Here is a 62,079-nt window from a genome sequence, read left to right on the forward strand (position 1 = left end):
AGATGGGAGAAGATAATACACACATTTTAACATTTATAAATATGGAGTATGGGCAAGCTATTTAATGTTTTGTAATTATATACCATTGGAATTATGAACAAAAAAATCAAAGATAGCGACTTCTGGTGCTTCCCATACTGTCTGAAATTTTATATCCCTGATAGAAATCATTTTTTGATGGTTTTTAAAAAATGTTTATTTATTTATTTGGGAGGGGGGCATGAGCTGGGGAGGGCCAGAGAAAGAGGGAGGGAGAGAATCCCAAGCAGTCTCCAGTGTCAGCACAGAGCCCAATACGGGACTCAACCCCATGAGCCATGAGATCACGACCTGAGCTGAAACCAAGAGTAGGACGCTTAACCAACTGAGCCACCCAGACATCCTGGCCCTGATGATTTCTTAAAATTAATTAATGTGTTATTAAGTGGACAGAGCAACACACGAGAGAGAGAATAGGTTAAAAAAAAAACTGACCTTGATAGCAATGGCCAGTGGATAGGGTATTTTCTAGAATGGACTCCAAAAGCTGCATTTAAGTTCAGTTCACTCCTCCACCTTCTACAACCACAGCCAAAGAATGGCGAGTGCGAATCCACATTCAGAATCATCATCCTGAAATCCTTAGAGCACAGTATGCTCCAGGCTGTGTGAATGCTCAGTATGTTCTATTATTTTTAAAGATAATTTTTAAATTGTTTTATCTTGTGGATATCAAAGAAATAGAGGTTTGTTACAAAATTTTGAACTACAAAATACAATGAAAACACTGACCCGTGACCCCATAAGGTCTCCGGTGTCTCTGTTAACTATGTGTTTCTCTTTCCAGGCTTTTTTTCTGTAGTTGAGGTCATGTGACATAAGTAAACCATATTCTACTTTTTAAAAAAGTTTTTGCTTAATGTTAAAACATTGATTTTCTAGTTTCTTAAAGAGAAAGAGTGAGGGAGATCATCTAAGAGATGATGAATGCCATACCTCTTCATTAACCAGCATTTTCAAAGGACTAGTATACGTCATTTCTCCAATATTCTGAAACTACAAAGTTTATCACTCAAATTGTACATATTTAGAGACTCATTTGAAATTAACAGGGATCTAATTCCATATATCAAGTGCACCCTGGGTCCAAAGAAACTTTAAAAGAGGTTTTTATCTTTTTTTCCCAAGTTCTCAAGTGCTGATTCTACTCCCTCCCTCCCTCTGATGATCAGTTAGCAGTCTGCTCCCATCGTCCACGGAGATGGGCAGGAAGCTTGGACCAGAGTGGCGGCAATGGGGAAGGAGAGGAGTCACCAGATTCAAGATCCACTTAAGAGGTAAAGTCGAGAGGCTTTGTTAGGAGGCTAGGTAAGGAAGCATCCCATTTTTCTCACATTAGCAAATGAGTGGATGGTGGTGACTTCGACCTACATGGAAAGAGTGTTGGGAGGAACAACTTTGGAGGTCCCACAAAAGCCCGGATTGGGACATGCTGTCCTTGGGATGTCTGTAATATATCCATCGGACACGTGAGTCTGGGGTTCTGAGGAGTAGACAAGCTGGAGGTGTACCTCTGGGTGTTGTTGGCACACGGCTGGCACTTCAAGGCACTGGAATGTATGAAGTCACCAATGAAGCCGAGAAGAGGCCCTCAAAGAGTTCAAAAAACCAACTCAGTTACTTCCAAACAAAATACCCATATCCTTGAGGATTTTTAAAATAAATGATACTTGGAAGGATTTCCTCCATGGTGCTGGGTTCCACTAGTCATCTTTGGCTGCAGGATTGATGTTGCTGGCCCCAGTCCTTGGCTGGCCCGCGCGGTGCAAAGCTGGCTTGGAAAGCACGTGTTCTCCGGGGGACGCCGTGCCAGGCTCTGTGATCCCACTTCGTCCTTCTCCCCCTCCTTCCACTTCCTCTCTGCTCCGAGATAATGGGACTTTGGTCTCGGAGTTCTGGAAAAGCTATAAGGATTTTACAACAAGCTTTTGCCTTCGTTCTCATATGCTACAGCTCCAGTTAATATTAGTCACGAATGTCTGGAACGGATATGAGAAAGCCAGGTCTGTAGGATTCATTTTGCAGAAAGCCTCAGGACGAGAATGAACGGGCCCAGCGGGGTGGATGTGGAATGGGGGGTAGCTCCGGCATCAGAGGTCGCTGCAGAGGGAGGAAGGTGGTGAGAACCTCTTTCCCAGGCAGAGCTTGGCCGCTGAAAACCAGCTCCCTTTCTGACTTGACTTCGCATTCAAGTTTGGGTCCAGAACAGCACTGCCCCTTGCGCTGCCTCCCGCGTGCTTGATATTTCCGCGCGGGTCATTTCATCGGCTTCTCACTGACTACCTCCAAAACAAGACGCTTGATGCTTCTTTCTCCAGGGTGGACCCTCCTTCAGTCCTGCTGATTTCTGTGAATGATGTCATTCGTTATTCACCAAGTTGCTTGAACCAGAAAGTTCAAACCATCAACCAAGATCCTGTCCCCTTCCCCACTGCTCACAGTTACTAAGTCCCCCAACTTTGTGGAAGTCTGCCTCCCTGATGTGTTGACTCATGGCTCTTCTCTCCTCTCCTCATCCACTGCAGCCATCCTTGGTGCCTCTCTTTGCCTGGAGGCTCACCACCTTAATTTTCCTCCAACCACCACAATCGCTCTTCTGCATGCTGCCTGACCTAATTCACGAATATCATTCTTGTTCTCTAACATAAAACCCTGCCTGGGTCCTCCTATTCTGTCAGGATAAATCCCACGGTCCTTAGCTATCCAAGAGCCCCCATGGGCACAGCCACTGCATGCCTGCCCATCTGCCTCTTCCAATTTCCTCTCACACCTTTTGACTCAATCTTAGTGAACTACATGTAGTTTCCTTAATGCTCACTGCTGTCCTGAGCCTCCCTTTCTACCCACCTGCTTTCATCTTTTTTATTCCAATTCCCCAGCTACGTCTTTCTCGTCGTTGCCTGTACTCCCTCTTACACCTGCTTCCCCTCGTCTGACTGAGATGCCTTTTCCTCTGAGGTCCTATTATTATGCTGTTTTGACACCGCTTTGTTCTTCAACTTAACGAGCTGCCTCCCTGCCCGGTCTGTATGTTCTGTGAAGATGGAAGCCAGACCTTACTGGAATTTGTGCTTGGCCACAGTGCCTGCCACAGAGGAGAGTGGATCCGTCGAGAGAACGGATGATCGAGATACCTCTCCACAGGCACATTAGTCTAGCTCCGTGCAGGAGATGGAAAACACACGGGGGACTTGAAGGTGGCATCACTGGAGGAACAACTGGTTGAGTTGTAAAGAAGGGACGCGGAGGTACCAGGAGCCAAGCAATCGTGGACGTCATTACCACACCTCTGCTGGAGTGGCCTGTGGAGGACACCGTTTTCTGGGGACAGAATGAGAGCCGAGTCCATGAAAGATGTGTCACCTCGACGGAGCTATAAGACCAGCTGGTGGAAACCAGGAGGTTCGGGTCAATCCTGTTGGTTTACTTGTCCGTCCTCATCATGAGATCATAGGCTCCTTAATAAACCATGTGCTGTTCATCTCTAGGTCCCCAGAGTTGAAAATCGGGCCTGACATTGAGGAAGTGTTAATTAATTCATCAGTTAGTGAGTCCTCTTATTTTCTAAGATGCAAGGAAGGTGGCCTCCATACTCTACCATTTACTTCTCCCAAAAAGACAGCTGACCACCCATGCCTTAAAATTCTCTCCAAAAGCAGCATTCAGTTTCCACTAGATGTGTACCTCTCCACTAGGGTACAGGCTCTGGATCCTGCCTGATAAGCCCAAATAACATTCTACATTGACTGCACACATGGCCAAGCAGAATAAGCCATGGCTGAAGGATCCCTGGGCTCTAGTAGAAAATTCAGAGGATTCCAGAGAATCTGAAATGACTGAGATAACCAGAGGAAAACTCCTGAAAAGCCCCATCCTGTCCTTCTGCCTTCTTGGAGCTAATGGGAAAAGTAGGGAGCCAGGGCTCAGGCTCTACAATCTTCAGGTCAATGGCTCAATAAGAACGTTATGCTAGTTTTCTTTACTTTGTTCCTGACTGATTTTTGAGTCTTCCGCTTTTCAACCTTTCCCTTCTCATAATCAAAGACTCATATTCATTCATTCATTCATTCATCTATCCATCCATTCATTCAATATGTACTAAGCATTCACTCTATGCCAGGCACAGTTCTGGGTACTTAGAATACATCAGGGAACAAAACAGCCAAATCCCAGTCTAATGGAAGGGAGATAATAATAAATAATCAGGTTAATAAATGAGCTAATTATATATAGTTTTACAATTAGTTCTATAATTTAAAAAAATATTAAGAAGTTCTATAATTTAAAAAAGTATTAAGTAAAGCAACAGAAAGAAGATTAGGAATGATCAGGGAAAAGAGACAACTAGAACAGCAGCAATAGAACAAGGTTCCCATCGGCATTTTAAAATTTATTTTATTTTATTTTGAGAAAAAGAACTCTTGCAGGGGAGAGGGGCAGAGAGAGAGAGAGAGAGAGAGAGAGAGAGAGAATCCCAAGCAGGCTCCACACTCAGTGCAGAGCCCGATGTGGGGCTCAATCCCATGACCCTGAGATCATGACCTAAGCTGAAATCAAGAGTTGGACGCTCAACAGACTGAGCCAGCCAGGGACCCCTCCCCATCAGCATTTAAACCTCAAACTCACTTCCTTAACTTTGCATCACTCTTCAGCTAGTACCCTCTTTTTCTCCTCTCTGTGACAGTAAAATTCCAAAATAGGATTACGTAATTCTGCATACGCATTGTCCCTCCATTCTCTCCTCCAGTAGGGCTCCATCCCCATTGTCTCAAGAGTCGGATCTGAACAAGGTCGCCAAGGATGGCTGCTACCCTCATCTCAGTCGACCCCTTGACACTTGTGTTTCTTCTCTAAGCTTCTGAATACTTTGCACCTGGTTGTCCTCCTCTGTCTGAGAAAGGGGTCTCTTTCCCAGTCGCCCTGCTGCTGCTTCTGCTTCCACTTCTACCTGTAAATGTTGAGGTGAATATTTAGGTTATCTACTACCTTATTAAAACCACCCCCAAAACTCGGTCACCCAAAACAACTATTTACTATATTTTACAACTCTCTGGTTGATCAAGATATACTTCTGCTTCCTATGGTATCTCCCAGGGATGCTGGGACATCTGAAAGGTCCAAAATGGCCTCAGTCATGTGGTTGGCAGTTGGTACTGACTACCAGCTGGGAGCCTCTCCATGTGGCTCCTTGGGTTTCCTCACAGCATGGTGGCTGGTTTCCAAGGGTGAGTGTTCCACAAGAGTAAACCCCAAGGGGCAAACACTTAAAAAACCTTCACTTGTACTTTGCTTGCTAATATCTCATTGGCCAAAGCTAGTCACATGGCTAACCCAGAGTCAATGTGATAGGGGGGTACCAAGGACCCCTGTGGTTGACCAAGAGTCACCAATGTAACAGTTGTTCACAGAGTGTCTTCAGGGTTCAGACCTCACCTATCTTCTCCCCTCTACCCACCGCAGGGGATCTTACCCGGCTTTGTGGCTTCAACTGCCTTCCAAAAGCTGAGGATGTGTCATGTTATTTCTAGACCAGGCATCCTTTCTTATCAACACCTTTTCTTTAGAATCCAAAACCATTTCAAATTTAACATAGCCTTGACCCCAAGTCTTCTCTTCTTCCAACAGTTGATCAGGCCCAGATCCAAGGACTCACCTATGACCTTGCAGTCTCTCTTCTCCCACACGCAAACAAGTCTGCCTTCAAAATATATTCCAAGTTCACCATGTCTCACCACCAGTGCTATTTAACGCTGCACCAAACCACTAACTGATTTCCCTGATTTGAATGTATTCCCTTTCCACAGCCCATCCTCCATGCAGCAGCAGTCTTCTTGCCAAAGAGGATGTTGGTCACGCTGCCCCCATGCAGTGGGTGCTTATGGGAGCAAACATTACACCCAAGCCCTAGAGCCAGCAAGGCCCTCTGTGGTCAGCACCCACCTATCTTTCCATTCTCTTCTCCCTGTACACTCCTTCCCCATTCCCACCTCCCTTTTGTCCTCAAACATCCAATGCTCATCTTGTTTGTAAACTTTACATTCCCTGTTCCCTCTGCCCAGCACACTCTTCCCCCAGATTGTCACATCTCTACCTCTTTCTCATCATTCTGGTCACAACTCAAGTGACAGCTTCTCTCTCGTCTTCCCTGAACTTGATGCCTTTCAGTCATTTTCTTCCATATTCCCTTATGTTTTCTCTATCACAGCACTTAGTATCAGACATTTTCTTATTTAGTTAGGTAGATATTTATACCTGACTTTCCCTTCTGGGGGTAGGACTCTGTCTGTCTCTGATTCTTTTGTATCCCCAGTGTGAAGACAAGTGCCTGGCACATCGTACCCACTTAACAAATCTTTGTTGACTGGATACTTAAAGTAAGAGGAGAGCTATTATTTAATAACTACCCATGTGTATATAGAAAGATGGTATTTTTGCAAGAATCCAAAGTTCAGATTCTACTCCACGCTAGCTGTGTGATTTGCCCAGGTTGCTTAACCTCTTTGAGCATAAAAACAGGAGGAGGAGAGGGTGGAAAGGCCACAGGAATTGAGAAGGTCAACGGTTTTTTGAATGCTGCTAGTTTTCTGATTTAATCTCTCCCATGGCTACTATGCAGTGAGTGCTTTTTTTCCCATTTTACAGAAGGCTAAAGCTCAGAGCTGCTAACTGCGTCACTAGAAGTCACACATAGGAAGCAGAAGGGCAGAACATGGCCCTGTACCCATCTAGTGATTTCAGCAGAGCTCAGGCCTCCACTGCACCATGCCTCAATCTTATATTTGGCCTGTGGGACTGAGCACGTAAGCCAGCTTTCTGAGTTAGTTTGATTTTAGCCTCTCTTGGCCTTAGTTTCCCCATCTGCGAAATAAGTAGATGGTCTAGATGTTGCCCATGACCTGTGAGGACTCACGGGGCTGACACTGGTTCTCACGCCATTCTTGGAATGTCTGGTTGTTTTTCCAGAGTTACTCATGGCCAGGACACAAAACCAACAACTCAAGTACATGAGGTTGTTGGTGCATTTAAGTCTGAGGTCGAATGCTGGCCTTGGGTCCCTCTAACCAACCACAGATCTACCTCAAGCTCAAGGCAGGCTTGTCTTAACCAACATTTGTGGCCCTGGCATGGCTCATGAGTGATCTCATGGTGGATGATCAGTGGGGGAACCACAGGATTGGGTCAGATGGCTCCAGCACGTTGTCCAGCCATGAGAGAGAAGTTACCTCTTCCAGAACTGCAGAAGGGCCTTAGACCATGGGTTTGCTATAAAGATGCAAAAGCCTGGAAAATGTTAGCTGTGAAGCATTATCAGCCAAACCTCAAGCCTGGCTATGGTTAGACTGAAAACAGGGAAGGCAGCAAGAGGGGAGAAAAAAAGGAATCTCCTCATGGAATTGGAGCAGCAGTGACAAAGGAGATAATGGAAGGGGGTGCCAGGGCTGTTCTGTTCTTCACTCACGTTCCTTATCCAGGCCTGATCTTGCCAATTCCAATTGATCTCAGACCCAATCTGTGGACTCCACAGATTGTAGCAGACTCCAGAATCATGCAGAGTGATGCAGCAGAATGATTTTTTTTTTAAAGATACTAGTAGTTAGCACCAGGGTCCCTTCAATTCATTCATTTACTCATACTTGCAAAAATAGTTATGGACCCCTGTGATGTGCCCACACTTTTGACTGAATGGATTTAACAATGAAGGTAAGTGAGTCTCTGCCCTTCTCAAATTTATACTCTGATGGGAGACAGACAATTACAAACACATAAAATATGTAGAGTATTAGGTAGGGCGGATGCTTTGAATACAATGAAGATGGGTAAAGGGGGAGAGGAGGAGCCTTGGCCATTTTTGACAAGATGGTCCCAGAAGTATCTGTCAGAAGGTGACATTTTTAACACAGACGTTTGTTTGGAGAGTTTCTTTGATCAGCAGCTTGAGGTTGGTTCTGCGACCTTGTGGACCTTAGTGAGTAGAGATAAGGAATCAAGCATTAGAAATGAAGATGAATTCAGGGTTGATGGGTGGGGAGAAAACAGAAGAGAGAGACCATGCCATATGGCAGAGAAGCTAGTGACCCAGTAAGATGAGAGACAGGTGTAATTCTAGCTTATTTTGTTAGTATTACCGTGAATAAACTTCCGTGCATGTCCTGGAGGCTTTCTGGTAAGTCTGCAAGACACAGATGCTCTGTGTGTGTGTGTGTGTGTGTGTGTGTGCGCGCGCGCACGCATGTGTGTGGGCGTGTGTGTGTGAGAGTTGAGTCTAACTCTGAGTCCATCCCAGGACCATCTGCAGAGTGGAGAACAAAAATGCAGAGGTGGCAGAAGGTGGTGACAGCTGGGGGGACCATCTGTGGTGGAGGAACAGTCTCTCTAACCCCCTGACTTTTTCTCCTAAGCAGAGGGAGTGCAGTGAGCATATCACCCCCTGTTCTCTCTGTGCCTTCACACATCCTGCCTGTGGAGGAAGACCTGGGCCCCCTCTGTATAGCCCTTGCCCTCTTCCTGTATGAGCAGGTATCCCTTTTCTGCTCATCTGAGCCCAGGTCTCTCCATGTGGATCCCAAGGATAATTCCACCCCTAGAATTGGGTAGAATGACCCACTCAGCTAAATGTCAGTAATTGTTATCCTAGGGAAGCTTCCTAGAGCAACGTTTCAATGATCTACTGCCATATAACAAAGTATTCCAAACTCAGTGTCTTCAAACTACCATTTCATTTTCCTCACAATTTTATGGCTTAGGAGCATGAGAAGGGTTCAACGAGGTGGCTCATCTCTGATCCACATGGCATCCCCTGTGGCTGGAGGACCCACTTCCAAGATGGCTTCCAAGATGGCTTCCAAGATGGCAGGGATGTCTGGAAGGCTGGGCTCGGGTGGGCACCTCTACTTCCCCATGCAGTCTCAGGGCCTCTCCAGTAGGCTACAAGAGACCACGGGGGATGCTTCCCATCCTTTTAAAGTTTAGACCGCAAACTGAGTGGTTTCTGCTGTACTCTTGGTCAAGATAGTGATGGAACCAGTCCAGATTCCAGGGGAGTAAGGATTGACTCTACCTTTCACTAAAAGATCATCAAGGAATTTCCAGCCATCTGTAATCTTCCAGAGGGTGTGCCTGAGCTCCAGGACACCCTAATATTTATTGAATGCATACTATATAGCAGGTCCTATGCTGAGCACTTCAAATGTAATAACTCCCTGTATCTTTATCCCAGCCCTCTGAGGAATTGGAATTATTAGCTCATTTTAATTTGTAAAAAGTAGGGCTCAGAGAGATTTAGTCACTTGCCGAATACCACACAGGGCAGAACCAGGATTAAAGCCCAGACTGCCTGACACAGAGTCTATCCTAGTTAGACCCCCGTTTAGGGGTTGGCCAGGTAAAGGGGCTTATGAAAGAAGATCAGATCAAGGATGTGTCTTCCTGGTCAAGAGAACAGAATGAACAATGTCCAGAACAAAAGAGAGGGAGTTGGAAAGACTCCAGGCACTTGCTTGGGTCAGGGGCAGAGTGTGGGAGGGAAGGCATGGGATGGAGGGCCAGGAGAGGATACACCCCAGAGGGCTCCGGACCCCGGGCTTTTGGAGCTTGGTCCTACCTTGAGAGCAAAAACACAGTTTTACAGATTTAAGAGATTGCAATGGTCCGGTTTCTATTTTAGGCCAGTGTCTCTGGCAGACGGGAGAGGAAGAGGTGGGGGAGGAGGGCCACGGGGAGATCTGGGCGCTGTTTGCTGCAAAGCGGGAGGTTAGATGCCCTGGCCTCTAGGAGCCACTTCCACTCCTGAGATGCGTTTTAGGAACGCGTGTGTGCACAGGAGGATCTGGCGGCTGCATCCAGCACGTATCGCCGTCTAGAGTCTTCCCCCTTCCCAGCCCCTCGCTTTGTTGTCTTACATGTGGAGTAAACAGGACCAGAAACACGTGGTGCTGTGTTTCTTGTGCTTAGGAAAACAAAAGCAGATTTACAAGAGAAACTTCTGAACTTGTGCTTTGAAGCTTTGGGCCAAGCCCTAAGGACAAAAGAAAAAAAAAAAAAAAAAAGCAAAACACCAAAAAACAAAGAACCAAAACCATTCTCAGCAAATTCCACCCTTTCTGCCCATGTGCCTTCGGGCACGTCCCCTCACCCTTCTTCCCCCTAAATTTCTTCCCGCCAGTCAGGCCACAGGGAAGGGAGCGGGTACCAGTTCTAACAAGGGCACATCTGTAGCTCCTTAGTGAGACGTGGGTGGCAACCAGGCTACCGGGTTTTTTCTGAAGGGAGGTCCAGGGACGAGCCCCGGGAAGCACACTTGGGCAGAGGTGGGGTTTGAGACTTCGGAGATGGGCAAGCATTGCAGACTTAGCCCCTAAGAGGCCTCATGGGCTATGCAACCTGTCTCAGGCAGACTTGGGCTGCAATTCTGAGCCTGCGCGTCTAGAGTGGTACGAAGCTGGAAACAAGCTAAGTGTCCAATGATAGGGGATTGCTCGCATAAATCACGGTACGTCTGTACACAGGATGTCACACAGCTGTTTAAACCAGGCCCTCACAGGATCCTAAAGGCACAAAAATATTTAGCTTAAAATATCAAACAAAAGATGAATAAATGAAAGTGGCATGATTTCCATTTCTAAATATACATACGTATGGAAAAAATACTGCAATTTGCTCAATATGACAGCAGTGCTTATCTCCGGGAGTGACTCTATAAGTACCTTTGACTTTCTTCTTTAAAAAGCCTAGCTGATAAACAAATCATATTTCATAAAGTATACAAATAAATTTACACACACGAGCACACGCACACACGCACGCCTACAGGGATACACGCACGTCCAAGTTGGAATTAAAAATAGCCAGCTTTCTTCCATCTGTCAGGCATTTGGCCAGATCCTTTATAAAGGTTCCATTCTAATTCTCATAAAAGCCCTTCTGGTCAGTTATTAGTAATTCTCACAGAGGAAGACCCTGGAAGGTTAGGTAGCTTGTTCAAAGATACCCCACAAGTGAATGGCGAAGTCTGGTTTCACACTGAGTCTTCTCCCTCCAGGCCCAGGGCGCCCTGAGCCCCAGTGCCCTCCCCACACCCCGGAAACCTGCTGCAGCTGGGGTTGGGGTGAGTTGTTTTGGAAACCAGTCTGGGCTGTTTTTCCTGTGGAAGGTCACGTTGAGCTCACTTTTGACAAACACCAGGTTCCCACTGATCTGGCAGCTTTCTCTGGGGCAGAATTTGCTGAGACTCACAGAAAAGAAGGAAAAAAGAAGAAAACAGATGGTTTATCTAACCCAGATCTCAAAGAGCGAAGACAGGCAGCATTGTACCCAGGCAAGGCGTGTAGGCTGGGGACAATGGGGACCAGGCGCCCCCTGGGCAAGTCGGCCCACGCAGAGCCAAAGATGCCCCTGTAGTCTGCAAGGCAAATGAACTGGGTGCCATCCCAGCCAGGGGCTGCCAGCCAAGCCAGGCAAGGGGGCCATCCTCGGTTCCCCTCATCCCAAGGAAGGTGCCAAGGTTCTCTGGGTAACTCAGGGAGTCAGAGGTGGAGGTTTCCCTCAGATGGCCTGCCCAATCTTCATTTTATGGAATGGGGAAACTAAATCCCAGAGAGGAGAAGGACCAGCCCAGGGACTCCCAAGGACCTAGTGCCTGAGTGTGCCACAGAAGCCAGCACCCCGCTCCTTGACCCAAAGAGCAGACATGCTGACTCTGCACCAGTCACAGGGCGACAGTGGGCTAAGAACACAAACTCACCACTGCATGGAGGCCACACACCCATGTGCAAGCACTGTGTCCCCACTTAACAGAAGGGGAAACTCAGTGCTAAGTGATTTACCAGCTTGCTTCAAGACTGCCTAAGCAGGAATATTTGAAGTCTACCCTCCTATCTGGACACACGCAGATGTGTAAGTAGAAACAGCCCTAAATTCAGAGCCAGGCGTCAGGTCTTTAGGGCCTTTTCCTCCAACAACCAGCCTAGAGACCGCCATCCTCTGAGACCATCAAACCGTAGGCTGTAGGGCCGGCCCTGCCATCCCAATGGTTTGCAAAAACTCAGATTGATCTTCAGGTGTCCCATACTTCAGATTAATTTCAGAAATTAATTGATTAATTAAATGAATGAAATTAATTCATTTAATTATACATTTAACCACAATCCATCCATTCATGTCTATCCATCATCCATATATGCATCCAACCATCCACCCACCCTTCTATCCATTCTTCCACCCATCTATCCATCTATCCATCCACCTGTCCATCTTTCCGTCCATTCTTCCATCCATGCTTCCATCCATCCATCTACCCATCCATTCATCCATCCGTCCACCCACACACCCACCCATATATTCATTTTCTCGATTCAGTCATCTTTTTGTCTATTATTTCTTGTTTTCTTAACGCTTTCTTTTCCTTTTCTCCCTTTCTCTTTGCTGTCTCTCTTTCACTTTCCATTCCCCCTTTCCTTCCTATAAACACTTACCTGAACACAGGCCAAACACTATTAACACAGCTAATAGGAGACCACAGCTAAATGGGGACCCATTTTGCCCCCAAACTTCTCAGAACTTGTTGAGAGAGTTCGAAGTGTATCCAAATAATTATACTACATGTAGGACATGTATATTTTATGTGTAAAATCTACAACTGCCATTTGAACTGTATAGAAAAAAAAATGTTATAGGAATGAGAGAGAGAGAGAGAGAGAGAGAGAGAGAGAGAGAGAGAGGGAGACCTCTGATTGAGGGTTCAGGGAAACCCACAAGGAAGAGAACATCTGAGTTGGGAAGACCTAAGAGCTTTCAAAACAGCAGGGATGGTGGCTAAAGAGCCGTCATCTGGTCTGAAACTCTGCCTTTGATTCCAGTGTAGAATCTCTGCCTTCCATCATTGGTCCATGTACGGTCAGGGACATGGACCACAGCAGGCTTATCCCCAGCTGTGCCCAGTGCCCAGCATGCTTCTGGACAGTTGAATGGGCCATTCACTTTTCCCATCACCTCTACTCCCACCTGCTTTTCTCCCAGAGGTAGAGCCTGCATGGGCTGGGTGCTCAGATTCTAAAGTCAGTCCCTAGGGTGCTTAGGGTGCTCAGAGTCCTTAGGGTGCTCAGATTCTAAAGTCAGTCCATGAGTATGGCAAAGGCCTTCCCACCTTTCTCCTGACCACTGATATAACCCACCCATCCCTCCTTCCGTTGTCCATTAACTCATCCCACATCACATCAGCTCTGCTCAGCAGCCCTGGAAGCTCCCTTGACCTGGAGGGTGAAGCCACTTCTGTCTTGACATGCTCCTCATTTAGCATCAAGCTCTGCTTCTGCTATTTGTCTCGTGTGACCTGAGCCCAGCCGCCTTGCCACAATAGCCCAACAGGCTCCTAACTGGACTCCCTGCCTCCGACACTCTCTGCCGTGCTCCTGTAGCCCCAATAGGAAACGTTCTAGGAAGATCTGACCGCCTCTGTCCTGTAGCGCCATGTAAGTGGTTCCCACAGCCCTTCAAAGGGTCATAAGGATTTGAGGCATCTGGATCCTCAGCAGGCTTCTGCACCTGCCAGGCTGAACTCACAACCCCACAGGCATGCAGTGGTTTTTCCCACCCCTGGTTCACCTGCTTTCTTCTGTCTAGAAAGCCATGCCCCTTTGTCCGCCTCTCGGAAATCTACCTTTCCCATCTCAGCTTTCTCCCCCTGCAGGCTCCCACCCACCTCTGGCTCCACATCTCACGCCACCCTGAGGCGGAGCGACCCGTTGCCTCCGTATTCCCATAATCCCTTGGGTGTGCCTCCATTACAATCCTGTGGCACAGCGCTGAGCTCAACTATTTTCTTGTATATTATCTTTGGGGTCATGAATGTGCTGACTGCCATGGCCCCAGCTCCTTCCAATGTCTGGCCCTGGGAGAAGCACGGTCAGTGCTGTTTCCAGCAAGAGTGCAACAGTGTTAAGGAAGAACCACACTCTGTCGCTTCCAATCCCGTCTCTGCTCCCTACTGGCTGCGACATTTGGAGCGTGGGATTTAGTTTATCCGCACCTCTGTTTACTCACACGTAAAATGGAGCTAAAGGAAGCACAGCTGTGTTCTGTTTTGCAGTGAAGATTAATGAATGAACATGTGTGAACGTCCTTAAATGGCACCCAGTACATACAGACAGCCCAGAAATGCTGGATTGCATCGCGAAGGTGTGCGTTCCTTCCTTGGCCCCAAATCTGAGTCCCCGCTACGCCTCTACCTAGTGACCAGACTCCTTTTCATCTTCAATGTGCCCCTTAGAATCTGTCCGTGGCCTTCCCAGGGGTGCTCTCCCTGTCCGTGGCATAGATTGCCCTAGTCTGCCCGACGGGGAAGCTGCACATGGACATTTTATGATCTCGCACAGCCCTGCAGTGGCCAGGACCCCGGCTTGTCTCCTTGCTCACCCTCGGGTACCGCCGTGAGCACAGACCTGGCCCATGGGTGGGTCGCTTTACCCAGATGCTAGCGCCAGATTCGGCAGAGTGGGGAGAACAGCCAGGCTGGTGCAGAGCAAAGGGGGCATTCGTATTGCTTCATCACAGAGATATCTGTGTCTCGTCTGTGACTTGGAAGCCGGACACAGAGCTGGGAACAACTTTGAGACCACCTAGCCCACCCGAGCACGGCCTCGCTCTGCCGAGGCAAGAACCCACGACCATCTCCAGACGTTCCAGACAGTCTTGGCAGGAAAGGACACCAGGTGGGGGACACTGTCTGACTCTGGGAACCTCCCAAGTGTTCGGAGCTGCAGGGAAGAAGGTCACATTCCTGCTGGCTGGCCCTCTGCTGAAAGGAGCCGAGAGTCGTGCCGAGGAGTGATTCCTCCAGCCCCGCCACAGCTCAGCTGTCCTTCTCCACGCTCTGCGGATGGACTGCAAACCCAGTAGCGGCTGGCTTCCCATAACCTTGGCCCACACGCCGCTGGGCTGAGTCATGCCGCGACGGCCTGGGCCCTGCCTCCCACCACGTCCACTTGCCCATCCCTGGAGAATTTGCCCTGATGACTGATTCGGGGGTTTTGGCAAGACGCGCGCGGGGAGCTGGGGCCCACCCCAGCCGCCACTCGGACACGGGCACAGCAGGCAGGTTTATGAGGGTGTGAGGCCGGACAGATGGCCACGCTGTGGGTGCTTTAGACCAGGCCCCTCTGGGGGTGGAGAAAGGGCTGAACCGCCCCGAAGGTCTTGGGCTCAAGTCCAGCTCTGTTGATTACCAGCCACGTGTTATGGGCTGACCTGTGTCTTCCCCAAAACTCATATGCTGAAGTCCTTGACCCCCGGGACTTCAGAATGTGGCTGCATTTGGAGATGGGCTCTTTAAAGAGGTGATTAAGGTAAAATGAGGTCCATAGGGTGGGCCCTGATCCAATGTGACTCATGTCCTTACCAGAAGAGGAGATCAGGTCACAGATACGCACAGAGGGAAAACCACGTGAAGACACGGCAAAGCCCAGGAGACTGACCTCAAGCAAACCAGTCCTGCTCACACCCTGATCTCAGACTTCTGGCTCCAGAAACGTGAGAAAAGAAATGTCTTTAAGCCTCCTGGGTTGTGGTGCTTTCTCATGGCAGCATAAGACACTGTGCGACCTCCCCGAGCCTCCCTTTCCTCAGCTGGTGCCACAGGGTTGCGGTGAGAACAGAGTGAGCCTTGAACTTAAAAGTGCCCGGACCATGGGAGATTTCCCCAGAATCTGGGACATGAGTGAAAGACCGGTGTCCTTTACCTGGTGCCCAGGACTGCCCCTGACTGCCGCCCGGCTTCGTCCTATCACACACCCTCCCCTCCCCTTCTGTCAGCTGGGGCCAGGACAGAATCCCCACGGAGCCAGGCTTTTACTCCTACTCCTCCTTTGAGGCTCTCCGGGAAGTTTCTGTATCACGCACGCTCCAATGAGGGAGAGAGTCACCATAAGTGTTCTGGAAATAAGGGGTTCTATTTATTGCACATGGGATTTTATTTATGAAATTTCAGGCATGAAAGCCTACACACACACACACACACACACACACACACACACACGAGTCCTGAACTGGGCCATGCAGACTTGGGAGGAACGAGATGGCAGGGGGAGTCCAAGAATAGTCTCTGCTGAGTTGGCCAGATTTTGACAATGACCGTGCTGCCTGATATGACACGTGTGCCTGATATGACACCCTGGTCTCGGCAGTTAGCATTCTGGGACTTCGTCATCCCCACTGAATTCAGGGAGCCCATTTGCTGGGGCAGCCCCGTTGTGAACACTGGCCTGCAGAAGATGTCTACATCAGAGTCTCCCCAAAAGCTTGGAGAAGGGGGCATCTCCTGGACCTCCTGGGGATACAACTTGGGCCAAGTGAGCAGATGTGTATATTTATATTAAAAAAAATAAAATCCAGGTGAGCCTGGGTGGCTCAGTTGGTTAAGCATCTGACCTTAGCTCAGGTAATGATCTCACGGTTCGTGAGTTGACGCCCCGCGTCGGGCTCTCTGCTGGCAGCACAGAGCTCACTTCTGATCCTCTGTCTCTCTCTCTCTCTTCCCCTCCCCTGCTCTCTCTCTCTCTCAAAATAAATAAACATTGAAAATAAAAACCATCACAGCAATTCAATCTCCCAAAGTCCATTATGGAACACCAAGAAAGTTCTGGTAGGTCAACTTCATTCCATATTGGCCACCTTTGGGTCCAGGTTTCAGTGGCTCTAACACACTGACTGTTAGAACCATTCCCAGCTGTTTGAGCTGAAACACCGAACCCAGAATCTCCAGATTGTGAGCTCCTGTCAATAAATGAGGCTTGGCCCGCCATCATATTCCTTTCACCCTGGTCCAACATCCTTACGAAGCATTTAAACGCACGGGACTCAAGGGCCTATGGATATAAACCAGCCAAACTTTGTAGGTGGCGGGTTATATTCCCTAGTGTTGCTGGAAATTGCATCTGGCGATACATCTGGATGGGTGTATCATGGGGGTCGGTGGGTTCACACATCCTGGCTGCACGGAGAGCAACATTCTAGACACGTGAAGTCCTGCTATATTCTCAGTTCTCCCCAGCTCTGGATGGGGAATGTGGGTGGGATTGTCCATCTGAGCTGGATGCTCGGGACTGAGGGCTGGGAGTCATCGGCCCCCCTAAAGCACATCTACCCTTTCTCCTTGCCTCCTGGGGACAGTCCACCGAAGATGAAGCTCGCATGGCCACACCCCTCTCGGCATAGGCTGGGGCAGCCGGTCTGCAGAGCAACCTAATGCTGCTTAATGAAAGAAAGCAAAGCAAATGTATGCCCTGTGGCCCACAGCCCCACTCCTGGGTGTAAGCCCTGAGACGTTTCCCCGAGGGCCACGCGCGGGAAATGTGGGAAGATGTTCACCCAGGATTCGCTCGCACTGATGAGGGGCTGGGGGCCAGCTTCTGTCCACCTGGGGGACGTGGGGGCACCAAATGTTGGCGACGCACGCCATAGAGTCTGGGTGGCGGTTAGAAATGACAGACAGGTGTGCCCGGGGCAACAGGGAGGGAACTGGCAGCCCGAGTGGAAGGAAGGACAGGACAGAGGAAGAGGCCCGCAGCCAGCACCGCCGATGTGAATCGAAGTCAGATGCACGCACTATGCTCCCTTCCTACAAGTGAATGCACGTGTTCAAGGGCACGTGCTGGAGACGCTGCCCGTGGCCGTGAGGGCGAGGGGCGGGGTGGGGCTGGGCGGATGGGGAACAAGACGGACCAGGAGGGAAGTTTTGGAAGCACTGATGATAGTGAGCCCTGTGCAATTAGTTACGCTCGTGATGTCCCCGGCGTCATGCCCCGCGTTCATAGACGTCACTGGGGGGTGTTGAATGGTGACTGCCGAGAAGCCGGGTCCAGGTCCTAACCCCAGAGCCTGGGCCGGGACCTTGCTTGGGAAAGGAGTCCTTCAGAGATGCAAGTCAGTGAAAGGTCTTGAGATGAGATCCTCCTGGATTCTTTGGGTGAGCCCCGGATCCAATGACAAGTGTCCTTGCAGAGACGCACGGAGAGAAGAGAGGCCACGTCAACGTCGAGGCACACAGGGAGGTGATGCAGCCACAGGCCGAGGGACACCTGGGGCCACCGGGAGCCAGAAGAGGCAAGGAAGGGTTCTCCCCTAGAATCGTCGGGGAGACTGCGGCCGATACCTAGATTTCCGATTTCTGACCTCCAGGTAGGAGAGCATAAGCACCGGTGGATGCCAGCTGTCCAGGCTCTGGTAACGTTTCAGGCAGAGCCAGCACAGGACCACGTCGCTGCGCTCCATTCTCGCCCCCGCCAACGGGACACATCCTCGGCCCATTTTGCAGATGGGGAGTAAGAGGCTCAGGGAAGGCAAACAGCTCTTCCAAGGTGAAATGCTGGCAGGGGCTGAGGCCAGCTCAGGCCCGCTTGGGCCCACTGCCCGCGCTTGTTTACTCGGCCGTGTTGTTTCTCAAAGCAGGCTCCGTAGAAGCCCCTCCTCGGACTTACCAGGAAGTGTTTGTTTAAAAGCAAATTTGCAGCGCTTTCCAGACCCGCTGGCTGACTCAGAACCTCTGGGTTGCAGTCCTGGGAATCTGTACGTTTTGGAAGTGAATTCCACGCATCGTTACTTTTGAGCACATCCAGACCACGCTGGGCTGAATCTGAGGCCGGCCAGATGCCAGGAAGCTCAAGAATGAAGGCCAACGGGCCCATCACTGGCCTGGCCGAGCCCCCGCCCGCCCCCCGGCACAGATGCTGGGGTGTCTCCTGGCCCAGGCTGGCTTTGAACCTGCTCCTCTGAGGCTCCCTCCACAGGCGTTTCGAAAAGCCTCGGTGCCAAGGACGAGGGTAACACGAGGCTCCCGTCCACACCCGGGTTTCTCGCTGCTCCCCAGCCTGGAACCCTGCGCCCTTCCTGCAGACCGTGTCCCGTTCCCAGCACAGCCTCCACAGCTCAGCGTGTGCCCAGCCTTTCTGCCCGGCCCGCCCGGGGCTCCAGACCACGCTCTGCTTTGCTCCTCAAACACGCAAGAGCCTTGGAGCTTTGAGTGCCCTTCCCTCAGGGCGGCAGAAACGTGGGTAAGGGCCCTGGCACTCTGGGGTCCCAGCCGACTTTGACCTCAATTTCTGCTTCAGTAAAATGAAGTCAGCACCTGCTTCATCCCGTGGTTCTGAGGTCATGAATGAAACCATGGGAGGATTGGGGCACCTGGGTGGCTCCGTCGGTTGAGCATCTGACTCTTAGTTTCGGCTCAGATCGTGACCTCATAGGTTCGTGGGTTCGAGACCCACCTCGGGCTCTGCTCTAGCAGCACGGGGCCTGCCTGGACTTATCTCTCTCTCCCTCTCTCTGCCCCTCCCCGCCTCATGCTGTTTCTGTCTCTCTCCACATAAACAAATAAATAAACTTAAACAACAAAACAAAAACCATGGGAAGATTAAAGCAACAGTGAGAGATGGCTCCATCACCTACTAGAACGGCCCAAATCCGGCACGTTGACAAAACCAAATGCAGACAAGGATACGGAGCGAGAGGAGCAGCCCTCATAACCTGATGGTGGAGATCCAAAATGGTGCGGCCACTTTGGAAGACAATTTGGTGATGTCTTAAAAAATTAAACATACCCTTGGGGCACCTGGATGGCTCAGTCGGTCGAGCGTCCGACTTCGGCTCGGGTCACGATCTCACGGGTGGTGGGTTCGAGCCCCGCGTCAGGCTCTGTGCTGACATCTCGGAGCCTGGGGCCTGCTTCCGATTCTGTGTCTCCCTCTCTCTCTGCTCCTCTACCTCTCTCTCTCTCTCTCAAGAATAAATAAACATTAAAAATACATAAATAAATAAGTAAACATACTCTTACCATACGATCCAACAGCTTCACCCCTTGGTATTTACCCAAAGGGGTTGAAAACCTATGGCCACACAAAAGCCCGCACACAGATGTTTATTGCAGCCTTATTCCTAGCTGCCAAACTTGGAAGCAACCATGACGGCCTTTAGCAGGTGGATGGATAAATAAACTGTAGTATATACAGGAAGTAGAATATTATTCAGCACTAAAAAGGGAACGAGCTATCAAGGCATAAGGAGACATGGAGGAAACTTCAGAACATATTACCAAGCACAAGAGGTCAATCTGAAAAGGCTAGATACTGCACGATTCCAATTCTAGAACACCCTGAAAAAGGCAAAACGATGGAGAGAGTAAAAAAAAAAAGTCAGTGATGGCCAAGGGTTGGCGTGAGGGGAGATGGATGAACGGAGCCCAGAGGATTTTTAGGGCGGTGAGAATACTCTATGATATTTTAATGGATGCCATTGTGTGTCTGTCCACACCTACAGAGTGCACAGCACCAAGAATGAATCCTCATGTACCCGTGGGCGTTGGGTGATCACGATGAGTCAACGTAGGTTCATCCCTAGTTAAAAAAAAAAAAAAAAAAAAATGTGTCATGTTGGTGGGTGACATTGATCATGAGGGTAGATATGCCTGTATATGGCCACTGGGCATAAGGGAAATCTCTGCACCTTTCAACTTTATTTTGAACCTCAAACTAAAAGAATTAAGCCTTAAAAAACAAACACACAAAAAACATGGGGAAGGGTTGGGCGAGCAGCCAGCACAGAGAATTAACCCACGCCACCAACTTTCACAGGAATCTGGAACACAGAGAGGTGCACGCTTTCTTTAAGAGCCACTGAAATCCCATGAGGTAGATGACGCGGTCTTCTTCTAAGAGGGCGAGGGAGGTTTATTCGCATAATTCACATCTACGGAGTCACCACTGCACGCGAAGCACGGGGTCAGCTCAGAGGGGGCACAGGGATGGAGAGGCGTGGTCGGTTCTGGGACAGTGTCCCTGCTGCCTCCCATCCAGCCGGGAATCCCAGGTCCAGGGCAACAGGGGTGAAAGCTGGACACAGAGGCAGAGTCCCAGCTGGGTCCCCCACGGCAGAGGGAAGGGCCAGGCCCCACAGTTAGGCTCTGAGGCCGGACCACGTACCAGAACCGCATCGCAGAGGTACAACGCCCCCCTCCCGGCCCCACCGCCCTGCACGCGGGGACAACAGTGGCCGGAGAAGCCACGAGGATGAATCTCACAGACAGACGGAGCCAAAGAAACCAAACGCGGAAAGAGCACGAACAGGTGTGCAGAACTGACGAAGTGAGTCCACGGTGACGGAGTCATCATTGTGATTTTCAGAGGTGGGCATCACCACGGGGAACCTTCCTATCCTGATCCGGGTGAGGGTCCCAACCCCAGCCTTGCTGAGGAGGAGACCCAGGGGTGGCTCAGGGTGACCCAGGCGGGGACCCAGGCGGGGCTCTGTGATAAAGAGCAAAAGTCGTATTAATCCCAGCCATTTATTCAGCATCCACCACATGCTAAACAGTGATTCGGTCTCCGGTCATGGCCCTAGGAGGTCACTGGGATCGGCACCCCCATTTTACAGACAGGAAAACTGAGGCTCGGAAGGGACGTGGCTTTCCCAAGATCTGCCACCTGGTACGTAACAAAGACCGGCCTGACCCCAGCACCCTCGCCTTTCCCCTCTACCTTCCCAGGTGAGAAGTGAGGGGTCCTGGGGGTCCCCACCTGTTTCCAAGGCTGACACTAGACGTGGTCTCCTGCCCAGGTCAGTCACTGCTCCAGAACCAAGTAGTGAGCAGGGGAGCCAATCAGGGGCTGCCCATGACTCCAGCCTCCCGGAGCCGACCTAGATGTTTCCACTGGGCATGAGGGACCGTTATCTCGACCCCTTGGAATCTAAGCAGACCTGGAGTCCAGGGTCATCCTTCAAGGGTTCTTCCATTCTTGCTCGGGCCCCGGGAAGAGAGCAGAGCCCCACCCGGGCCACCGAGCAAGCATGGAGGGCGGGGGGGGAGGCAAGGCGCCCCACCTCCCCCTCCTCTGCCACCCGAACCGGGTTGCCTCTGCTTCCCAGGTGGGGGTGTGCTGTGTGTGTCTGAGCAGCCCCCAGACACACGCTGCCTGCATTCGTGGGACAAACAAATGACAAACAGGCTGGGAACAGATCTGGGGCTTCCTGGGCGCCTGGTCCTGAGAGCGTCTGGAATCTTCTGTGCATCTGGTTCTGGTCAAGGCGGCCTTACTGTTTGGCACAGGAATGCTCCCAATTTGCCTCTGCTCTTGAACCCCCTCCTCCAGTCCCTCTTTGGAATTTATCTGCAGCTCTGGGAGGTCTGCTGGAGAAAGTTTCTAGAAGCCGTGCTCAGGCTAAGAAACAACACGCAACCAGCTGGAGGCAGGGACCCCGGGAGAGGCGGAAGCAGAGGCCTCTGGGAAGGAGGCTTGAGCTAAACACGGCCCGGTCCGCCTTTCCTGTCCTCGGCCACAGACCTCTTCAGCACCTCCTGTGTGTCAGGTCTGGATGCGGGACCTTGTCCAGACCCCCGGGCTTCCCACACTGAGGCCACGTGAGATATGTGTCACAGCTGAGGGTTCTACCGAGCGCTCACCATGCGCTAAGCTTGTCGGACGCACCCTGACGCAGCACTGACTCTGGCCCACGAACGGTTCAGGGTGTCTGTACCCCTCTCGTCCCTGCTTTAGATGCAAAGAAACCAGCCCACAGAGAGGTTACGTGACTTCTCCGAAGCCACACAGCAGATGAACGGGCAGGCGGCAGGCGGCAGGATCCGGCCCAGGCCTGCGCGTCCGCCACATGGGGGTGGCATCGGCCGCGGCGACAAGTAATGGTGAGGCCCGAATCCCAGACAAACTCGGTGGCGAGTTGCAGGTCGCGGGAGGGCCCCCCAGGAGGGGGACGGGATGAGGTGGAGCCTGAAGCTCGCGCACTGGGGAAACCGAGGCACAGCACGCTGGAGACAGGGAACGGAGATTTCTGACATCTACGGAAGGGAGTGGGAACACGGGCGCTGGAAGGAGGCCGTCCGAGGCCGCGTCCCCCCACCCCCCCCCGACTCCTTCCCGAGTAAAAAGTCACAAGCGCGCGAGACGCAGAGCGCACGCGCCGGCCTCGAATCTGGGCTCTGTTACTTGTTTGCTGATCTTTTAGCGCTCTGTGCCTCGGTTTCTCCAAATGTAAAGAGGCGCGAGATCAGCACACCTACCCTCCCTGCTAGGCACTCAGAGCAGAGCTCAGGGAACGGAAAATGCTTCGTGCGCGATGATTGAGTTAAAACCTCACGACGTATTTTACGGAGACGCATACGCACAGATAACACGAGTTCAAGGGTGCAGACCCTGGCTGGGGGGGGGGGGGGGGGGAGAGGTGTGGAGCTCAGGGGTGAGTAGGAGAGAGGAGACAATGCTAAGTATGGATGGGGCCCCGTGTGGCCCTGGCAGTTTGCCGTGAACCTTCCACAGCACCCCTACAAATAAAGTACCAAGGAGGATGGAAAGAAATACCCCTGTGTGACGTCCCCGGGCCTCATGCCTGCGAAAAGGCAGGATGTCGCCTTCGCCCCACCCCACACACTCCTGCTGTCACCTGGACCTGCCAGGACACTGCCCTGCCGGGCCCCCACCTTTCAATTACTCCCTGGCTGCCTCTCAGCAAAGAGTTTCTGAAGATCTACTATGCACCGCACACTCTTCAGGATCTTTGGGGAGCACCGGGTGGCCAGACAGACACATGGGTCCTTTGTCTCCTCCTCCAAGTGTCCTCCCTTCCCTCCCTTCCTCCCTCCCTTCCTTCTCCCCCTTCTTTCCTTCCTTCCTCCTTCCCTTCTTCCCTCCCTCCCTCCCTCTTCCCTCCTCCCTCTCTCCCTCCCTCCCTTTCCTCCCTCCCTCCCTCCTCCCCTTCCTTCCTTCCTTCATCAAACCCATACATCCCTCACCACCTCTCCATCTGCTCATGTGCTCATGTGACCTCCCACCCACAGTAGGCCTCAGGCACGTGCTATGCCGGAATCTGTGTGGCTTCTGGGGACACAGCACAGAGGAAGATGTGGGTCTGCTGTGGCCCTCGGACCTCACAGTCTGCGAGACCAACCAGGGCCTGTGTTGGCAGAGTGGTTGGGGAAGGAGACGGGGTGTGGAAAACGGAGATGTGGAGCCCAGCCCGGGAAAGCCTGGGAGCCGGAATGTTTCAGACAGGGGTTTCATCTCCCCACGCGTGCATCCGTCTGTCCGTCTGCCTGTCCTTCTACCGTGCTCATTCCTTTCTGTGTTGACTCATCTCCTCGTTCAACACGTGAGGCACCTTGGTCTACTTGAAAAAAGAGCTTGTTTCGAAGCCACACGGGTGTGAGTTCCGATCCCAGTTTTGCCCTGCACCAGCTGAGTGGCCGCGGCCAGGCCTCAGTTTCCTCATCTGCAAAAGGGGACAATGACAGTGAGATGTCAGCCGCGAGGATGAACCAAGATGGGGATGCGGCGAGGTAGCAAGTGTCGCTGGGACGTGACGGATGCGTCACAAGCGGCAGCTGGTGTCCCCGTCACCACCAGCCAGTCGTTTTGAGTTTGTCCGGCTCGTGTGTGGGAAGTGCCTGGCCCCCATTCGCCGAGGGTGAACCCAGGCACATACCCAGGCCGCCCTGTGAGATCGTTCGAGATGCTGAATCCCGGGAACAGGATGGACGTAGGACGACCCCATCATACCGGCCTCGGCTGCCGCCCGTTCTGACTCCTCCGACCACGGGTGGCCACACCTCACCGCCTCCTTCAGGGCCCCTGATGACCCTGTAGGTGAGGCGCTAACGCAATCCTGTTTCTTTAAACAAGGGAAACCGAGGTGCAGAGATGTTGCCGGTTGCCCAAGGCCCCCCCGGGAAGCGGCGGAACCGTGGGGGTACCTCAGGGGTCTTGCTTCCTAACCCGCCACTCGGCCCGAGTCACCGTGTCACCGCCCTCCAGGTGTCACCGGGGCTGAAGAACAGCCACCTGCAGCGGGGCCGGCCGGGCCACTGGGGGCTTCACCAGCAGGCACGAGGGACCAGCACGGTATCATGCTTCGGGGTTGTCAGTTCCAACTGCTTGTCGCGGTCTCGGGGTTCCGCGCGGCTCCCATCAGAGAACACCGACAGGAGCTGGCAGGTCAACTTGTTCGCTTGGAAGTGCCCCGTCCGGACTCTGTCTCGTCACGGTCCAGAGACTGTGGTCCCGGCCCCAGGCCTGACCCTGGCTTGGCGCGTGCCCTGAAATCACTTAGCATCTCTGAGTTTCCACTCCGTCTACCTTACGGTCATGAGAGATCTCATGGCACAGGGCCGACGGTGTCCATCAGGGGTTCGCTGAACCTCGAGGTAGCTGTTCCAGGTTTGGTGCAGTAACACTACAAAACCCCAAAGACCCAACCTCTTCTCTTTTCTGCTCCTCCAGCCTCGGCACGTTGGCTTTTCATCCTCAAGCTTGTGCCTCACGTACTCGATATGACTGCTGTGGCTCCAGCCATCAACTTTGCGCACAAGTTAAGAAGAAAATGAGTAGACCGTTGTTGTTTTTTTTTTCTCCTCCCAAGGGATGCCATCCCTTCTAGGAGCCCCCAGCAGATTTCTCTCTATGTCTTACTGGCCAGAATCGGGTGAGAGGCCCAGTCCGAGGCCGACAAATGGAGAGACCGTCGGAGTCACCGTTGGGGTCACGAACTCCCTCGCGCAAACCTACACCACTGCCGAGCAGCCGTGCGTGCTCCCGTATTCCCTTCGTAGGCTGCAGGGAAAGAAAAAGAAAGGAAGTAACTGCTGAGGGAAAACACAGGGCAGGGAGTCCCCTTGGAGCCCAGAGATGGGACCTCGTTGGGGCGTGAGGGGAAGACCAAGGAAGCCAGCGTGGTTGAGGGTAGTACAGGCGGAGTGGAAAGAGGAGTGTGCAGGGAGGGCTCGGGCGGCCCGCCGGGACTGGGGATTCCACGTGAGTCGACGGGCAGGCTCGGGGAAGCTCCAGCCAGGAGGGATCTTGGTTGGGTTTTCCAACGTTTGCTCTGATGCCCTTGGGGAATCGTAGAGGATGTTGGGGGGCCAGAAGGGGGGGGCTGTTGCTTTCATCCACACAGGGCTTGAGGGAGCTCCACGGGGGTAGACGGGGCCCCGGGGGAGACCCCTGCCGTGAGTGGCAATATCCAGCAGGGGGGAGGCTGACCACCCAAACCCACCAGGGATATAACAAGGGCCCAGACATGGGGAGACGGGGCCGGCACCAGAAGGCTTCTGGCTGATGAGAGGCAAAGGGAACTCCCGTAAATTGGCGAAACCGTGGTTTTCGTTTGTCGTGGAGGGAGGGCGAGAGCCTGAGCCCCAGGGCTGAGTTCATTTGTAAATTCCTATCATTTCTAGATGGCTGCACTCAAAGCCATCCGCAGCCAAGGAGAGAAGAGTGAATGATGGCAAATGAAAGCCAGAAGCAGGAACAGCCCGAAGAAATGGGAGGGAGTTTGTTTCCCCCACTGGGAGCACGTTCAGAGGTTCCCCCAGCCCGCCCGCCGGGGTAACTGTATCTCTGCCTCCTCCTGGCATCCCCCCCCCCCCCCCCCCCCGCGACCCCCCCCCCCCCACCTTCGTGAAATACCTTGGCAGGATGGCCCCGGCTCCTTCCGTGAGAATTTACTGCCCCAGTGTGAAATCATAGCCCTGTAACTTTCCCTTTAAGAGCTGTCAGAGCCGGAGAGGCTGGCCAAGCTTGGGCTGGAGGTGGGGACAGAGGGAAGAAAGGAAAAAAAAAAAAGAGAGAGAGAGAGAGAGAGGCAGGAAAAGTTTCTTCAGAGGAAAATGCAGGGTTTGTCCTTAACTCTGACGTCAGATCTTGCTTTAATAACCCCCCCGCCCCCCGCCCCAGGCCTGTGGGAAGAGACATATCTGGTACTCCTGATGGGCCAGGCCAGTCTCTCGGCCCAGCTCCCCCGAGAGGCGGCCGGATCCTCTGGGCTGCTCGGTAGATGCCTTTGCCCCTGACTCCCAGGCATGAGGTGGTTCCTGCCCTGGACGCTGGTGGCAGTGACAGCAGCAGCCGCGGGCAGCGCCCTGGCCACGGTGAGTCCTGCTTGGAGGGGCTCAGACAGGGGACCCAGATCCCTTCTCCAGCCGGTTCTGCGGCATGGCGGGCCAGATGAAGAGGGGCTGGAAGTGTGGGGCCAAGGAGGTGCCCACATAGCGGCCAGGGGGAGAGCCGCGGCTGCACGGGGTCGGCTGATCCCCTCATGCTTGGGGTCGGGGAGGCAGCCCCCGGGGGGGCGGGACAAAGCAAACAGGCGATCTGCGCCCTTCTTTCCCACCTGAAACGCAGCAGGAAAGGGGCACTTGGTGGAGCGGGGCGTCGGGGGCCCGGACTCCCGTGCCAGCCCTGCCCAGGGCTGGCCGTGTGACCTTGGGCCAGTCACTCTTCCCCGAGCAGCGCGAAGCGAGGAAGTTGGCAGGCGATTCGTGAAGTCTCGGGTTTGGAACATGAGTCTCCAAATGCTGGAGATACTACAAGGAGAGGAGTCGGAAAACACCGAGAGAATTTGGAAAGGGAAATGCCAGCTTTCAACAAAAGCGCCTCTCTTGAGCAAACATTGCTTTGGGCGATTTCTAACCCCAGCCGCTGGCGCCTTGGGCTGGCACAGCCATCGATAGCTTAGGAAGCGTGCACGGTGGGGCCCTGTGCATGAAGCCTGTTGCCGGGGGGGGGGGGATCCTGAGGGTTCTCTCTCCTCCTCTCTCCACCCCAGGGCAACCCAAAGGGAAGGGAGGAGGGGTCTGCACCTTCAAGAAGCCAGGGGAGTAAGACACGTGGCAGAACACAGCCAGCCTGCTGGCTTTAAGGTGTACAGGCAGGTCCCGGGCGGGCAGGAGGTGGGCTTCTGGAAAGAGCTTCCGAATCCAAGATCCCACAGCCCGGGCCGGAGCTTGCTGCCAACAGTAAAGCCGAGAGACAGAGGGAAGGTGGCAAGAAAGGCTTCGTTACCCGCTCACAGGGACACCTTCTTTTGGGACCAACGTCCCCATCTGTGGATGAGGGAGCTGAGGCTCGGGGGTAAAGCTAGTCGCCCACCGGTTCAAAGACGCTGGTTCCGATTCACCCAGATCTGAGGCTGAGAGCTGGCGGCCGGCCACCGCCCCGGTGCCTCTGGAGCTGGGTGACCGATGGTCCCCCAAGCGCCGTATGGTTGGGGAGGGCAGGGAGTGTATCTGTGTGATTTGTTGTGAAATCCTTTGAACCTTCATGGTGCCCCCCCCCCATAGTTGGTGCCAAGCCTTGCTCCAAAACCCAGATACTAACTTCATTTTCTTAAAGAAAGAGGGGTGCTGGGTGGTGGCTCGTTGGTTGAGCGTCCGGCTTCGGCTCAGGTCACGATCTCACGGTTTGCGGGTTCGAGCCCCGCGTCGGGCTCTGGGCTGATGGCTCAGAGCCTGGGGCCTGCTTCCAATTCTGTGTCTCCCTCTCTCTCTCTGCCCCTCCCCCGCTTGTTCTCTCTCCCTCTCCCTCTCCCTCTCAAATAAAATAAAATAAAAAATAAACTTTAAACATGTTTTAAATAAATAGAACAAAGGAATGGAGGCTTAGAGCAAGTGAGGGACTTTCCCGGGGTCTCCCAACTAGTAAGTGGCCAGGGCTCAGATTTTCAGATCTTCCCTTGCAAATCCTGCTCATTCTTCCAGAGCTTTCCTAGCTCAGGAGGGAAACCGAGCATTCCCTATAGGCTGGGGGAACCACAAGGGGCCAGGTCAGCCTTCCTTCGGGGTTGCTGTGGCTGGGAGGACAAGGACTGGATGGAGAAGAGGTGCGAGGTGCAGGGCAGCACGTGTCTGGGTGAGAAGGAGGAAAGGGGCCGTGCGCAGGTCCACACACACTGGAGCCCGGTACCTCCCAGAACGGGTGGTGCTGGGGAAGGGAGAGCCCGTCCGTTTCCACGGGCTCAGCCAAGGGCACACACAGCTCAGCGGCCAAGAGTCCAGACAGACCCGGGCAACGGGACGGGAGGAGGTGGGCACCTCTCCTACACGCAGCCCCCGCCTGGGGACCTTCTCTGGGCACCCAACCCTACCCGGCCCACACTGGTGTCCAGATTCAGGAGCTCCCACGCAAGGCCCCGCGGGAGAGCTCTCCCGGCATCCTAACCCGGTGAGGGCTCTGAGACAGATGGCAGCCAGGTCTTTGCCTTCCAGCCAAACCCCATACACGACCATCCTCGTAAAACTGACAGATAATGGGACTGCGAGTCCTTCCAGGGGCCCGGTGGGACTTCAGTGGAAAAAATGACCATGGATGCTCATACGGAAGAAAGGGTTTGTGACAATTGCCTGGAAAACTTCGAGGAAGTGGAGTTCTGAGGGAAGACTCGCCCTGTCAGACAGGGAAGGATTATCCAAAGGTTCTGTGACTGAAGGAGGAAGATGTCCACCAGGAGGAGACGAACGGAGGAAGCCGGGGCAGGGAGCTCAGGAGCTCGGCCAAGTCTCCTGGGAACGTGATATCCGATAAAGCCGTATTACAGACGCGACTGGCTTTTCCATCTCTGTTCATTTCTTCCTTCTACGTGGACAGAGATCAGCCCCTTGTGCTAAGAGAGAGGGGCCACAATTAGTGGGTACTGTCACGCCCCTGCCAGGTGCTCTTTGTGTGTACGTGTAAGACCCTCCTCGGTTCATCCGACAGACGTGCGCCCGCATTTACTGAGCACCTCCTACAAGTCTCATGGCAATACCGTGAAGCTGGTGTGATCATCCCTCTCTGTGGACGCAGAAACCGAAGGTCAGAGAGATTAGGCGATTTGCCCGAGGTCGCACAGCCGGTGACCAGCAGTGACCGATGTGGAGCCTCCGTCCCGCTCTTTGCGACACAGCCTGCTGCCTCCCTCGGCCGTGTCCTCGTGCAGGAACGAGGGGCTCGCGGTTTCTGCCCCTAGGGCGCTTACAGGGCGAGCGAGACAGGTGACAGCCGCCCACGTGTGGGGACGAGAGGCGGCAGGGATGGTACGATCCGGGAGAGAGGGGTGGGGTGCAGGCTCTACCGCCGGCGGGTAGAGCAGCTTCCTTGGCCACGCTGGGCCTCGCCGTCTGCTCTTGAAGACTGGGGCTAATGACCTGGGCCCTCCCTGCTGCTGGGGAGGGACCGCGGGACTGCTCCAGGGGGGCCTCTCCGAAGCCTGCGACTAGGTGGACAAATCCTGTACCGATAAAGCCCTGGGCCCGCCTTAGGTCCTGGTACCCTGTGTACAGGCGAGGCCCGCATCCCCTCCCCCATATAAATGTACGTGGCGCGTGCACAGGTGTGTGTGTGCACGTGCGTTAGACATCGTGGCTCGTTCGAGGTTGCAAATCGCCGCGGGTGTGTGTGCACGCGCGCGCGCGTGCCTAACGGGGGGACGCGCTGCGGGTGAAACGCAAGTCCGTCCTTCGCTTCCAGGACCCGCCGCCGAGCAGGGTGGCCCGGGACGTGGCACATGCCCCGTTGCACAGTGTGAGAACAGAAACGACAGGCCTTCTTTACGCCTCCCGTCCGTTGCTTGGGCTCCGAGCCAGCGCTTCAAACCCCACCCCAGGCCCCTGCTCAGAGCCGCTGCCTGCGACTTAGACGCTCTGCTCCCGGCTGCGGCCCCTCCCGCTTGCCGCTTGCCCGGGACGTCGGGGGCCCGAGCGCGGCACGGACGGGCATTTTCCACCCGGCGAGGGCGCTCGGCGAAGCCTGGCCTTCCGGGACGGGCGTGGGAGCAGTGCTCCCTGGAGCCCCAGACCCCGACCGCGGCCCCGGGCACTACCTCCGGGGGCCTGTGTGCCGACTCACCTCCCCCAGCTTTTAGCAGAGGCCCCTGCCCCGCGCCAGCAAAGCCTCCACAGGCCGGGAGGCTGCCTTCAGCTCCGTACGGGGATTTTTGCGCCTGGGATTCCGCCCGGAAACCTCGGCCATCTCTCTGGGCCGCAGGGAGGGGCTGCTGCGCGCGTTGTGGTTTCCAGATGGGAGCGAGGAAATCGAGACAGCAATGGCCCAGGCTGGGCTTAGCCCCTGAGAGGGGGTGGGAGGCTTGCCGAGCACAGCCAGCAGAGCAAAAGGAGGAAGGAGGTTTGGAGCCGGGAGCATATGATGCCACAGATGCCCAAGAGCGAGACTTCAGCACGTTGTACGTTCGTTCAGTCGACGCCACCGGGGCTCCCCACGCCTCGGCAGCGCTGACTGTAATGAAGGCAGACACCGATCAGGCGCTTGCTGGGTCCTGCACATAGTGTCCTAAGCACTCTGCACACAGCAGCTCACTCGCAGGCCACGTCTGTGAAGCAGGCAGCAGCATCCCGGCACTGTCCAACGTGGCCACTGGCCACATGCGGCCACCGAGCACCTGAAACGTGGCTCGTCCCGGCTGAGGGTGTAAAACACACAGCAGCTTTCAAAGATCCGCTGTGAGCACGGGACGTACAGTCCTCCCTGTAATTTTTCTACTGACCCCACGGTGAAATGAGAATATTTTTTCATATATGGGGTTAAAGAAATACGAAGCTAACGCTCACTGATTTCTTGTTAGTTTCCAGCGTGGCTCCTAGAAAATGTAGAATTCCGTAGAAGGCACACATCGTGTTTCACGAGACGGTGTCGGCCGGGCAAGACACAAGGGCACGTAGATGGATTTTCATAGGTGGAAAGGGAAAGATGTCGAGGGCTTTACCACCGCCCCCCAGCTTTTCCACTGAGCCCGTCTCTTCATCTGTGAAAAGACAGCGTATTCTCACTTGCTTCCACGGGTTATCGAGGTGATTAAGGAGTGAAATACAGATGAAGGACAGAAAGCCGCAGCACCCCCAAGGGGAAGTGGGGAACCGATTCCCTTTCCCAGCTTGAGCTGCGGCGCTGGCTGCAGAAAAGTGCCAGATCTGAGCAAATGAGCAGGGCTTGATAAAGACCGTAGGCCGGGCCCCGGGTGGGCAAGAGGAGGGGCAGGCTTCCTGGTGGGTTGTGCTGGGCTCAGCGCTGAGCTGATCTCCTTGAAGCTCCCAAGGTTTTCACATCCTGGCGAGCTTCCCAGGACATTTCAAGGGAGTCAATGAACACATTTGGATTATCACGGAGGAGGGAGAAATACTAATGACGATGGTGTTGATGGTCGAGGCGCCGGGGAATGACGATGCTTGTAGCCGAGACTTAGGCCTTACGACCCCGAGTCCCTTGCTACCGACCCCGGTTTTCATAGCCCATCCACTTACTGTGACATGGATGCTGACAGCTTTGCTGGGCACCCAGCCCCTTCCCATTTCCAGAGATGCGGTGAGAAGCTGTGACCTTTGTCCCCACGGTCAAGTAGGGCTCGCGTGTTGGAGACAGACTTTTACCCCAGCAGACAGGACTGCAGTGAGGAATCTGAGGGGAAGCTCAGAAGGCTGCAGGAGAAAAATACCAGTTCCAGGGCTCTGAGCCTGAATTCCTGGGAAGAGGCCCCCAGGTATCGTGCACATTAACTGGCACCTTGGTGATTCTTACGCACACCTGATTTCAAAAATCATACCTGTCCCTCCTCCAGCCTTGACATCCTGTTAATCTGCCCTCCTGCTCCTCCTCTCTGAGAGAGGCAGGGGTGGGGGGAGGGAGACAGAAGCAGAGGAGGAGGAACCAGGCCTCTCAAAACGTGAATAATGAATATCCCAGGGGATGGGACACAATCTGAGCCCACCCACCCCCAAGGACCCCAGCCCGGAGGCAAGTCCAGGCTTGGGACATCAACGGTGGATCTGCTGAGCCTTGGTGGGGGTAGGAGGGGGCGGTTAAGGAATTGAGAGCCCAGGTCCTAAGAAGAGGAAGAGAGGGGTCCAGCCCAGCCCCTCTGGGAATCCTGCCTTGTGTCTCGTAGGTGAGAGAAAGGGCGTGTGCCATGCGGCTGCCCAGGGCAGGAACGCGCAAGGGGGTGAAGGCTAGAAGAATATTCTAAGAGAGCTGGGGCCACCATCCGCCCTTACGTCCCCTCCCAGTGCCTCCATCCGTCACTCCTCCCAGCTGTCAGTGGGGGCAAGGCCCTCCCTACGGTACCTCCAGGGGTTTCCTGCGGCCTAGAGGTCTAAGTCCCCACACGCAGCGGAAAGGGGATCATCTTGAGCACCTTATTCAACCTTTTTGAGCCTCAGCTTCCTGTGACACAGGGACTTACGCTCTCTGAATGTCACTGTGCCAAGGAGTGAGCTGGGCGCAGAGCCTGGAGCAGCTGGGTGCTGCCTGAATACTACCTTACTTGCTCCTCTGAGTCTCGCCAAGCCTGCTTTCCACCCTCATCCTCTGGGACTGCCTTCACTCACCTCCTCCCCTGCTTCAAGGGCCACGTTCCCAGATACTCGTGTGACCTCACTCCTGCACACATGTCCTTGCCGTTCCTTCTGCCTAAAATGCCCTTCCCCCTCTTCCGTGTTCTTGCCCAGGTGGAAGGAAACACGTCATTCAACAGGAGCTCTCTGCGGGCCTGGCCCCACGTACGAGCCACCCTTCCTCACGCTCCTTCCTCCCGCAAGGACAGACCCCCGGGCCTTGGCATGTGCCGTGCCCTACCCCCCGGCCTCGCTCAGGCTTTCTCCCTTCTAGACCTGCAACTTTCCCCACTCAGCTCGGCTGTCACCGTGGGTATACACATTCTAGGGGCCTAATGCGTGCCTGTTGGTTGAATGAATGAATGAAGAAAACCAGAAGGGCGGGGCAGGCTGTGTATAGAGGGGACAGGGAGGCAGGGAAGGCACGAAACTGAACTTTCTGGTGGAGGCTTTGTGCTAGGGAAGCAAGGAAGGGGCCTGACAAGAGGGCCTGGGCCTGACCACTAGGGGGGCTGAAGGGTGGACTTACTTCCTGAGCACAGAACTGCCCCTTCCCAGCTGGGCCTCGGGCTTTCATCTGTAAAATGGACTTGAAAAGCCCGGCCCACAGAGCCCTCGTGGCTGGAGAGAGAAGGCAGGGTGGGTACCGAGCACGTGCAGAGGGCAAGGTTGGGGGGCCACCAATGGGGCAGCGAACATCCAGGTGCTCTGGCTCTGGTGGGGGGGCAAGGCCCCGTGGAGAGTCCCTGAACAGCCACGTGGGTGCCGCATGGATGGGCCTCAGCCGCCTATTCATCCTTGTTGCTGCTGCCCTGTAATCCTGCAGCCTCCACGTGCATGTGCACACGCGTGCACACAGACATAGGCATACACACACATAGAGACAGGCATACACGAGTGCACACGCAGGCATACGTGCACACAAAGGCACGGGCACACCTAAGTGCACACACACACAGATATACGTGCACACACATGCACAGAGGCATATACACACACATAGAGACACGGGAATACACACACGCACACACACACAGACATATGCACACACACGCACACCTGCTGACTTCCCGAAGAGCTGCTTCTGGCCCCTGCACTCCAAGGAGTTGTGTCCTGACCCTTGCAAATTTCCGCTCTTAAACAACCGGAAGCATCACCCCGTGTTGGACCCTCACCGTGAGCCGGGGCCCCCCACGCCTCGTTTAGTCCACAGGAGAGCTCTCCGTGGTAGGAGCTGTTATCGCCCCCGCTTTACAGAGGAGGAAACCGAGGCAGAGTTTTACCGATTCCCCATGCCATCCGAGCTTCAAAACCCCCACCTTATTCCCTGTGCGGGGCCGGCGGGACCTGCTCCCAGGGGTGACCTTGTGTGCCAGCCCCTCGCCCGTGTCTGTCCTCCCAGCCTGAGTGGGGACCCAATGCAGGAGGACGGAAGGGAGCTGAGGTCAGGCTCCTGATGCTGGAGGGAGGAACCACCTTATCAGAGGCCCAGCTCAGCCAGCCAAGCGCATTGGAAGGCTCTAGAGGGTTGCCTCATCCCAACCTGCCCTGTGTGTGTAGGGGGGGAGGCAGGTGCTCATCCAAGGCCACGAGTCTCAGCCCGGGGCTGGAACCCAGGGTGTCTCACCTCCAGGTACAGGCCTAGGAGCTGAAGACACCTCTCCCCACCCCGTCAGGCAGAAACTCCCTCTTCCCTGGAACAGGTCTGACCTCAACAGATGGCAGTTTCTTCCACTCTTGTCTGTGTTGGCTATGGCTCCAGGGCCGGCCCCCTCCCTGCTCACCCCGTGGCCACCGTCACTTCCAGGCCTGGGGCATGGAAGGCTCTCAGTTCCTTTGGGGGAATCACATGAACTGGAAATTGGGCAAGAGAAGGGTCCCTTAGAGGTCTGTGGAGGATTGTGAGACCCAGAGTCAGAAGAAGTGAGTGTGTAATTTTCTTGCCGTGTCTCTTAACCTCTGTGGGCCTCAGTTTCCCCGTCTGTCAAATTGAGACCGTGAGGGCTGATCTCACAGGGTTGTTTGGATCATCACCTGACACCGTGGGGTGGCTGACTCAGGAAAGACCCCTCCTTCCCCCGGGGGATGCACATGTCCCAGGCATGGCCCTTAAGGTCCTCTGACTGTGGCCCCAGCCTACCATCTCCATAGCTCCGAACCCGAAACCCCAGTATTGACCCCTGGTCATTCCTGTGCCACATCGCTGCCACCCGCATGGCCTTATTCCTGCTGTTCCTCAGCTTTGATGTTCTCTCTGCCCTCCCGGTCAATTCGCGCTCATCCTTAAGGACACAATGCAAAGAACGCCTCCTCCAAGAAGCACTCACTCCTTGCTCCCATGCCCCTGCCCCTGGCCTTCTTATCATGTTCTCCTAGCCCTCATTTAGAGGCTGCTGAGGCCCTGCGCAGCTTGGCCCTTGGGTTCAAATCCCAACTCTGCCATTTGCTAGTGGCCTTGGGCAAATTATCCGACCTTTCTGTGGTTCAGGTCACTCCTCTGTAAATTGGGGAAGATGATTGTAAAAGCAGCCCACCTCTTAGGGTTATCGCAAGGATTAAATGATTTACATAAGGTGTAAATGAATAAAAGAGGCATAAAAGGCGAAACGCAGAATCCCATGTAGACCTTGTGTTGATCTTGATTCAGAGAAACCATCTGATTAAAGAAAAAAAAAAAAAAACAAACCTTGGAGATAATCAGTGCAATTTGAATAAGGACTAAGGACTCGTGGTTGAAGTTGGTAACAGGTGAGAGAGCCCGTATGGCTCTCCCGACTTTGGTAAATGCGTACACGTGTCTCCAGCAAAGAATGAATGGGTTCTGTAAAAGTTTTTTATGTTTATTTATTTTTGAGAGAGACAGAGAGAGACAGGGCATGAGCAGGGGAGGGGCAGAGCGTGAGGGAGACGCAGAATCCGAAACAGGCTCCAGGCTCTGAGCCATCAGCACAGAGCCCAATGCGGGGCTCGAACCCACGAACCGCGAGATCGTGACCTGAGCCGAAGTCAGAGCTCAACCGACTGAGCCACCCAGGCGCCCCAGGAAGGAACAGGTTTTAAAGCTGTTAACACGAATAGTGCTGATATGAACGCCTGCCCCCGACATGTGTGCCACCAAGGGTTAGCGGTCATTAACAGTACTGTCACTCTGTCCCGGAAGACAGCAAACGCTTCCTATAAAAGATCAGATGGTAAATATTCTAGGCTTTTTGGGCTATAAGGTCTCCGTGGAGTATCCCTCTTTCTTTTTGTTGTTGTGTTTTACAACTTTTTAAAAAAAAAAATGTGAAATCCACTCATTCCCCCTTACAAATCGCCATGGGCCAGATGTGGTCAATGGGTTGAAGGTTCCAACCTTTGTTCTATAATGCAGTTACCCTTTCTATACTCCTGTCTCCTCAGAAGGCTGGGGGTCCCCTGAGGCTTTGTACTTGGAATTTAGGAGATGTTTCATATGTGTTTGATGAATGAATGAATGAATGAACAAACGAACACACAAGGACTTGTTATTTGGAAAGAAGTCTGGCTTCCTGACCCTTCAACCCTGTCATATAAAGTTGAGATCCGCCACCCAGAAACTCACAAGACTGCATGCTTATACATTTTTTTAACGTTTATTTATTATTGAAAGAGAGAGAGACAGAGTGTGAGCAGGGAAGGGGCAGAGAGCGGGGGAGGCACAGAATCCGAAGCAGGCTCCAGGCTCCGAGCTGTCAGCACAGAGCCAGACGTGGGACTCGAAATCACAAACCGTGAGATCGTGACCTGAGCCGAAGCCGGACGCTCAACCGACTGAGCCACCCAGGCGCCCCAAGACTGCATGCTTATAAAGCCGATTAGCAGAAAATCTCAAAAGATCTTCCACATCCCATGACACGCAGCCTGGCCAATGCCGAGTCAGCCGCGGGGCCTTCTATTCCCTGGAAATCCTGCCATCGGAGCCAGAGACGGGCTTGGAGGGCTCTGGACAGTGCTGGGTCCTCCCACACCCAGGCCAGGTGACGTTAGGGGCTGGGAAACTAAGATCTTTCGAAGACAGGCCTCCCCTGCAGGGCAGCCTCCCCGCCCTGGGAACAGGGGTACAGATCCCTAGGGGTTCTCTCCTATAAGGAGCTCAGGAAATAGGTGTCCCCCACTTACACTGTGACTGCCCCATCAGGGGTACCAAATGTGAGAACAATGGGGTGGGGACAGCAGGTGGGCCCAGGCCACAGGGGGCCACATTCTTCTACTCCCCCACCTCAGGGCCCTCTTTTCAGTGAAGGGGTGAACAGAAACTGCTTCCCGGCAGCGCAGCCCCTTCCTGAACCCCCCCCCCCCAGAACACGGTTGGGGTCCGCTCACGCCATTTCTGTCTCAAGCCTGCCCCCTTGTGGAGCCTCTGGGTGCAGCCTCCCAAATGCGGCTGAGCCAGGCTGTAGGACCATCCCTTCCAGTGGTCTGAGCACTTGCCCAGGGCAAGCCAGGCACGGTGCCGGGGACTGAAGAGGCGGGAAGAGACAGCTCATCCCTGAAAACCCCCATGACGGGGGTCCTTGGCAGCTTGGGCTCAACCCCATCACATTCCTCACCACCCCGAGCGGTAGTCTTGAGGCTGTGCCCTTTCCTCTCACCCCGGTGTCCCTGTCACCGATGAACCACACTCACATTCAGAAGGGGGTGGGGTCCACTTTATCATCAAGCAGAAATCTCAGTTCCCTAGGCACCCCTCCCCGCCACGGCCAGCCTCCCACTTCCTGCCCCCTTGCCTGTTGCCCGGAGTTCTTGGAAAACCGACGTGAGAGTCAAATCAAACACTGACTTGTGCCTGAGGGCTGGAAAACACCCTGAAACCCATAGTTCCTGCTCATCTTTAAAAAAAAATTCTAACATTTATTTATTTTTGAGAGACAGAGAGACAGCATGAGCCGGGGAGGGGCAGAGAGAGAGGGAGACACAGAATCCGAAACGGGCTACGGGCTCCAGGCTCCGAGCCGTCGGCACAGAGCCCAACTCGGGGCTCGAACTCACGGAGCATGAGATCGTGAGCTGAGCCGAGGTCAGACGCTTAACCAGCCGAGCCAGCCAGGGGTCTCAGTTCTTCCTCATCTTTAAACAGCATCTCAAAACTACTTTTGCAGCATTTCCTACAGGGGCTTTCATTCCCCCCCTTCCCCCCCCCCCCAGTTTTCATCAGGTTAAATTTGTCCAGTAAATAGTACAACTAAGGGGATCAATCGATTTCTTCTAACCTGCTTAGTGACCACCCTCTTTGTCAAGAGGGCTAAGTGACGCTGTCTTCATCCATTCAGGCAAGCTGTAACGAAATACCACACATGGGGGGCTTATAAACAACGGAAGTGTTCGAACGAACATTCGAGGTGGGGATCTGGAATCTGTATTTTAACAGGGTCCGTGGGCTCGCTGTTCTCTGCTGCATGTAGAACTCCGTGGAAAAGTTGGGATATCTGGGGACCCTGACCGCCCACCCGTGTCTGTTCAAGCCTCCGGGTGGTTCTGACAGGCAGCAAAGTCTGGGAACCGCCGTGGGAAGCGCTTCTGTTTGTAGTGGGTGTGTCCGAGCTGTCTGGGGAAGGGGGCAGGGCTTGGGGCCGGCTCCTGTGTGTTCTGGGGAATACGGGGAGAGGCTGCCAAACCCAAAGACAGTGGGAGCTTGGTGAAAGCCTCAGGGGGTCCCAAGGGCGCAGCCAAGCACCCTGGGGTTCCAGGAAGAGCCTCGGCCCCCAAGGGGAAGTCCTAGAGAGAGGGGGACTGTGGCTTTGGTGGTGATTCAAAGGGAGGCCGGAGGCTTCAAGCACGGAGATTAGAGTCAGACCCTGCAGGTTCAATCCTTCTGCCAGTCGCTGCCCGTGCACCTGGGCAACTCCCTGGCCTCCCTGAGTCTCAGTTTCCCCACCGGTTAAGGGCGTGGAGTGCTTGTTGCACAAAGGGTTGGTATGAGGCTTCACTAACCGAATGCACGGAATGCGCTCAGCATCGTATCTGGCACATTTAATGCCGAAGATGCCTGGCATTAATTATCAAATTCGCCTGCCTGAGCCCCAGGATCGGCTGCGGGCGCCCCTGGCATGGAAGTATAAGGTCTGGGAATTAAGAGCCTGGAAAGGCGGCACAGTGAGACCGAGCCCCGCGAGGACAGGGGATCTGAGGGACCCACCGCGCCAGCCCCGTCCAGCACGGGGCCTGCCCCGCTGTAAGTGCCCAGGAAAGATCCTCCCGAAAGGAAACCGTGGGCTTCACGTCCGGCTTCAAATGGGCAGGTGGGTCAAAGAGGAGTTCTAAGGTGCGTCCCAGCTGGAACGCTCAAGGGCCCTTCCGAACGAGTCTGGTCCTAAGGCCGGCTCAGTCTGGTCCCCACCCCCGGCTCAGCAGCAATTATCAGCTCCTGATCTCTCCTGCCCTCTCGACCCCAGGACAGTAGCTCGGGCTAGAGTTCATGCAGGAAGCAGGACTTTGAAGGAGGGTGCCGGGCCACCGGGCCTCAGCTTTGGCAATGACACGGGCGCTGGAGGTCTCCGGGTACCACGAAGTGCGATCCTGAAGGGACGGACCCTTCACACGGGGATCCCCACAGCCTCTCCGGGAGCTCGCAGCCTCTGGATATTTGCTTTGGTTAGGTCCGATGGGAGCATGTTCCCAAAGACCACGGGAGCTCGGTCTTTCCTGCGGGGGGTGACTGAAGACGGCCGAAGGGCCGGGGGCTCCAGACCTCCGGGTAAGGCAGACCTTAGTTTCATCCTGGATGTGCCCCACCCGCCCCCCAACCCCCCGACTAGCTGTGCGGCCTTCACAGCCACTCAGCCTCGCTGAGCCTCCGTTTCCTCTGCTCCGGGGACAATTAGTAGGCCTGCCTTGTGATTTGTTGAGGGAACCATATGACAGGGGACAGAAGAAACTCTCCACTGAGAGGTGAGCACTCAGTAGATACTAGCTGCGATGTAAGGGCCTGTGTGTGTGCGCATGTGCACAGGGAAATGGGCAGTACGTGGCTCCCGCCCTCAAGGGAGGACAGTGTCGTGGGGGCAACGTACATTGACTCTTCCATTCATTCTATTGATAGATGTTTATTGACACCTACTCTATGACAGGCTTTGGAAGGCCTGACACCCTCCTACAGCCCCTAGCCGGGAGGAATGTCCAGATGCTTCTTGATTACCCCCACTGGCAGCGCGCTCACTACCTTATAACTGATTTCCTTCCATTAGAAAATTCTCCACGTACAGTAGTGGGACAAGCACGGACCCAACAGATTTGGGTTTGAGTCAAATTCTACCACTTCCTGCGTGTTAACCATGAACAAGTCCCTTTGCTGACATACACAATGGAGATCGTGATACCAACCGCTGTGGGGAAGACAAGACAGGCCACAATAACTGAGACCTGGCTCAAGACTGGCCCCTGGCGGCCACCAGAGCTGTGGTCTGCAATGGAATGGACTGGCGAGGACAAGCCAGAAACTCTAGCCGCGTGGTGCTTGGGCCCAGAACCTTGGTGGGTGGGGGTATCTAGTCGTAAGAACATCATTTTACAACAGAGAAAACCAAGGCTCAGCAAGTGAACTCCCAGAGTCTCTTGGACAGTATGTTGCAAAGACTAGACGTGGCCCATGGTGATGTTTCTAAAATACACATCTGTGCCCCAATCTTTCTCCTGCTAACATCCTTCAACAAATCATCGCAGCAGACTCCAGCCAAAAGCCTGAGACCTTAGCCAGGCATTCAAGGCTCTCCTTGATCTTTGTGCCCAGCGACCTCATTGTCATCTATGAGAAGGTGCCCATGTGCTTGCATCTGGGGCACGGGGAGAATCGTGGGGAGCTGGTGCAGGGTGCAGGCAAGAGGCAGGAGGAGATTGAGGTCTGTTGGCCTCATGGGTGGTCAGTTAGTGAGAAGAAGGTTGTGTCTCATGCACCCTTGCTTCCTTCGAGTCTTGCACAAAGCCTGGCACGTGGTAGGTGTTCGCGAAGCATCTGTTTCCGTAGAATGCACGAAAGAGCGGATGCACATGTCCCCAACTCAACAGTCCACCCCTGAGGGCAGGAACCACCTGCCACCCCTTGCTTCCCTGCGTTGCACACACACACACACACACACACATACACACACACACACACACACACACACATAGAATTCATCATCAGAAGGGGTGTGCAGTCACAAGCCCTGTGGTGTCAACGCTGGACAAGGCAGCAAGGATTCAGGGGGTTTCACACCAAATGCGGGAGTCCTCAGGGCCCCCATGCACTCTGGGTACCTTCTCCTTTGGACTGAGGGCTAGGAGATTTCCCACCAGCAGATGGCGCCAAGAGCCAGGACTGGGTTAAAGATGCCCAGAGCCCATCCCTGGCAGCCCCACGTCCCCTAACTGGCTTCCCTCAAGGAGCTGTGTGCCCTGGGGCTCCGGGTAGGAACTAAAATGGAGGCTTCCTCCCTCCCTCCCTCCCTTCCTTCCTTCTTTCCTTCCTTCCTTCCTTCCTTCCTTAACTTGGAGACCCAGGTGACCATATGGAGAAGGGTCCCTGCCAGGTTATAGCCAATCCCACCTCAGCTCAAAGTGAGTCCTCTGCTCTCCGCAAGCCCTGTGCCGAGCCCTGTGGGGGTGAGAGAGGATGCCCAACCAAGAAATGCAAAGGAGAAGTCATGCTTTTGAGCATGGGACACCAAATCAAGGGACACCAAAGCCCCTGGGGTCAACAGTCCCCTGTGCACCCAGTCCACTAGACAACACTTACAAAGCCCTGCTGTGCTCACATTCTAGTAGAGAAGGAACACCTCGAACATCGTCTGGGGGAGGCATGAAAGGCTTCCTGGAGGACAGGGCTTTTTGTTTCCTCTGCCGTGTGTGCGTGTGCGTGTGCATGAGTGTGTGTGTCCTGAGGGCCTGGGGACGGGTCAGAGACAGTCCCTGAGACAGTTGCTTACGAAGCTCTGAGCTTTCTAGTGTCACAGACAGATGAGGGAAATTCTCTCCACAGAGTCAGAAAGAGGTAAATATGCGTACGTACCTCCGGTTGGCTTTATTGATGAGGGGGGTTGGGGTTTTATTGTGTCGCACTGTGTTTATGAGGAAAAGCAAGCAGGGGCAGGGAAACTTATGTCCCTCCGGCAGAAAAGGGCACGACTGAGTCCCGAAACCAAACCCAGAGGTGACGAAAGCCTCAAATCAAGGTCTGCCTATTTGATTTTGAAGGGCCCTTCGTTTGTTAAATCGATTTTTGCAGCACCTATTATGTGCCAAAGCCATAACCAAGAGCCCCGCCCATCCAGCACCTCAACCTGGATCATCTCACCTGGCCGCTGGTCCACACAGCGAGGTGGACTTCACTCCCCTCGACAGAGCCATTTCCTGCCCTTCCCGAGAGCCCCCGGGGCTCCCCTGGGGTGCCCGGCACTCTGCATACAGGCTTGCATTGTAATAACTCCCCTCTAATGTCGGTCTCTCCCCGAAGCTGTGGGTGCTCCAAAATCAGAGAAGGTTTCAGTTCATCTTCAAATGCCTAACACTTGAGAGAGGCTGTGAGCTGGCTCGGCTGGGGGTGGGGGGTGGGGGGTGCAACTACAAGAACCCAGAAGGCAAACGTAAAGGGCATAGAAATAAGAGTCACAAGAGTCGCGCGTATCTCGGTCCTGACCCATACTGTGTCACCCTGAACACGTCCGTCTGCCCTTTTGGGTCTCAGTTTCCTCCTCGGGAGAAGGGAGGACAAATCTGTCTGAATCTGTCCACATGTGCTGTTCGAAGGAAGAAATGCAGATCTCTAAGTTCCACAGAGCAAGGCTTCCTGGGTTCGAGATAGAGGGACTGGCCCCGGGGCCTGACCAGCCCCGCCTTGGCCCCATCTTTGCTGACCTTGGAATTCCGGAGTCACGGTTGAGAAGTCCTGGATGGGGTCCTCCCCAGCAGGGACCACGCTGGCCTGGGGTGGGAGAATGGCCAGAAGCCGGCTGCCCGCTCTCTGTCCTCAGGCAATTCCCTTTCTCCCAGGGCCTCAGTTTCCTCCCGTATGAAGAGGGAGGGTTCAGGGAAAGAGCCAGAGGAGGTGGGAAGGTGACTGGCTCCCAGAGGTAACGGGCGGCTTGAAGCTCCCAAACTCAAAGACACCCCAGAGCCGCCTTCCGTTGTGTCCACCTGGGATGGCTTTGGGGACCTGTCCCCGCCCCCCTTCCCGGCTTCCCGGTGTTGCGTCCCTCATATTTTCAGGATGAAGATGAACGTGTGGGCTGGAAGATGGCAAGGGGGCCCTGGGAAGCACGTGGGTGGGGGGACTCCCCTCTGCAGGCCTAACACTGGCCACAGGGGCTAACTCCCCTCTGCAGGGGCAGGGAGAGCCAGCCCCCGCACCCCGTAGCCTTTCCCTGGTGCTCAGAGAAAAAATAATAACGATGACAGCAGTAATGATAATAATAATAATAATAATAATAATAATAATGTCAGCTGGCTAACACCTGGTGTCAGATATGAGTCACCTGACCCCACAAGCTGCCAAGGACTCAGTGGAGTGAAGAGGGTGGCTCTCTGGGCCGCAGAGGCAAGGCAGTAGGATACGGGCCACGCCTTGCAATCTGACTGATCAAAAGGCATTCACTCCTCAAAGCCTCAGCTCCCCATCCGTGAAATGAGACGGGCTCAGTGCCCTCCCAGGTTATGGGGTGCTCGAGAAAGGAAGGAAACACACATGAGGCTTAGTGGGGCCAGAGTTCTGACATGGAATCTGGGCCCCACCTCCTCCAGCAGGGAGACTGAGGAAATCGGCTTGACTTCTCTGACCCCCTGGCTCCTCGGTCCTTCCTGTTTGCTTTACTGAAGGGAAAGGAGATGTCCGGCTCTCAAAAACAGGGTAGAAAGACATAATTTTACGTATCCCTTTTAACGCCACGAAGAAGAGAAGGTGCTCGTTAGCCCTTTGGGCTTTGAACCCCTGCCTGGCAGTCCTTTATCTCTGCTGTTCCCCCACAGGCCTTCTCTCCAGCCCCCACGGCCATGGCCTTCACCCCAGTGCCACTGGAGGATACATCTTCACACCCCCAGTTCTGCAAGTGGCCATGTGAGTGCCCGCCGTCCCCACCCCGCTGCCCGCTGGGGGTCAGCCTCATCACAGACGGCTGTGAATGCTGTAAAATGTGTGCTCAGCAGCTTGGGGACAACTGCACAGAGGCAGCCATCTGTGACCCCCACCGGGGCCTCTACTGCGATTACAGTGGGGACCGCCCGAGGTACGCAATAGGAGTGTGTGCACGTAAGTGAGACCCTCCCTACCTTCTGGCCAGCCCCCAGCACCCCCAGCTCTAGCCCTCACCCATAGCCCCTTCCCTGGCCAGGCTGCGCCCCCCGCCATTCTAGTCCATGATCAGAGGTCAGGAGCTAGGCCCTTCTTGAGGAGGGAGGGACGCCTGCCTTCCATTTGCCTCCAGAACCTGGCTTCCTTCTCTCTTCTCCGGCTGGGAGTTACATCCATGGCTGACCAGGGGAAGGGAGGCACCAGGAAAGACCTAAGCATGTTTTCATTCTCTTAGTGGTAGACACTTTGTAGGATGCCTATGCCTCCCAGAGGTACCAAAACCCATCAGAGTTCCAGATGTTCCAGTAATATTCTAAATTTAAATAATATGGTTTTTAAAAATCCACTAACCTTGAAAGAATCAAATCCAGCAGCCTGCAATCATCTCTTTCTATACGCCCATGTTCCTTCTGTAACTACAGTCACTTTGAACTTTTTAGCCCTTTCTTCTGGTAGTAATCACTATGTAATATATGTCTTCTCTGGTAACTTAATTGGATTAAAATGCCAATTTTGGATAACCCCTCAATGTTCCTACATGTTAGCTGATGACTTAACTCCTCAATACCACCTGATACATCCCCTATCTTCCAGTATCATTTTCATAATTTTTGGTTATACAATAGTCAGTATTTACAATATTCTGACTAGTAAACAATGTTGCTGAAGCATGAGATATTGCACTTGTTTGAATTTCCTTTCTCATGAGGCTTTTTGGTTTTCCTGGGATTCTAATTGCCTTTGCTTTTTCTTTACCCTTGGTCTTTATAATATCCTCATGCTGGGGGAAAACAACTGTTTGTTGTTTGTTTGCTCTTCAAGTGCTCTATCATGTCCTTTTTTGTTCCCAGGGACTTCCTTACAAGGACTTTCTGATCTCATGCTTCTACCTGGAATGATAGTCACTTAGCTTGAATCATCTAAGCATTTATCCAAAATACATGACCCAGCATGATGAAAAGAGGTAACTAGGCATCATGACGCCGCAGCCTAACTTCTGAAAAATTACACAAAGCCTCGTAAACCCAAGAACCTCTTTCCTCCCTTAGTGCTGAAGCAAGACTTCTCCATAACTGTGACCCCATATGCACCCAATTACATGTTCACGCGTAGTACAGGCTCTCATCCTCAGCTAATCTACTGTATCTCCTGAGGTGGGTTGTTGATGAGGGTTATGCGCATAATTCCACATCAAACAATCCTACCTGTGCCTCACGGTTAATTATAAGCACTGTCTACTCTTTTATCATTGGTTCCTGCTTCAACTATCATAGCAAGTCATCTGCCTTTAGCTTTCCACAGAACCACCCTCGATTCTCCAATCCTTCTACTTTTTTTGCCCCCTTTTATTCAGACTCATTAGCCCCACAAAACAGTGTGTTTGTTCAAAGAGAACTTGCCGCGCCACCTGCACAGAATCATCTGATGTGTCGGCTAAAAACATTGCCCTCGAGCCCGACCCCCAGGCATACTGAGTAGAATTCTCTAGAGGTGAAGGTGGTGTCTGCACCTTTAACAAGTTTCCCGGGTGATTCTCATGCATTCCCAACTCTGAGACTGCTTATAGAGAGAGAGAGTTGTATAGTTTTCTCCCCATACCCAGGTGAGGAAAGCTGGCTGAGCCTTCCTCCACTAGAATCCCTTCCAGCTATATGAGACTGTCTCATCACTTCTTTCCCCTTTTGGAAGCTGTTATTCCAGGTCATTAAAAAGGGAACTCAGTTCACTGTTATCACTCTAATGTCTAAAGCTGCACAGACATCTTGCTATGTGCCAGGCACCTCATCTTTATAGACATTCTCTCATGGACCCAGAGAGGGTGCAGGCCCTGAAACTGCCTTTCCCCCACCAGAGGCCTGGAAAACCGCCTTCCCAATCCATACACACCCCCTATCTCTTTGTATCTCAGGTCCTGCCTTTGCTCACGATAGCCTCTTAGCTCCCCCTCACCATGAGAGCCCCTGTGTATTCCCTCTCCTTTTATCTGGAAAGAAAACTGGTCCACAGATTTTAATAGATATCCCACCTGCCAAGGGTTCCCTGGTCCCATCGGTTTGCAGACACTAGAATAAACAACGTTGAACAAGTATACAGAGCTTCTGAGAGGTTTTAAATGTTCACGTCCACTGTAAAATTCCAAAATGGGAGGTACCAGAGGAAACCCTATTTTTGAAACGTAAGTGCACAGGGAATTGTTTTGTCCAGGTAGATGTTAACTACTCACCCACCCCACCACACACACATGCACACTCACAGATACACACATTGCATGCATACGTGTGTATGCACACACACACACACACACACACACACACACACACACCTCACTAGTATTCTACCAAACATCTTCCCAGAAATGCTGCCATGGTGTCTGAGTTCACGACCCCCCAAGGCAAGAAAGAGGAGAGGCCAACGTCTGATGGCCATACAGAGGAAGGCACCTCAGGGCGAGAAGAAGAAAGAGAAGGTCCCTTTAAACAGACAGTTTTTTGGCACATGGTCAACTCAACCTATGGATGGTCCCCAAGACAGGTTAAATCTGTCCACGGAGGTGTGCGTGTAACGAGGCCAAGGCAGGTCATAACAACAAGCAATCACAACACTGGCACATGTAACTCAGAGAAAGGCGGAACTATGGCAAACTAATGAATGCAAGCTTTGGCTACCAGAGGTCACAGCTCCCGGGCACAAGCCACTGTGGCCAGGCAGAAAAGTGAGCTTGGACTGGTCCATGCTGCTCAGTCTTCAAGAGAATCCAAAAATCCGGATTTGTGTATAATTTGTAAATGTTGGCGACATGTTCCAAAAAAAAAAATTTTTTTAAACACTCTGTGGGCCAAACTAAATACTTCTGTGGGCAAAGAGTGACCTCTGAATTATACTCTTTGGCTATTTTGGTTGTACAAACATTACTCTGCATTTAACGCAGCTGGGTCAGGCCTGAGAGCAGTGTGGTTTGCTGGAAGGATCATGAAATTTACAGGCAGACAGACCTGGGTTTTTGAATCTTGGCCCTGCTATTTGCTGGCTACGTGACCTTGGGCACATCACTTAAGGAGCTTGATCAAACCAACCTCATGCAGTTGTTGAGAATAAACAAGGGACCGCATTAAAGCCTCAAACGTGACCGGCTGTTCTGGGTCATTGCTTTACTTGATTTGTTTTCACTTTCCCTTGTAGAAATTATCTCAGCCTTGTCCATGGTCATCCTCAGAGGAGCCTCGTTGCAGGCTCAGACTCCCCAGTGTGGACAGCAAGGGAGTAGAAAGCTCACGCGTGGTCTCTGGAGCTGGACAATCTAAGTTCGAACCCCAGCGCCATAACTAATACGGTGTCACTAGGCAAGCTACTTAACCCTTGAAGTGTCAGTTTCCTCATCAAGGAAAATGTGACAAATAAGGCCTACATCTTTGGGTGATTGAGACGTCAAGAACCTGATACATGGTCAGAGCACAATACAGATTAGGGCCCACCCCACCTCCCATCCACCCATCCATCCATTCACCCACCCATCCACCCATCATCCATCCATCCATCCACTGACTCGTTCACATAGTTATGAACAGGTGGGTGATAATCCAACAGTGGGGTTACAACAAGGCATGGCCCCTGTCCTTGCTCCCATGCAGCTGACGCTCCAGTAGGAGGTGGGTGAGGGACGTGAAGGCCTGGAGTGTGGAACAAGGGATTTGAGTTCCTGCTGGTCCTTCAGTAAGAGGAAGGCTCACCAGGCCATGGCTGTGCTTGCAAAGTCTGAGATTAGATAGGAGGTGGTGAGCTTCCCATTAGCGTGCAAGTGAATGAGGAGGGCGTGTTAGAGTCTGCTGTGGGCCCAGCCGTACATCTTTCATACACCCCTACTCTCGCTCTCACCAGCGGTGGGCAGGCTTCTCAGGGCCACTGTCCCCCACCGGTCCCAGACTCCCAGGAGACTGGGAACAGCTTTCAGAAGCAAGGTTCCCAATCTTGACTGCAAACTGGATTCACCCGAGGAGCTCAAACCCGCAAAGGTCAAGGGCTCCTGGGTGGCTCAGTCAGTTAAGCATCCGACTCGTGATCTCAGCTCAGGTCTTGATCTCAGGGTCAAGTTGGGCTCTGCTGTGGGCATGAAGCCTACTTTAAAAAAAATACTAAGGCCCGGAAAATAACCATAAAAGTAGAGAGTCCCATCATCTGGGGCACAGGGCGGGGGTCAGAATTTTTGAAAGTTCCCCAGCTGGTGCCTCCGTGCAGCTGGTGGTGACAGCCACTGGGCCAAGGGCTCCCTGGCACCCGGCGCTGCCTTGTCCCTGCAAAGTTCCCCCACCCAGGGGCAGAGACCAGGTTTCAGCACGCCCCTTCTCCCCCTCCACCATCATGCCCACACACGCGCACGCATGCACACACACGCGCACGCGTGCTCCCACCTTCCGGGTGCAAGGGCGCGGCCGGGGGTGACTCAGAGCGAAAGGATGAGTGATTCACCCAGGGCTTCCTCCGCTTCGCCTTGTTTTGGTTCGGTTTGTTGTTTTTTTTTTTCCCATTTCCCCTCCTTTACCGGTGTCTGGTGGAAGGAAATAGGCTGTGGGGCTGGCGCTCCCCTGGGTTGGAGGGGCAGCTCTATCATTTCACCAGCTGGGTGACCTTGAGCTAATGAATCACTTGACCTCCCCGTCTGCCAAACGGGGAAAATAAAACTCTCCTCGTGAAGTCCCCGGGAGAACTGAATGAGATAACATATCAGATGGTGCCTGGCACGAGATCAGATAGATGGTCAGCGAGCGGTAGCGCCTTTCCTTTCTGGGCCTCCTCCCTGCACGATCTTCTCCCAGGAAAAACAGCGGCCGCGCCAACATTCCCACGGGCTGAGGCTCTGCGTCTAGCTGGGCCGCCTTCGGCACGTGACTCCACGGAGACTCAGTTTTGCTAGATGTGAAAACGAAGGTGACGGTGGGTGGTGTTTCCAGTCTTGGATGAAATCAGCAATGCCAGGAAGCCTGGCACCGAGCAGGTCAGGTGACCGCGGGCAGCCCTGGGAGATGCCAGGGCTATTCTATCAGTGACCACCTGCAGGCAAACCCCGGAGATGCTCTGTCAGACCGCGGATTTCAAACCAGCCCTCCTCGGGCGCGCACTCTTGCTGCCTGGGAGCTCTCTGCCTGCACTTCCAGACGCTGTCCTCAAGGCGGGACGTGTCTGGGGTGGAAGGGGCGGGGGGTTGCAGCGCTGGCCAGGCCCAGCAGCCCCCGACCCCCGCTGCCGGGCCCCTGAACTTGCTTACTGCGATCTCCCGTCTCACGAAGAACCCTCGAGGCCACTCACCCCAAAGCCAGCTCCTCCGGGGACAGAGCACCTCTCCCCTTCCGGGGCTCAGGTCATAGAAGCAGGAGTCATTCCTGACTCTCCTCCGCTCCTCACATCCCATCCGGCAGCTGTTCCTTCCAAGCACATCCAGAAGCTGAGCCCTCCGGGGTGGTCCAAGCACAGCCACCGCTCGCGCCTGGATTGCTGGGGTGGCCTCCCGGCACCGCCCTTCTGCCTGTTCTCTCTGCTCACCATCCAGCGCCGCGTGCGCTCTTGGGCGGCGTGATTCCTAGAGCCGAGTCACCAGTTACTTCTCGAATAGATCCCGGGTATCCAGGTGCTAACAGCTTTGCCTCTTCCTCTGAGCCTGCAGGGAAGCCCTCAACCCCGTCCCGGGACTGTTCCCACCTGGCCCTTGACACCTGCAGCCCTTCCCCCGCCCGGCAGGCTCCTCCCCCGACACCTGTGCCGCCCACCGTCCTCACCTCCTTCTGTCTTTGCCCAAGCCGCATCACTTGGGTGAGGCTTGGCTGCCCACTTGAATCAGCCACTGCCCCCCCATCCCCCAGCCGCCCCTCCTCTTCACTGTTCTCCCGGGCACTGGTGCCCATCAACACACTGTGTGATCCGTCTTTCCTGTGTCACCCCCCACTGTCATGTAAGCTCTATGGGGACATGGTTTTGTCTGTTTTGGTCGCTGCTGAATCTCCAGTGCCTAGAACCTTCTATAAATATGCATTGAATGAGTGGAATCTTTGTTTCAAAGTGTTCTGATTGGCTCTACACTTGGTCCTCTCAGAACCATGACCCTAGAGGCATTTGTCAGTACTAAGCTCTGTGCCACATGCTGGGGGTGGGACCGGACGGGTCGCATAGGTTCTTGGCGCCCGCCATGCTCTAGCTTCTCACCGGCTGCCAGCCTGGCCCCTGGGGGTCACTCAGCGGGTGATGGCTGAGCCGCACCCCACACTCCCACCCTGCGGTGGTCCTGCCTGCCCGCCCTCGCCCACGCGCGGTGCTCCCCGAGGGCTGGGACAGGTCCAGAGGCGGGAGGTGTCCACATGGGGGCGCCGAGCCCACTGGGCCTGACCTGAGCGGCGCCTGTGTGTGTTTGCAGAGGTGGTCGGCGTGGGCTGCGTCCTGGACGGGGTGCGCTACACCAACGGCCAGTCCTTCCAGCCCAACTGCAAGTACAACTGTACGTGTGTGGACGGCGCCGTGGGCTGCACACCCCTGTGCGTGCGCGCGCGCCCCCCGCGCCTCTGGTGCCGCCGCCCCCGGCGGGTGAGCGTGCCCGGCCGCTGCTGCCAGCAGTGGGTGTGCGACGACGGTGCCACGACGCCGCGCAAGACAGCGCAGCGCCACACAGGCGCCCTAGGTGGGTTCGGGGGAGAGGGGACTGGACGGGAGGGCGGGGCCCTGGCCACTGTGATTGGCACACGCGCTGAGTCCCAGTCCCAGAGCACCGCCCCACTAGCTGCGTGACCTCCGGGACCCTATTTCTCCATCTGTCCCATCTGTTTTATGGGGTCCTCGCAGCATAAAATGAGGAAGAGCTTTATAAAGAGCAAAGCCAGATACATGGGAGTCATTGTTATCCTACTTAAGAGATTAGGTAGGGGAGTGGAGGTGCAGGAACGGTGTGTGTGCGCCCCCAGGAGGAGAAGCATGCACACAAGGTGCAAGGGAGGGAGAGGGGGTAGGTGGCTTCCGCCTCGCTATGGAGGATAGGTGGACAGGTGAGCCAGAGGAAGCCCTGGAAAAGGAGGAGAGGGACAGGCCCATTTGTTTTAACACTGCTTCCTGGAGTAGCCCAACGTCAGCCACTTCTCAGGTACCAGATCGATGTTTGTCATACGGGTGGATGGGCAGATGAATGGATGGGTGGATGGATGGATGGACGGACGGATGGATGGATGGATGGATGGGCAGATGGATGGATGGGAAGATGGATGGATAGATGGATGGGCGGATGGATGGATGGATGGATGGATGGGCAGATGGATGGATGGGAAGATGGATGGATAGATGGATGGGCGGATGGATGGACGGATGGATGGATGGGCAGATGGATGGATGGGCAGATGGATGGATGGATGGATGGGCAGATGGATGGATGGGTAGATGGATAGATGGATAGATTGGTGGATGGATGGACGGGTGGATGGATGGGCAGATGGATGGGTGGGCAGATGGATGGATGGATGGGCCAGTGAGGATCTGAGCTAGGGCAGTTGGGGTGGAGATTGCAAGGAAGGTTCTGATGTGAGAGGCACTACATGAGGAGTAGGACCGGGGTCATAGCATCAATCCACTGCAGAGAGAGCTCTGGAAGCCATGCACCTGGGGCTGCCGATGGCGAGTATGATGGTCCAGGGATGATATGTAGAGTGAGACAGAGGCCTGGGAGGGCTGACATTTGAGGGGGACAGGGACAGAGTGTGGGGAATAGAAGAGGAAAACCAGGAGCAGCTGATGACACGGAAGACAGCAGATGAGGATATTTCTAGAAGGAAAGTGTCTGCCAGACAAGTGGACATGAAAGAGTGAAGAGATGCCAATAGAGTCTGGGGTTTCAAGGGTACTGATGGTTTCCTAACAATTGTAAGTGCCTGAGATTGTTCAGGGAGACTGTGTAGAGCAAGGTTTCTCAACCTTGGTACAGACTACATCCCAGACCAGAGAAGACTCTGTGGGGAGGGCTGCCTTGTGCATTGTGGGGTGTCTACCAGCACCCCCGGCCTCTCCCTACTAGATGTCTGCAGCACCTGCCTCTCAGGGAGTAACAACCAAAAATACCTGCAGACATTGCCATTGGAGACTGGGGGACAAAATCGCCCAGGTGGAGAACCATAGGTGTGGCCCCGGAAACACCACCATTCAAGGCCAGGGAGAGAAAAAGCTGAGACAGGCGAATCCAAGAGGCAGGACAGAAACAGGAGAAAGAGGTTTTGCAGAAGCTAGGTGAAGAAGGTGTTTCAGAGAACAAACTGGAAAGCAGGAAAGGGGGGGGGAGCGGTGCCAGGGGACCAGCCTAGACAATAGAGACGTGCCCCCAGGCTGTGTGCCCTCAGCGGGTGCCACCCTCCGGTGGTCCTGCCCCTCCCGCGGTTCCGGGGGACAGAGCCTCTCCGGAGGGGCCTGGGCTGGCCGTGCTCTGTTCCTAGCAGGCCCAAGGCAGTAGTCCCACGGCGGCCCCCAACCGGCAGAGCCACACAAGGGTCACAGGGGGAGGGGCAGTGGCTGGCTGCCCATTGTATGTGGCCCAGTGACCCCGTTCTGACCCAGGACGAGCAGAGCCCCTGCCTGCCAGTGGGCGACCCAGAAACCAAAGCCCTTTTATCCTCCTAGGCAAATCCGTCCCTCCGCCTCCCTCCTCCGTGCTCCCACCCCCAGCTCATCCCAGCCCTCCTCTCCTCTGTCCTTAGTTGCCTCTTCTTGTTTCTTCTGCCTCTCAAAGCTCCCCCTTCACTCATTCCTTCCTGCCGTCATCCATCCCCGTTCCCTGCACACCTGTTCACTTGGAGGGGCTGAGTGTCTGGCCCTGACCCCTCTCCATTTTTTTATCACTCTTCTCCCCCCCCCCCCTGCCCCCCCCCCCCCCCCCCGCTGCAAACCAGCCTCCCTCCCCCGCCTTCCTTCTCTCCCCCTCCCCCGCTCCCCTGCCCTACCATCTGTCTTTCCTCCTCTCCCCCCCTCTGCCCGGTCCTTTCTCTGTCTTCCTGCCTGTGGGCACGTGTGTTAGGGCGGGACTGGCTTCCTCTTTGAGGCTTCTCTTGTATATCTTGTTCCGTCTCTCTGTGGCACCTCTCTTTTGTCCTGCTGGCTTTTTCCTTGCCTCCCCCTCGAGCTTAGCCCATTTTCCCATTACTCAGAGAGTAAGGGAGCACTCACCATGTTCTAGATGCTGGGATGCACATATGGATAGAACCATCCGAGACTTGGTGTTTAGTTGACAGTCAAGAAACCACGTAAGCTCGTGTTTACTGAGAGTCTACTAAGGGCCAGAGACAGCTTGTGGCTTTCATAGGTGCGGACCCATCTTTTCTGTCCACAGCCCTGGGAGGGAAATGCTAGCGTCAACCCCTCTTTGCAAGTGGGGAGCCTGAGGCATGGAGGTGGGGTTAGCTTCTTGAAAGCTGCCCGACTGCTAAGTGGCCATGCTCATAGTTGAACCCAGGCAATTTGGCTCTGAAGCCTGTGTGTCTCTTTAACCACTGTGCCCTCAGCATCACCCAGATTAGCTATTAGGCTCTAGGGGATAGACACTCCCTCTGACTTTGTCCAAATAAACTTGATCTCTGCAGGGGCAGGGATAGCACCTTGCAGGTGCCTGATATGCACTCAGTAAACAGGCCCTTTCTTTGGCACACCAGCCTTGGAAGGCAGGTGTTCTGTTCCAACGAGGACACCGAGGCCCGGAGTGAGTTACCCGGAACCCTACAGCTTGGAGGTGGTCACGCAGGATTTGCACTCTGGTCCACCTGTCTCTAAAGATGATCTTTCTTCCAGAGAAGCAGAGGAGCCCAGAGCAGATCCTCCTCTCCCTGGGGAGGGGTTAGGAGTTAACTTGCCCTTTCAGGAGTGGGGGGAGATAGCCCACCTCTTTCCTCTTGAAGCTTCAGGGTCCCGGACCCTGTGGGCGCTGAGGGTGGGGCAGAGTGGCTGATGGCGTCTGGCGACTCACAGGGTGTCCGGTCCCTATATCCACAGCGGCCACGGGTGAGGTGGAGCCGTGGCACAGGAACTGCATAGCCTACACGAGCCCCTGGAGCCCTTGTTCCACCAGCTGCGGCCTGGGGGTCTCCACTCGTATCTCCAACGTCAACACCCGGTGCTGGCCTGAGCAGGAAAGCCGCCTCTGCACCCTGCGACCCTGCGACGTGGACATCCGTCCACACATCAAGGTGAGTCCACCCTCCAGGGCGGGGTAGGCATCTTACAAGCCCAGCTTAAAGCCTGGCGCCTGCACTTCCCCGAGGGGGCCGTTTGGAAAATGGGAAGAGTTAAGCCCCCTTCAGAAGAGTTACATGGGATAATGTGTATCAGCGGGCTTTCAGGCAACGGAAGCATTGCGGTGACCATATTCTCAGAGTCAGGGTCACTCTGGAGAGAACTCAGAGGCCCTTGGAAGTGCTTTCCTGTGGAGATGCTCAGGGACCCTCACTGACTGCCACTCACCCTGTGGTCCTGTCCCAGCCCACACCCAAGTGCACGGACATGACAGTCACACTGGGCAGTAGGAGAGCTCTAAAGAGGGCTCGGGACAGCTGGAGTCAGGAGCCAAATGCCCATTTGCTGCTGACTGCACATGACTGTGGCCAATCTCTGCATCTCTGAGCCGCAGGCTCCTCGTCGGTAAGACTTGGGGTTGGTCTGACATCTCTTCCGGCGTTGAGAGGCTAAGATAATTAAAGGATGAGGATAGAGTGGGCCACGGTAGTTAGAAATGGGTCTGATTTATCTAACTCAAGGTCTCCTCACTTCTGTCTTGGGACTGGTCCCATGCCTTGGTGCCACATAAAAAGAAAAGAAAAGGAAAAGGAAAAGGAAAAGGAAAAGGAAAAGGAAAAGGAAAAGGAAAAGGAAAAGGAAAGGAAAACTCAGCACTGACTCCATTTTTGGAGCACTGATGGCATCTTGGGGCTGCCGAAGAGAGGACTGCCCAGGGGACAAGAGAGCTCCACTTCCCCACGAGTCCTTCTTACTCCCTGTCCCCCACCCCGACTCCACTATCTCTGTGCCAGCCAACTGGATCTTTCCACCTCCTCCTTCTCCTTCTTCTTCCCTTCTCTCTTCCGCTCCCTCTCTGATCAGTTACCTCTGCCACGCTGGCCTCCATATTCTTGGTGCCTGGTGCAGAGTAGGTACTCAGCAGATGTGGTTTAACTGAGAGCGTGAATGGAAGAGTTGTGAGCTGCAGGAAAGACGGGAACAAAGGCCCCAAGTTGGGTGAAGGCAGCGTGCCTTTGAGGTAGGGGTGGGTCTACCATAAAGCCAACTCAAGTCCTTGCTGTTGCCTCTTGCTTCCCACCCAATTTTGGTTTTGTAATTATGAACTCAAGATGGCTCCTGCGTAGCCTGGACCTGCTCTACCCCCGGTTCTGGGGTGGCCCCGGCACGTGGGAGAGCCATTCGTTCAATGAATTTAGTGAGTGCCTACTGGGTACGGGGTGTGGAATTAGATTGTAGAGTCACAGTAAGGGCCCTGCTCTCAAGTGGCCCACTGCCCAGTGGGGAGATAGAGCTCGTTTTCCAGAATACACTCTGGTTGAGCAAGCTGCATGAGGAGGATGTGTGCGAGAGCCTGTGGGGAGAGGAGGAAGAACAGGTTAGGGGAAAGGGCAGCTCCCCGATCATGGAACCCCGTGATGGTTCTAGCACTCAGCAGCTGGGACACTTGGTAGACCGAGGGAGCTACGCAGGCATCCTGCGTTGGCGAAACCGTGAGAGAGTCCTGGGCGTGGGCAAGGCAGAAAGGTAGGAAAGAAGACCTTATAGGTTTCGAGGAGGAACCATGCATGCCAGGCAGGGCCCGGGGAGGCCTTCAGTTGCTTCTGCATAATATGTCTGGGTCTCGCCGTGTTTGGGGAGGTCCAACCTCGCTTGAAGATGCTGCAGACCTGAAAGAAAAGTGGAGGGGTCCTGCGTGGTGAGTGCGAAGGGAGAAATGAGGGCTTGGAGGGAGGACGGTGACTGTTCATCCTCTGAGCACCCCAACTGAAACCTCCTTTTCTGCAGGAAGGGAAGAAGTGTTTGGCCGTGTACCAGCCCGCGGCATCCATGAACTTCACCCTCGCCGGCTGCACCAGCACGCGTCCCTACCGGCCAAAGTACTGTGGGGTGTGCACGGACAGCAGGTGCTGCATACCCTACAAGTCCAAGACCATCGACGTCTCCTTCCAATGTCCCGACGGGCCTGGCTTCTCCCGCCAGGTCCTATGGATCAACGCTTGCTTCTGCAACCTGAGTTGTAGGAATCCCAACGATATCTTTGCCGACTTAGAATCCTACCCTGACTTCCCAGAAATTGCCAATTAGATGGCTACAAAACACGGGGCTCGGGCGTGGCCCAGTGTGTGCAAAGCAGCCAGCCCTCCGAGGCCCCCAGTTGAGCCTTCTTCATCCACTTCCCGCTGACTTCTAACTATCCTGATCCAGACCGTCAGCCCCCTGTCCTGTTTCCAACCACCCGAACGACCCATCCCGCTGCTGCTCGGGCCCAGACTCTGACTTCTCTCCTTGGCCGTGTTCCGCATACACTCCAGACAAAGTGCCTGTCTCCAGCTCTTCTGGACAAAACCCAAGCCTGTCCAAGTCACTGGAAGTCCTGCTGGATCTTACCTGAGTTCCAAGGAACAGAATCAGCTAGGCATTTCACATCACTCCTTCCCTTCCTAGATGCCAAATCACAAGACTCTTTGGGTCCGTTCAGAAGCACAGATGGGATCTAGGGCAATGGAACAGTCTATTATGTGGGTCCTGCCACGTGGACGCTGATAGACAGTTCTGACCGTAGCACACCCAAGTGTCTCTGATTCCGAAGATTTGGGCTAAGTCTCTTGTCATCCCTGCACGGTAAAGGGTCCACACTAGTTCGTTTTGGCCAGAAATGCAATTTGATGACTTTCATTCTTATTCAAGGGAAAAGTCTCCAGTCAATACTCTAGGGTCAGAACAGGGTCGGCCAATTTTCAGAAGTGACGGACCCTGGCGTGAATCTGCTGCTGACCAGCAGGACACCGGGCAGCTGGCCAGCTCTTCTGGGCATCCAGACCCTCTCGCTGCTTGGGGGCTCCTGGGAGTTGGGGGAGCCCTTCGGATGGCCCCTCTGACCCCTGAGAGTGGCATCCCGGGACGTTGCTCTGCTCTTACGGGGCCTTGGGAGACCCCGCCGAAGTCCGGGCCGGACCCGCCTAAAGTAACGGAGACAGCTACAGGCTGTATGTGGCTCAAACCACGAAGCGGATCCACTCTGCATCAGTCTGGGCCACAAGGACACCGCTCTTTCTGCTGCAGTGACCCTTCTCACAGACTTCGGGTCTGCTGACCCAAACCCCGAGTCCTGGTGTGAAGACGGGTTTACCAGTTGTCTAGAAACGGAAATATATTTAACAGGGACTAAATGCCAGAGTGGGTTGAAGCTTAAAAGGAACAGAAGGTTGTTATGAATGGAAATGAGACTATTATTTATCTTGTTAGCAGAATATAAATATGTACTGTCACAATTCTTTTATTGACTACCTTCTGTTTGCCGGATACTGTTCCCAGGGCTCTGCATGCATCGGCTCGTGGGGAGACTTGGCAATCGTGTTGGCAAGGGCCCATTATTCTTTCTGTTCTTACAAATGTGAAATAGCAGCTCAGCAAGGTACGGAGCCTTGACCGAAGTCAGCCGGCGGGTACGTGGGGAAGTCAAGATTCAAATCCAAGTCGGATTGACTTTACGACCCGGGTCTCTGTCCTTACTTTTTTAGAGCTCCCAAGCGGGTCGAGCAGGAAAACATGTCAGAGTAACCGACTTCCTGCCCTTGTTTTTTCACTCTTTTTACTGCCTCTCTAGCTCCTTTCCCAAGAGAAGCGTATCTCACTTTCAGGTAATGTAGGTGCCTGAGCATCCAAAAAAAAAAAAAAAAAAAAAAAAAAATACGGGATGGACAAAACTCCATGAATCGGTCCTCCCCTCCTTCAGATCAGGAGCCAGCCTTCATCATGAATTTAAGAGATGGTTTTGTTTATCCAACGCTTCGGATGAGAGATGTGCGGGTTATTCCTGAGGGAATTCGGTGTTGGTGGGCCAGGGGTTCTGAAATAGGAAAAAAGGACTGGAAATATGCCTTCCTGACCATGACCTCCCCCACGCCTGGTCCATACAAGGCATACAGTGGTCCTCAATATATATTTGTGGAATAAAAGACACCATGTATGCGTTCCTACTTTTACTCAGAGGCTCTCTTCTTCCAAAGGTACAGATCTTATCAGCCAAATCTTATTTGAAGTGCCCTAGGAAGGAGACACTGGATATTTAAACAAATGTCTTTTTTTTGTTGAAAAAGACATTTTGTGTGAAGAGCATTTACCCCAAGAATAAGCTCTTCTCTAAGCCTGTGTGGATCTACGTTGGATTTTCTCAGAGTGAAATTACCTGAGGTCTACAAATCACAAGGACCGGATGACGGCGAACCGCGTTTGAAATTCAGCAGAAATCCAAGAGCTAGGTTCTCCCTGACTCTGCATCCCAGTTTGGAAAAATGAGCATAGCTTCCAAGATCCTAGGAAACCTGGATGGAGGAATCCGGGAGTGCCCTGGGGCCGAGTGGGCTGGGGTAACTCCAGTTACATTGGTTTTGAGAAACGGACGTGTCCTAGGCAGGCCCCCCCTGGGAAAAGTCTCAGCTCCATGTTCTGAAGTCATGGGGAAGGAGATTTGGGACCAATGCAAGGAAAACCTTTCTAGCAGTCAGATTCGCTCGGCAGTGGTGTGACCGACCTCAATAAAAGTTAGGAATATTAGTCACAAAGAAAAAATGTCCCTTTTTTGAAGGCCTCCTTGGTGCCACCCACTTTGCTTAAATTATCTTACTAACATTCACGACGTTTGGAAGGAAGCTTCTCGTCCCCGTTTCTATACATGGAAAGTTTGAGACTCACAGAGGCTGAGAAATCAGCCAAAACAAATTGGAGCCCAAATTCCAGCTTATTCCCCTCGGCCTGGCTCTTGGGGAAGCCTCCAGGAAGAGCACGAATGACCCCCAGAAGAGTGTCTCATTGGCAAGGCCATCCAGTAGACAAGACAGATGGTGTCTCCAGTCCTTTGTTACTCCGTGTTCTGGGATAAGGGGAAGGTACACGAAGGATTTGTTAGCCTTTGGTAAAGAAATTCACATTAGCGCCTCAAGTGAATTTCTCTGGTGTGCTTAGGTGGGGAGAGAGGAAACCCGTATTCTCAAACCACCACTTCTTGCTAAACCTTATTGTCAACACTTGGCGAGCACTTACTGAGTGCCAGGCCTGGGCTAGGTGCTTTCCTGCTATATCTTTCTTAGTCCTCATAGCAAACCTACGAGACTTGGCGTTATAATCGTTTTCCGCGTCAGAGAGAAGACGCTGGGGCTCATAGATGTTACGTACTCTGCTCAGTGTCTTACTAGCTAGGGAACTGCAGACCGGGATTGCCAACCAAGGTCAGTCTGACCCCTGAGCCATCTCTCCTGACCCGAAGTCCGGTGCGCATGCCCCCGAGATCAAAAGGTACCAAGAGGTGCTTTACTGACAACAGGGCCGTGTCTGGACAATGTTAATTTCAAGGTGATTCGGAGAGGGAGTCAAGCAAGTAGGTTTGAATGATACAGTTGTCTATAATCTCATTAACGTTGTGCTGTGTGTACATAGAGATCATGGGGACGCAACAAAACCCCTGACTATTCTATTGAATTAAGTCACTGCTTTTTAAAGACTTGTCTTGCTGTAAAGCAACTCCAATAATAAGCCTGCAGAGCTTGGGACTCACGATTGGTCAGAATGGTCAATTGTGTATCTGTGCACATATACGTGTGTGTGTGTGTGTGTGTGTGTGTGTTTATATCTATTTTCAAACTGTGACTTCATATTTAAGTATTCCTACCGCCATTTTTGCAAGTGACTAAGAAATACAAATGAAGGAACGTTTTGGAATTTCCCAACAGAGGGAACAAAGAGCACTTGGGCGATCTGTCATGTTTTACAACATTCCTCATTTCTCTCATGATTTGTGTAACGTGGAACATGTTTGTTCAATGTGAAGGATTTTCGGTGCGCAAATTCCCCGTTTATGCTTTTGTCCTTAAGGCAATAAATCATCAGCAAAATGACTTACCAGATCTTCTTGTGTGTGCAGTTATCATGCATCACGATGGAACATCGAGTTCATTCCACAGATGTGCAGATGGTGGAGACTGGGTCCCAGATATTTTACATATGGTCATAAAAATAGCTAGAAATTTGGAGACGGGCTTAGAAGTATGAATTCTGAAATTCACAAAAGACTAGCACTACAAGTATGTCCACGCTGGAAGGTAGCTCCGGAAATTTTAGTGTTCATTCATTTATTCATTCATTCATTCATTCACTCACTCATGCACTCACTCACTCACTCAATGCCTTTCTACATCTCCAGCTAGCACCTTGAGGGCAGGGACTATGATGGCATCCTCTGGGCCTAGCACGGGGTGTGGCACACGGCAGGGGCTGGGGAAGCAGGGGTTGGAGAATCGGGTGTACAGAGATGGGGATTGCCAGCTGCCTTAGGAACCAGCGAGAGTAAAGAGGAGTGTGGGGGAGGTTGCACGGTAAAATGGAAACCGCTCTGGGGGCGCCCGGGTGGCTCAGTTGGTTGAGCGTTCGACTTCGGCTCGGGTCGTGATCTCGCGGTTCGTGAGTTCGAGCCCCACTCTGCTGACAGCTCGGAGTCTGGAGCCTGATTCAGATTCTGTCTGTCTGTCTGTCTCTCTCTCTCTCTCTCTCTCTCTCTCTGTTCTTCCCCCCACTCGCACTCTGTCTGTCTCTCTCTCTCAAAAATAAATAAAGATTAAAAACTTAAAAAAAAAAAAAAAGGAAACCGCTCTGACTTCGGGGGTCGAGTGGATCTTTGCACACGTCAGTCTTTCCTGGAACTCCTCACTTAATCCATCTGCACCTCCGTCTCCTCAGCTCTGAGATGCAGAAAATGATGGGATGGGACCTGCCTTTGTGGCGGGGATGTTGTGATATGGAAAATGCAAACGGCATTCGGGGTTCCAGGACCGAGCTTGGCGCATGGTAAGCACTTAACGAAACCAGGTATTATTGGCAGATTTTCAGTTTCTTCAGGAACGGGGGGGATAACCAGCAAAACGACAGCAAAAATTGGAGTCAGGGTATGTGCCTGTATACTTTTACTTATTTAGATGGTTATTTCAGAGTAACAAATATAGAGAAAAAGTGTCACCAATGTTTGATTGAACGCTTTTTTATTTTAATCCTACACTGCTTGATCCCCTAACTTTTCTTTTTATGTCTTCATTATGTGCTATAATTTGATTAAACGCCCTGCTTTTTTAAAAAATTTTCTTAACGTTTATTTATTATTGAGACTCAGAGAGACACAGAGTGTGAGCAGGGGAGGGTCAGAGAGAGGGGGAGACACAGAATCTGAAGCAGGACCCAGGCCTCGAACTGTCAGCACAGAGCCCGACGCGGGGCTCGAACTCACAAACCGTGAGATCATGACCTGAGCCGAAGTCGGCCGCTTAACCCACTGAGCCACCCAGGCGCTCCTAAACACCCTGCTTTTTTTTTTTTTTTTTTAATTTTTTTTTTT

General features: G+C 53.4%; 1 protein-coding gene and 1 long non-coding RNA gene across 2 annotated transcripts; one reads left to right on the forward strand and one right to left on the reverse strand.

Moving 5' to 3' along the window:
- Positions 1–23,791: 23,791 nt before the first annotated feature.
- On the reverse strand, positions 23,792–26,688 carry LOC121043006 (uncharacterized). Its single transcript, XR_005796623.1, has 2 exons — positions 26,493–26,688; positions 23,792–25,637 (listed from the first exon to the last, which is right to left on the reverse strand). It is a non-coding gene; the product is annotated as an uncharacterized LOC121043006 (long non-coding RNA).
- Positions 26,689–26,739: 51 nt separating this feature from the next.
- On the forward strand, positions 26,740–60,593 carry CCN4 (cellular communication network factor 4). Its single transcript, XM_040494470.1, has 5 exons — positions 26,740–26,953; positions 44,138–44,417; positions 50,860–51,120; positions 54,456–54,649; positions 56,484–60,593. The coding sequence occupies exons 1-5, from the start codon at positions 26,885–26,887 to the stop codon at positions 56,781–56,783; spliced, it is 1,104 nt and encodes a 367-aa protein (XP_040350404.1). The 5' UTR covers positions 26,740–26,884; the 3' UTR covers positions 56,784–60,593.
- Positions 60,594–62,079: the final 1,486 nt, after the last annotated feature.

This window comes from Herpailurus yagouaroundi, unplaced genomic scaffold (assembly GCF_014898765.1).
Source record: "Herpailurus yagouaroundi ecotype Mexico unplaced genomic scaffold, PumYag 186, whole genome shotgun sequence".
In the NCBI taxonomy this organism is placed as follows: domain Eukaryota; kingdom Metazoa; phylum Chordata; class Mammalia; order Carnivora; family Felidae; genus Herpailurus; species Herpailurus yagouaroundi.

Coding starts and splice junctions, on each gene's coding strand:
- CCN4 (XM_040494470.1), top strand. CDS start 26,885: ATGAGGTGGTTCCTGCCCTGGACGCTGGTGGCAGTGACAGCAGCAGCC. Junction 26,954..44,137: donor CGGGCAGCGCCCTGGCCACG/GTGAGTCCTGCT, acceptor GTTCCCCCACAG/GCCTTCTCTCCAGCCCCCAC. Junction 44,418..50,859: donor CGCAATAGGAGTGTGTGCAC/GTAAGTGAGACC, acceptor GTGTGTTTGCAG/AGGTGGTCGGCGTGGGCTGC.